At 36.9% G+C, this 72089-nt stretch overlaps 1 protein-coding gene across 2 annotated transcripts; it reads left to right on the top strand.

Annotated features, from left to right (window-relative positions):
* The first annotated feature begins 35168 nt into the window (after window positions 1-35168).
* On the top strand, window positions 35169-64403 carry b3gnt2b (UDP-GlcNAc:betaGal beta-1,3-N-acetylglucosaminyltransferase 2b). 2 transcript variants are annotated; one of them, XM_042010674.1, is made up of 3 exons: window positions 35169-35337; window positions 55070-55198; window positions 60576-64403. In XM_042010674.1, the coding sequence occupies exon 3, from the start codon at window positions 60599-60601 to the stop codon at window positions 61787-61789; it is 1191 nt and encodes a 396-aa protein (XP_041866608.1). In that variant the 5' UTR covers window positions 35169-35337; window positions 55070-55198; window positions 60576-60598; the 3' UTR covers window positions 61790-64403. The 2 variants fall into 2 exon arrangements, with proteins under 2 accessions (XP_041866608.1, XP_041866607.1); XM_042010673.1 differs by having other exon boundaries at window positions 35169-35438.
* Window positions 64404-72089: the final 7686 nt, after the last annotated feature.

The raw sequence follows: 72089 nt of genomic DNA, 5'->3' as shown, positions 1-72089 counted from the left end.
CCACACTAAGCTCAGTTAACACAGAGCGGAAAGGAGGAGGGGAGAGAAGAAGCATTTAAGAGCATTTCCATCATTTATGTGCATTAGATAGGTAGGTATCCACACCTACAGTGTGTGGTAGCTTGATAATAACATACTCAAAAGTCTTCACTGCCTTACTCCTTTATTGTTGGGAAACGAAATGGTTGCAGCAAACATAAATATAAATACATTATACAAGGTAATAACAGAGTTTGTATAATTCTAACAAGCTTGATAGCTTCAGTTTTCATCACAGTTTAGCCTTCTTAGTCAAGCTTCCTTCACTTCTTTAAGTAGTTTTCAGGAATAGTTCTCCAGGCTTCTTGAAAGACTTTCCAAGGCTCGTCTTTAGATGTTTTATGCCTTTTGTTCCATTCTCTGTCAAGATGATCCCAGAGTAATGCTTCAGTGATGTTGAGCCATGGCTTCTGGAGAGGGTCCATGGAGGCCATTTCTGATGAGGCTTCATTGAACAATAGCTGGATCAACTGAAGGTCCAGATGCATCTCTCAGGTCCTGTGTCAGGTCTTCTATGTATTTATTTTTATTTTATTTTCTGTTAGACATCACTTATGTACTGTTAATCTGTTTTTAGACCTGAAACTTCTTATTTTGTCTTTTACTTGTCCAGTTTAGTTCAATTTCCTGAGGACATACTTTGTACCAAGCTGAGATTTCAGCTAATAGTTTGTTGGAAATCACCTTGTTGCTGCAAAAATATTATCTTGTAAAAAAGCTTAGTGTTTGTTTACTATTATGTGAAGACACGACACTGGCTCATCCCTTTAGCTCGTTTTGATGTGCTTGAAGGAATCATGAGTCAGTTTTATGTGGCTCAACAAACAAACACTCCCTTACAAATACAGTTGCTGGAGAAGAACTGGGTTTAAAATGAGTTTAAAAACAAGATAAAGAGTTAAACAAAGAATTCATATAATGTTAAAAATAAGATATTTTACTGTCTGTGATGCTATTTTGGAACGTTCATCATTCTTTTAACCTTTTTCTTCATCTGCTGGTTCAGAGGGTTGTATATGAAGGTGAACAGCGTAAACATCTTTGTTAGATTGCTCATGAATTCAGACACAATCTGAGAGAAACAAGTGACTGAGAAAGCAAAAATAATTATCAGCCATTATCATTTTCTTTTAACATTTTATTTATTTATTGGGAATGTGAGATTTCATTAATGGGTTTTTATTTCTAAAAGTCTTTCTTTCTTTCTTTCTTTCTGATTTTTATATTTTTATTATTGATTTGATCAAGTATTAATGTTATTATTTTTCTATGAATGTGCTCAGGTGCTTCTTAGTGTGTCTTTAAAATCACTGATCATTGCACTGGCTGTTTTTGAGGGAAATCCACAAAGGAATTGCCCATTTGGGATAAATAAAGTCATCTGACTAAAAATGAAACTTTAAAAACCTCCAGAAAGCCTGAGCAACTAAGGTCACATCAAAAGATGACAGTCAAGTCTGGCTGCTTGGAGTAAAACATAAAGAAATTAAAGGTGACTTAAAGACACAGTACACACATGTAAAAACTATTTAAGTACACCTATAAAACAATTGCAATTAATACTGTGAACTACTTTAATAGCAAATTCTGTTGCTCTACAATAAACCTGAAGAATCTGTATATACAAGGATTAACATGTAAAGTCATCTCCTGCAGTAAATTTAGCTAAACAAACCCCAGAAAGTCCTTCATAAAAGAAAAATGTGTCTTTCCTTATTTTGCCTCAGTTTTAAATATTGCTAATTATCTTTAAAGCTTTAATTGCGTGACACTGTACGTTCTCACCTCACTGATACAGTCCTCATCTTTTACAAAATCTACATCTCCTTGTCCTCCATACAGAGCCATCAGTTCCTTGTTTTCCAAAGAGGGCGAGCGGTACATCACAGCCGTCTCCTCAGTTTTCTCCAAAAACACTGCAGCAGCTGCCAGAAGCAGAGCCGATCGTGTCCTGTGTTGCCTCGGTTTGCACACTGACCTGCTAAACAAATAGCATGTCAAGTCAGAGCAGGATGCCAGCAGGGATTAACACACACTCCCTCACACACTCACCGACTGAGAGCTTTATCCTCTTACCGTAAGGGCGTGTTGTGATTTTAGAGTGGTCAAAGTGGTGCTGTTGGCCAGATGGTCCATATGGCCCAGTGGCTTTCAACTTGAGGATGTGATTATTCAGAGAGATGCATGTCAGTGTGAATTTTGCCAATCTGATTTACAGATTAACTTTCTTAAATACGGTCTGAGGGCTGATGGGTACCCTGCACCTGCTGTGGTTTGCAACAAGTCAACTGGTGCAAATGGCAGGCTGCAAAAATACTGCACAGAAAAACGAAGAATATAACATAATATGAATACTTGTAAAAGTTTAAGTAAGTAAGACCAGTTCAAGTGGGCAGAAATGCCTAATAAATTCAGTGAATATTAAATCTGATGTGCAGTGATTCCTTTATTCCTGTTTAAATCATGTTTTCAGTTATTTACTGCCAAGGAGAACCCATTGAAATGAGTGATATCTATTAAATTTGATTCCTAATGTGCACATCCCAACTGAACACTCCTATCCATAAATACTGGGTTCCAGTACATATTCATAACATTTTGCAGCAGGTAACTTTAAAAGCTGCTTTTATTTTTAATTCTGACAGAGAAATTTCTTCTTCTTCTTCTTTATTTTTGTTTTTATGATAAGGGTTTTCATGGAAGTATTTGTTTATCTCTCATTCACAACCCAATTAATGAAATTATTTATTTTTCCTAGCAAAGTCAAAATCCACTTTTTTTCTGTTTAATGTTACTTTTCTTTTGTTTGAGTCCATGTCCACTCGCAGCAGACCTCTACTGTTGCATGTGAAAACCTGCTGTAAACTTTCATCCAACAGCTTGTAATCTGAGCTCAAGTGAAAAAAGGCCTGGCTTCGGTTCAGCTGCAAGATGTTGAGGAACTGACAGATAAAGCCGGAGAGAGCGCACCGACCGCAGTTAACTCTGTTAATCCTTTTACTCGGGTTTCTCTGCGCTGTTGTCTACACCTTGTGCTACTGCTCCTCTCCCCATCTGTCTCCTGTCTTCTTCCATTTCATCCACCTCCCATCTACCTAAGAGCTGTAATTAAGCACAAACTTCATAGATGGTTTGGGACAGGCATTCCTCTCATGTGTTTTAATCATTTTAGGCCTTTAGGGATCAGTAACTATTGCTTGTAAGGGATACCATGCAACTATTCCTACAATTTAGGGTTTTCTGTGAAGCTGCATAGCCATTGAATGTTAGGAGAATGTGGGGGGATTATGGGCTAAAAGACAGATGTTGTTTCTCTTTATCTTTAAGTCACCTAATTCTGAGCTGCTACTAACTTTTCACTGGAGTCTGTTTTAAGCTTAATGCATCATGACATCAATCATTAAGGAAGGAGCTCCAGTCCTGCATTTCATGTTGAAGAAAACAAGATGAGGTCAAAGTCTGACCTGCAGAAATTAAAAAGATCATTTCCTTAACTTGTTTAAGTTTACTCTATCTTTTGTCATTTTGTTAAATATGTGATTGTTTCAAAATAAAACATGAAATTTACTATTCTTAATAAATATTGTAAATTTGGTTTAATTTTGATAGTAATCCTGAAATATTTATAGTTTTAGCTGATTTGCTCTAGAAATCTTAAAGTGACAACACATGATGTGGGAAAAAAATCTGTTTGCAAACTAGAAATGCAATAAAATTACACTTTAATTATGGCTCCAGTAGTAGAGTTCAAACACCACAAATAAAATCACCATTGCATCTTTGTCTTTGTCTTTTATGGCATCAAGGATATGCATTTATTATTTATTTATTTGTTTCAGGCAGTTGTCTTTACAGTAAAACAAAACAAACAAACAAATAAAAAAAAACAGGAGACATGCAAGTCTGTCATTATCCAAACAAGTAACCAAAAAAAGAAACAAAAAATAGAAAACAAATTATTGCCTGAAAGGGAGTGGGAAGAAGAAAACTTAATCCCACTCCATTTTACATCCAATACACAGCAACAACTTTACTGCTAAAATCACAAAAAAGGTGTTAAATTCTGGTGGCAAGCACCATAGGCAACAGTCAACATTACATTATACTGAAACAAGAATTTGTAACCAACAGTGGTAAAAAAATAAAAAAAATAAAAACACTGCAATCATACGGTAACCCAGGCAGGACAACAAACTTATGTACATTAAGATCCTTTTTCCATATATTGGGATATGCATTTAACATTTTGACTATTGAGTCTGTACCTGCACATACAGCATGTGTCCACAAGATGGCGCTGCTGCACCGTTTCCTGTCCTCTATGAATACACATGAAACTCCATTCATTTCATTTAGAAACATTCCTAAAGCAGATATAAAGCAATAATTGGATATATTTACAATTTATGAAATTTAAATATCTGCGTATGCCATGATGAGCTATAAGCCAGGGTCTGACTTTAAAATTCTGACATTGTAAAACTGGATTTCTCTTCTTCATAGTAAGTTAGCTGCAGTTTATGGAGTCAGGTTGTTTTTGTTGACCCTTCTGCAGCTCCTGGAACACCCTGCTCTCAGCTCACTGGAGTTTTCCTCTACATCATCAGAGGTACAGATGCCCCTTTGTTTTAGAAAGGAAGAGATTAGAGCCGCATTTAAGTCCTGTTAAAGAAGTCGTCCATTCATTCACAACAACTTATTCCTGTTGAGGATTATTATGCAATAGAGGGCAAACCCACTTGCAGAGGCTAATGTAAGAACACATCTGATTTACACAAGCCAGTAGGGTGGATCAATATCACGCTCCTTTTTTTCCTTACTGTAAAATTCAGATTTCTGATGTTATTCAGCATTCTTGAACCAGTTTTCCAGTGATTTGGCTTCGGGTGAATAGTGCCAGTGTTCTGTCAGAGTAGGACTGAGTAAACAGTGATCACAAGCTTTGCCATCCTGTGCCACACAGGGCAATGTGTGGGTTCTGCTCTTCTTCTCCACCTAGCAGGGGTTTGTTTTGCTAAACCACTACAAATCTGAGTGGGTACTAATTATAAAACCCTCTCGATATGATGCAGAGATTTACAAATTATCATTGCAATTTTCCAGCAGCTTGTTCTTCCGATTCTCTTTTAGTGGCTTAGATATTTTTCTTCTCAATAGGAAACTAATATTCTGGATCAGGATAGTTAAGGTTTTTTGAATAATTTTAGTAAAGGAAGTGCAAGATTTACGTGAAAATTGCACGTAGTCTGCTTTTTATTTATGAAATCCCAAAATATTTAGATGTTTATTCTTAACATATTTTCCTTTTTTATCATTACTTATTTCATTTGTGCAAAATCATGTTTTAAGCAGCATAACTATGATACATTTCTTCACAATTTCCTTTAACTTAGCATTCTTGCATTGCAGAAGCTTTTTTTCACAAGTCATGTAAAAGGAATTTCATTAAACATGAAATTCAATGGTTGCATCCTAGAGATACTGAAATAAAAAGTTTGAGCATTAGATAAAACCAAAAGGTATTTGCTTCTTGTTGTAAAGCTCCCAATGGATTCCCTACCTTTGTTATCTAATTTTCTTTATAAAAGCATGTGCATCATTTGGCATCCATTTTTAATATAAAACTTTTCCTCCAGAAAGAAAACACATGAGTTATTGTGATTTAGCTGTTCCATTCAAACAACACCCCTTTCCTTCCTCCTCTGACCCACAAGTGTTTTCTGGCACTTGCCAGGCAAACATTTTGTTCTTAATGTTTTACCTAAAATAAAAGTTAAATAATAAATAAATATAAAATAAATAATAGGTTAAATATTTATGTTTTTCTCTTTTTTTATTTATTTTAAACAATTTTTCTAAAGAAGTGAAAGTACTTTTCAGTTATCTTTCATAAAGGAGCCACACAATGACTTCTCTGGAAGTGGTCTGGGTTTTTTAGAAAAAAAAATCCCCCCTCACCAAACCACACATAACGTACACACACATAAAAATGTACGTGTGAAAGGCCTTCCAAAAACTCTCACTTGTGAAGTGTGTGGGTGCAGACAGGCTCATTTAGTCCTACACACTGACGTGGAGACATTAGGTACTAGAAAGCTCACTTTCCAACTTTCACAGCAGCACTACATGAACTGTTTGTGTTTAAGAGGAACAGTCCACATCAAGCGCCACGCACTAAGTTCTTTAAAACACCTCTGTTACAAGGCCACAGCTTTGGATGAGATGCATAGCTAAATTTAAGTCAAACAAACATGACTACATTACCACCTCATAAATGCAATAAGATCACATAAAGTCTGTGTAAATGCTGCATTTTTAAATCCACTCCTAACATTTTGCACCTTTCATGCTGGAGCTGAAGATGCTGCAGCCCTGTATAAAGAAAAATCATTCTAAAGCCACATAAAAGTGGCTCACAGAGTCTCCTGGAAGACTTTGTTTTTATACGTATTGTTCAGAATATCTTCAGTTCTGCTCTGCTCTTCCTTGTCATTATCGATCTTTCTTTCTGTCTTCTGCTGGATCACCTACTTTAGAAACACGCTGTATTCTTTTAGCTATTCTGTATCGACAACTATATTAAAAATATCCATGTACACAATGAAAATGCATCTAAATATTGATAAGGTTAGTTATCATTAGTACTAAGACTATTGGAACCTAAATTTAAAATGGTAGAAAACAAAACAAACATTTACTCCCAAGCGAAGGCCTCACCTTTGACCTTAGCATCTCCTCCTCTCTCTGAACTCCCTAGAAAATTTTATTCTTTCACCTGACAAAAATAACACATTGATGCAAGCTAAGGAAGCAACTTTTTCTGCTTAGTGGTTTTTATGATTGTTATCATTATTAATGACTCAAAGGCAGCTGAGAAAATAATTTCTTTGTCACTGGAACTTTTATGTTTGCTCCCTCTAGATGTCCTTACTTTTCTTTGCTCCTGACTTTGTGACTGAAGACACAACCACTGTTAATGCCGCTCTCCAATCAAGTTAGCCCAGAACAAAAGACTACACCCAATAATATGATTTGAAATGAGTTAAAAAGTGGAAACTTTCTCAACTGTTTTGCGAGAGGGAAAAAAATTCAGGACTTCCTGGACATTAGTAGGGGCATGTTCCTTATGCCCCAATTCTATCATGTTCTAAAGCCTGAGGAATGTTTGAAAACAGCCTCCTTTGATATTTCGCTGGGAAATGTGAGAGAATAGTCAATAATAAAAACTGTAATTTGATTCAGGAATCTTCTCTTCATAGAATTGAACTGGCCATTTATGTTCAAATATAACAGCAGTAAATGCTATGGCTTCTGCGTTGATTCAAGACAATGAGGTAACTTGTGTTGTGGAAACTGACTGGGTAAAGCCCTTTCCTGTTCCTAGAACAATGATCCTACACACACAAAACCTGTCACTTAAGAAATGCATTTTGGAGTCAAGCTAGAAAGAAACTCACTGCTTTAAAATAAAATAAAAAAAACTCACACAAACAACAGTCTTTTCTCTAATTTGTTTCACATGCAGTTGCAACAGCTACGTCTGTGTTTCATCTTTAAATCAGTTATGTGGGTGACTGGGAAAAAATTTGTGCTTTCTGCAGGATGCCAGTGGAAACGATCACTGCTTCATGTTTCCACTGACTCGGCTACTGGATCTGATGAAGGCATGACAGATTCAAATCTTAATGTTTGTGCACAATCTGTACGCTATCATGTGTCACATGGCTTGTATTTATTTGTGAAGTCCTTTTCACGAAGAGGAAAATGCAGTTAGATGTGTAATCCTGTACTGGACCTTTACCAGCACACCCTCCCTGGTAACATCAGGGGATGAGTAGCTGATATTTGGATATTAGAGTCACTATTCAGTTCTTTATAAAGAATCAGTGTGAAAATCAACGTGAAATAACATTTACTGTATCTCCTACATAGACACAGACAGATTATATTCACTGAAGTGTTTCAGGGTTAAATGGTACATACAACCACTTTTGTCTTTAATGTTAAATGCATTCCAGCTTTTTTTTTTTTTTGTGGTGTGTTTGGAACTTTCCCAGAATGCATTCTAACAGCCGTTATATAACAAATATGACCTAGTTGGAAGGGTTGATGGTTTGACTTGTCAGAGTGACACATGCTAACGACAGCAAAAGACAGAAATTTTCCATTTGCAGCATTGATGTAAGGACATGTTGGGTTTTTTTTTTCTTTCTTTTCTTTTTTTCCACTCTTGTCTGTCTTTTCTCTGGTCATTCATTAATGCTGCAGGCCAGGGCAACAAAGTGACAACGTTGAAGCATACCACAACTTGTCTGTAGGTTTGTTTTAGTTTCAGTTAAATATTAGTGAACATGTTGTGTCTCAAGTTACTGTGTGCAGTTTTTCTTTATAACTAATGATAAACTTTCTCCTTTCATTCACTAATTCCCACTTCAGCTCCTTGAACTATGAAACAAACCATATTCATTTGGACCTGCAGGCTGACATAAGTTTCCACGTCTGAACCCTCATGAGTTTTCATTGCTAACTGCTAGCTTGCTTCTGCTGACGTTTCTTGCTCCTGTGAATGGGTTAAGTGTTGCTTTAAAAGGACTGAACCTCTAAAGCTTTGCACTTTTTTATACCTTTGCTTGAAAAACCCCCACTATAAAAGTGTGAAAAGTAAGCTAGGCTACTTCAGTGCAAAAGTAGCTGTGGTGATGACCCAAAAAAAGACCTACACAAGACAGAAAAAATACATTAAAAAAAACAGAGATGCATGTTTGTAAAGGGCTAAATTTCTAACAGCTCTTCCAGTAAATGACACATTTACTGGATCAAATTTCAATGATGTCTCACACCTTTTATATGAGTTTCCTGCTAAAAGGACACCTTGCTTTGCAAAGGTCACAATATGCTTAGGTTTTGCACTGTTAAGAGAAAAGTAAAAACTTTTTGTACCAGAAAATATTGGAAATATAGATACAAAATTAAAGCAGCTCTCTAGAATATTTAGTTTTTCCCCAGACACATGTTTTCAAATGCCTATCAGCAAGATTTGAGCAAAAATGCATGGCTGAATCGTATGAAATATAGTGGAGAGGTGAAATATGAGTGGAGGAATGAGTCACAAAATTATTATGCATATTTAACACACAACCCTAAAAATGCAGTGAAGAGTGGATCTGGTTTAAGTTTAACCTTTCACCACTGAAGGATAGCTGATTGAAACGTTAGACTGGCTATGTTAATGTTAATATAATGTTAGCTTCAGATCAGAAACATAGATGTTTAATGTTGTTTTAACTTACCTGACACATGTGGGTTTTCTTAAGATTTCTTTTGTTTGTTTCAGAAGAAATAAATACATTTACTTATTTACTTACTTACTTACATTTTGTTAGCTAATCTAATTTTGGTGACTGAATGTGCAACTCTTCTGGAATCTATGCTAATGCTAATGCTAATACTTTTTGTTGTAAAATCAGCACAGCCTTGAAGTTTGTGTTTTTACATTATCAATAGATTTTACAGTACTAATCAAAGCAGTGAAAAATTGAAGTTTTTTAGAAATGGATAAGAAAATAACTAAATGAGAGCTAACATAACTCCCCTTTCCAACTGTGACTGTGTCGGCTAGTTATTGTCATTTTTCTGGACTGTGTCACAAATCAATGCAGAGAAACTCTTTCTGACAGCTATCAAAGCATCATGTTAACATTAAACCCACATCATATGATCCAAAGCCCCAGATTAACATTGTCAACAGATATTTTTCAAACTACTCCACATCTTTCTAAATCCTGAGTATTTTTGGCTCCTAGAGCTAATATCAACTTTCAGTGCTTCAGTTTAACCAATGTGGTGTGAATTGAGTAAATATAAGAGACCTGGAGCATTAAATGTTAACTGTTTTATTCCTGGCCAGGAGGTCAGCCAAACTGTCTACATGAGGGAGAGGCCTCATAATAGAATGAAAGAAGAATAGAATAGAAAGAAGAATCATGTTATTTGACCCACTTTAAAGGTTTAAAGGTGAGAACAGCTCTCACATTTAATCATATCTTCCAGTTACATCACAGATTAGATACTCGGGTGACAGTGCAAAAACACAATGTACTGATTCAAGGACTCAGCAGAGATCATCAGATTTTATTGTCATACTGGGAAACTTTGTTGTGTAAGTCTAAATGAATCGTTATTTTAAAAAAAAAAAAGGAATAAGAATAAGAAAAATATCAGAAAAAATATCAGAAAAATATCAGGAAGAAAAATATCAGGAATAGTCCCTATTGTTTCTAATCTATGTCTTAAGTTTGTTTATAAAGTCTTTTTCAGACATGACACACATAGCATTAATGGCTTCATGTATCTATGGTAGAGATTGCAGTCAGAAATTGGTTTCTTTCCCGTTGCTGCTCCTCATTCTTCATGCTTCTGAAACTGATGCAGGTAACAAACTACAATATTTCCCACTTGCAAGAAATTGGAAGCTAGTCAGCACAGGTAAAAAACATGACATAGTTTGAATAGTTTGTGCTTATATCATCCAAATTTACTCCCATTTATTTTGTGACTCCTGCAATTGAGACATGCCATTTCAGTAGTGATATATTGTCATAGCAATCTAGTGTAATCTTGTCAGATAACTATTGCAAAATGTTCTACAGCTCCCTGGTAACAGTCAGGTAATGTCCACCAGCTGTCACCAGCCACATCCAGCAAATAAATAAAAAGGCTGCAATCACAGTAGTTGGCTGCAAAGAAAAACAGAGATAGACTTCTTCAATCGTGGCCTTTACAGTTAAATAGGACAGAGGTTCCTCTCCCCTTGTATAGACATCTCAGTAGCGCTTCCAAATAAGTCAGGATCAGATATAAACATATCATCCTCACTGACTACACTAATATTCTCCTCTCTTTGCATCATCTAAATGTTTGCACAGCTTTTGTTTACATTGCTGAGATTCATATCCACATTTCTACAGATACAGAAAACGGTACTTCTGACAGTCTATCTTTTTTCTTGCTGAAAACAACTTATTCACAGCATTTACTCTTAAGGTTTTAGCAAAAAACATCCAAATGGCTGCACAAAGTTGCCTTACATACATATTTTCTGCAGTTATGTTGGCCTGAGAAAGCTACAAACTTAGAAATAATGGTTGAACCTGAATGAAAAATCCCTCCCTCCTCAAAGTTCTCAACACTCAAACAGCATTACATAAGAGGACTTTTGAACTGCAGTCTTACAACTACTGGAGGGAGTTACTGCACTGTTTTGTGTTCACACCACGGAAACTGAGGATGATCATGACTTATATATCACAGTTTGCTTCTTATTTTAAGCCCCCACCTCAGATTAAGTGGAGATTTAGCTTCATTTACCCTCTGATAACCTTTGTATTCATTTTGTGCATATTTCAATACATTTTGAGATAGTTTGCAGATGTGTACCCAGAAATGGTGCAAAACCACCAGAAGTCATGGGGGCAGTGTTGTGCAGTGTAGCTAAGTAAAGGAACAACAAAGAACCAGGGTGAACATCTACATGCCACAGTGTAGTTATTGGCCACACAGTCTACCAGCAAAGAATGTGGATTATCATGATCTCCTCCTTCGCTACTATGCACTATTTAAATTGCTATTAAAACTGATGTTGGAACTCCGCACTGCCCTCTAGTGGAGCTATAATGTAACAACCATGTTTTCAATAAGCATCCATGGGAATATGTCAGCAGTGGCATTGGACATTTGAAACGAAGGTACGCTCAATCAAAATTAATGAGTAGATGTGTCCAAACTTTTGACTGTTACTGTGCCTATTTACGTATGTAAAGTGAGCATAAATGAGCCCTTACTGGTGATATTGATGTTCTGTAAAGTGCCATATGAGGAAATCTTTTCTCATGTAAATGTTTCACATCAGAGCTGAAGTCATTGCCAAATCTGTCCTTTAACAAGCCACTAAGTTAACATAAAGAAGTTTCAGTGAATCAGTGAACATGAACTAAACGAGCACGGATTCATTTTCCATTGAAGCTCACCTTGTTCAGGCACACAGAAAATTGTTGATAAGTTCCCAGTACAGCCTTCCTAGAGGAAGTAACTCATTAGTGATTTGAGTTTGCTTGTGCTCAAATGTTTATGTTTCAGAGCACAGTTGTGTGTATCTGTGTGTACATGTTGCCTGAAGCTCTGATGTGGTTGTAGCTCTTGAAAGGAAAAAAAAGGCCTTGATGTTGCTCCAGCAGCATTTCATGCAGTGGTACAGCCTTGCTGTGTATCTCATCTCTTCCTCTAATCTCTAAAACACAACCTGACTCTTCGGTCCCTGTCAAGATTAGAACGCCTGGTTCCTTTCGGTCAGAGCCACAAAGTGTGATCCAATGCACAACCAAAGTGTATGATTAATCTGCTGCATTCGATAGATGTGTTGTGCCTGGCTTGTGTCATACAGCAGTTACAGGAAGAAGATATGGAGATGCATTATTGTAGATGAGCTGTAGTTTCTTTTGTATGTCTGCTTTTTTTTTCTGCTTTTTTCAAACATGAAGAAACCCTCATATTAAAGTCCCAGTAAAGAACAATTTTGCAAGCATGACGGGAACGCATTATTTTGTGTTACTCATTACCTCCGCCAAGGCAGACGTTATATTTTCAGCAACACTGGTTTGTCTGTTCATCACAAAAAGCTGTGGGCGGATTTGGATGAAATTCTCAAGAAATCTCAAAAATGGAAAAAGAAACAAATGACTAGATTTCAGGGGTGACTTAGATTACCACCTGGATCAAAGAAATTTTAAAGGATTCTTCACTATCGGTAGATAAGGGATCATTTTACCATTAAAGCTTCAATCTCAAAAATATCCTTGGTGGAGGTCTGCTCTCTTTGAGTCTTTCTAGTTAGTCTAATTAGTTTTAGTTTCTTGGTCTAAAACTTTCTCACAAAAGCTCAATTATCAGGTAGCTACCTCCTCTCACAGGCAACAAGCTTGTAAGCTATGACCACATCAATGGCACTTCATTGTACTCTACAGAGACCACAGCATGTAGTATTAGCCTATCAGACCCACTTGTACCATTGTGCTACATACCCTATATTTCCCCTTGAAGAAAAAGTCTAGCCAATTGCACTGAAATGACTTCAAGGAAGTAATACCACCTTGCTCTCAAAGTCCTCCCAACAACTTGAGGTCTGACCAGGTCTGGTCAAAGCCAGCTACATTGTTATTGAGTTTTGTGTCATTGGGAGTGTTGTTTTAGGTAATCCATATCATATTCTGACGTCTTAGTCCCGCAGTATGATTGGCAAGGTTAGCACCATCGCTATCATGGTTAAGTTTTTCATTGCCGTGAAAACAAAGGGAAGATCAGCACATATTTGTAATATATCTAATAAAGGAGATAGTGGCAAACAGTCTAATCTCAAAAGCCTAGACAAGTAAATTTTTACAGGCATTTTCAGTTTCATTTCTCAAACCTGTGTTTGAATCTACAGAAGTATCTGTGTTCATGTTTACAGGGTTTGACACACTTAATGTCACCATGGCAACTTCATGTGCAATATAGAGCACAACAATGTAAACAGCATTTATCTCCATTATATTAGAGCACGAGCATAGATAGAAATTAGCACGTATAACCACAAAAGACCACATACCACTGCATATTAAAAAAAAGTAATAAAAAGTTTCTTTAAACTTAAGTAAAATATTTACAACTTAAAATAAAGAATCTTAAGATAACATGAAAATTATGCTTATTCTCAACTGAATTAACCTTGGGGCAGGGGGGGTTAACTTCACTGTGTCACTTCTGTAGGCTGTCTTCTTCTGGTGCCAGCTAATCTGAGAATCGTTTTCCTCCACAAACCTGGTTTCCTTTTCTGAGAAACAGAAACAGAGAGTTTTGGTGAATCTTGCAAATGCTGTGTTCACTCACTGTACAAAGAGGATGAAGTGCACAATGCAAAGAGTTTAGTACACAACCTTACTGGTAATTTTTCTGTCCCCTAGAGATGTTAACAACTGGTATGCAAAGTAGAGACTGGAAAAGTGGTTTCGGTGGTTTTGCATCAGAGCTTCTGACTAGTTTAAATGGCAGATTTTAATGGGTTATCAGGTATTTATACATCTCCTCAACAGGAAAAAAAACTCATTGTGACCTCAAATGCACAGCAAAGTTTCTTGCACACTATAGTTTTAACAAGCAATAAGGGAAACATTTCTCTGTATTAAGGCTCTTTTTTAATCCTTGACAATTAACAGAGTAGTATGCTGGCTCCACATTTGGACTACCACTAAGGAAATCCGTCTTCATGTAAAGCAACTGAAACAGCTAGCTGAGGCTTTATTTAGTTTTGTTATGAGCCAAAAGCCTACATGCTAATGCTATGCAGGTGTGCTAACTATGTAAGTCAGTATTCAAACATTTGTAAATATCATGCAAATGAAGTCACAGTTAATACTGGTGGAAATATCATTAATTTTGATGATGACTGCTCTCTTGTCTGAATCGATGATGGTTCAAAGGATGCTTAAAACAGCAGGCTTGGGAGTCAGGTATCTATTCACTTGATGTCCAACCTCCTCACACATTGTGTGCAATGCGTTGATAGGCTCATTATTTACAGTAGGTGCAACATGTACATCACCTATTTCGACAAAAGGTAAACTGGCAACACTCACCAGCCGCTTTAATAGATAAACCTTGCTAATACCAGGTTGGACCCCCTTTTACCTTCAGAACTGCCTTAATTCTTGGTGTCTGAGATTCAACAAGGTGTTGGAAACATTTCCAGCGATTTTGTTCCATATTGACATGGTAGCGTCTCACAGTTGCTGCAGATTTGCCGGCCGAACATTTATGATGTGAATCTCTCGTTGGTAAACAACATTACTGTGGTCTAGTTGATCTTAAAAAACAGCCTGCATTTCTGTTAATTGCTTCAGGCCAACATCATTTGATGTTTCTTCGAACTCATGTAATAGGCTATTGGACTTCTCAGATAACACTTTCCTAGAAACAGTATGGTCCTAACCTAATGCAAATAAGAGTGGGAGTAACTAATGAGTCCAATGAATAAAATCAAAATAAATGACGGAAAAAAAATCACAACCTTCTGCCTTAAACAGTATTATGAACATGGGCTCTTTCTTTAAACATTCTTATAGTTTTTGTTATGATTTAATATGTCAGCTTTCTCATTTTTGTTCATCATTCTGTCCTCCGGTTGCTGCAGCGATACCAGTGCAGACAGATTACAGTCAAGGACAGGCAGCACCTTGCCCGCAGGGTAAATTAGCAGGCGTTTTAACACAGCATTATGAGAAAGCCAGTCTCCTCCCTAGCATTACCCAGAATCAGCACTTTGTCAAAAAGCATTCTGTACCGTAACACTTAGGAAGGTTTCCTGGTCAGATAAAGAAGTTTAAAGTCATCATGAGGGCATGCAGACCTGGCGATAGCTCTGTTTGGCCCTGTGGAAGCTTATCTTTTTTTTTTTTTTTTTTTTTTTTGTTTGTTTTTGTTTTTTTGTCTTTTTTTTATGAAGTTTTTTGTAGTTGCGTAACAAATTTTCTTCCTTGCCATTTGCTTTACTTGGAGTTTTCCTTTCTGTGTGCATCATCACACAGTGTCACCATCTTTTTTCTTGCATTGTATGTCATCAGCATTGCATTTTCCCTGTACAGTTTCTATTCCTCACTGAAGCCAGTATTTCGTAGACATTTTCCCATCACTGACAAGGTTGCACAATCCTCAAACGGTTTCCAGCATCATCATGCTGCATGCTCCTGGGTTTGATGGTTGCTTTCAGTGAAAATTATTAAACCTAAAAACAAACAGTATAATTGAAAAGGTTTTTGATAATAATAGGAATAAAAAAAAACTATAAAGACGTCAGCTTTGACATCTTTTAGTCTAAATAGGTCTTTCCACCACAGGAACCATTTAAGGAGCCAGTTTCACCGTTTACACCTCTAGCAGTAGTAGGAGTATGAGTATGAAATATTTTCCTCCCCTGAAAACATCCTGCTTAAATGTCTAGTCGATTTTCATTAGTGTTTTAAAACACTTGCAAATCTGTGTTGATTTAATCATATTCTGTAAAAGAGAATAATCAGTAGCAGAACAAAAGATTCTACAATCAAGAGGCTGACAACATCCAGAATATTGTATCTGTTTTTGCAGGTCATGATATTGAGGGGAATTTGAGATTATACATACAACGCGATTGTCTGACTAATTAGTAAAGTATTTTAATTAATCTTCTCAATGCTTTAACACGGCAAAGGAACATGAAATGTTTCTGAATAATTAGGTGTTGGAAAAATTCCTGGAAGTTTGTTTTTTAAAGCACCTTGAGTGGCAAGCATCAGTCTTTTATCATTTATTTGGGAATAATCCTGGACAAAATTTACTGAAAAATGTGTTTATCCTGCGTTTACCTGTTTTTATTTCAACCTTTCTCGTGGTACATGAACAGGCAGGTTTGTCCAGCTGACTATTCAAACTCTGCAACTTTGTATTTGTTTCCTTGACAGCACAGTGTACACTGAAGGTTAAATGAAGCACATATTGGTATGCAGGAGACATGTTGAGCGAACTTGCCTTCTGCTTTCTCATTTGTAAAAAAGCCAAACGAAAACACCCAATCTGTCATAGTGAAATTAGCACATATAGAAATACAGAAGCTGCTTGGGTTTTTCACTGAAAACACCACAAAATGAAACAGAAAGCTGGCTATGAATTTTATTTTGACTCTATATGAAGAAATTCTTTGAAGAACAAAAAGGTTTAGAAATTTTTTTTTTTAAAAAATGCCAGTAAAAACGTTTTCAGTTCTTAGTGTCAGTCTTAGAGTGAGGCGCTCGAGCAGTGTGTCAGCTCAAGTGTTGCCAGTATACCTCCTTCTTTTGGAAGTTTTTAGGCATGTCCAAATGAGATCAAGAATACACTGGAGAGATTATATATCTCTTCTGGCCCTGGCCTCGGGATCTCCCAGGAGGAGCCAGGGAATGTGAAGAGATATATCGGGATTTTCCCTCTAGGCCTGTTGCCTAAGCAACCTTGGATAAGCAGAAGAAGATGGATGGATGGATAGATGGATGGATGGATGGATCAAACTACTATTTTTACAGTTTTAACCAACATACATTTGCAAACTCTTAACTTTATTTATAATGAAACTCGTTTGTTGTCGTTTATGTATGAATCTTGCGAGTATAGTGTTAAAATAACTGAAACATGAACAGAAATGCTCAAATCTGACACAGGTTGGACGAAATAGCTGAAGTTGGGTGTTAGATATAATCAGGCACATCAGTAAAATTCAGCTAATTTAAGCACCAACATGGTTTCATACTCTGATTTTTGAATGAAACCCATAGAAGTTAATTAGGTTATCAAAACATAAAAGGACTCATTTTATGTATATTTTAAATGAATGTATTTTGGTTAAAATAATAGAGTCTGAGTAAATGATTTTGTTCTATTCTAAAGGGACCGATCCCAAATGTTAAATGTACCATAATAAGCATTTTATGGTAAGTGGCCAAATCTGCAGACTTATGATTGACTACAAGTGGTGGAGATAGCGTCTCCTGACTTCCTGCGTGGTCGATTAAAAGGAAAAATATAAGATTAGAGGATGAAGTGCTGGAAGCTGGTTTTCCCTCTAAACATAACCATACAGCCATGACAGCAGATTCTTAGTCTGTCTGTGTCTGAAGAGCAAAAGACAGAGCTGATGTGTTGTGATAATATTCCAATGTGACCGTGTATCACAGACAATCGCAGGAACAAACGTTAGCAAGATTACTCCCGGAACCAGCATGGCACTCCACTCAGCCTGTTTTTATTTCCTGTATTACTAATTTCCTGTGTAAAATGACCACACTACAATTCAATTTGCCAAACAAATCATTTTTATGGTCAATATTAGAAGTAGCTCTACAAAAAGGAAAAAGAAAGTTGGTGTAGGCTACAGTACATTGTACAAGTATGTAAGACAGCTACTAATGGCTCATCTTCAAGATTCCAACATTATTTCATAATTATTTTGTCTTTTAAATGGTTTCATATATCAATCACTCTGTAAAGGTTGGAAGTTACTAATTAATGCTTCAAAGCAGGGGGTAAATTCTCTCTTATAGTTTAGTCATATCATGTTTGATTCCTTCCAGGCTTTGATCATACGTGTATTACTCAGTCCATATTTGCATGCACAGGTGTGTATTCTACTCCCATAGGACTACCTCCTAAACTGGTCCAAACATCTCAAACAAAACGGAAAAAAACCAGAACATCATACAGTCTGTTTACAAAATATGTCATTAATAAAAAATAAACCAGTCTTGTAGCTTTCACAAATGACTCCAAATTATGTTTGTATGGCTATTAATTCATGGCTAGAATATTTTACTTTACTTTAATACTTTTCATTTTTTCAAGAATGAGGTTCATAAATAAAAAAATATTTTTTCCTTTAATCAAGAACTTCACTATTATTTCTTCTCTCTCCAGCAACCAGTACCTAGGAGCATTAATATTCAGCTACGTCGTTGTAAAAATAAAGAAAATCAGATCAAACAGGTTTAAGAAAGATAAAACGAAAGAAGCTTAAAAAATAAAATAGGTACAATAAAAAACGAAAGGTCTGAATTAAATAAAAAAATTAAATTAAATTAAATTAAATTAAATTAAATTAAATTAAATTAAATTAAATTAAATTAAATTAAATGAATTGGAATTGGAATCAATTTTATTGGAATATGTGGATTTAAACAATGGATGACTGGAAAATATGTTAAAATAATAAAAGAAAGGATTAAATAAAGGTTTAAATAAAATAAAATAAAATAAGCATTATAATGACAAACTATAGTAGTACCTGTCTACATTAGATGTATACAATGCAGGATGTGACACAAAAAAACATCAAAATATTAATAAAAATCAAATATACACAGAAAAGGAGTTGACATCTTTAATTAAAACTGACCAAAGGTTACTAAATTATTCATCTTCAATGCACTTTAAAAGAACTCCACAAGCTAAGAGCATTAAAACTAAAAGCAGGAAATCCAAACTCATCAGAAACTCAATGAACTTGGAATAAAAGCCAGATATAGATCCGGTCAGATAAGGTCCAGCTTATCAGTCAAGCATTGCTGCCACATTAAATGGAGGCTTTCCAGAAAATCTTTATAGATTAACACCAGAGAATATAAAATGATGAGATATCATATTTGGAGCCATTACACAGCTGAATGAGGTTTTACCAACATGAGCTAAGCAACAAGGACATTTAATCATGTAGATGACATGAACATAGGAGGATGTGACAATATCCATAAAGTACAGTAGTCTAGATTTCCAGTGAATGAGTAAAATTTTCAATATCTTATCACAGTGATAATATAATCCACGTTAACACTGTTAAAAAAAGATATTAATGGGATAATGTGACGCACTTCTGAGCAGTCTTACCTGCAGAAGAGAGTAGTTAAACACTTAGACTGGATAGTCATGGAGGAATGTTAGCTATCTGAAACAACTTCAACCTCAAAGCTATTGACTTTTACACTGTGCCACTATTGCATCAGATAATTATTTACATTGTCAGTATTTTTTGTAATGTCAAACAAAAGCATGCACAATGGCTGCCCAGTTATCCTTACACTCATCAGCTGTGACTGATCACTGGCGAGATGAACTGGCCAGCCACAGCATGTGCAGCTATGCGAAGCAAGACAAGAGACAGGTGTTCTTAACATAAGAAAATACCAAGAAATTACATAACTCTCGTTTTTAAAAAAAACTAAGAAAAATCACTAAGCTACAAACTGCCGGTCCAGTCTGACCAGAAATTGTGTGATAGATACATTTTCCAATACACTGTCATGTCAAAATCTATGATTTTAAATTTTATGATCTTTTTTTCAGCATATATCTTTGATTGTGTACGTAGACCTAATCATGTCCTTTTTAACACCTAAGACCAAGAAAATACTTTCTTTTTAATCTCTTGTTCATGTAGACAACCGGCTCCATCGTGAGTATACGTGTTCACACACTTGCTTGTGTACCAGGCTTGTTACTGGAGGATTATAGAGGGAGCATAAGAGCACTCAGACCAGATAAAGTTGTTGAATTTGAAGGGTATAATCAAAACAATAAACATGGAAACAACAGAGGAGGTAAATATGAGATTAAATTTGAGACCATGGCAGAAAAAGAAAACACCACAGCAGTATTGTAGGTGGTGCTTAAGGTTCCTTTTAGGGCATGCCATGCCTTGTCTTCTAAATTTTCCATTATTTTTATGACTGTTGATTTTCAGACCGTACAGCCAGTCAAACTGATCCCCCTAGCAGTCTGTCATATTTTGCTGTTTGTTATTCCCAGTAATTTCTCAGGATGCAAAAAAACAAAATCATGAAAACGTGTAATTTTAATCAAGTATAATTTAGGCCTTGCCCAAATATTTGCAGGTGGGGGCTCAGCAGAAGAAGAAAACAAGGAAGTGCAAGTGGGAAAAAAGTAAAAAAAAGTACAATAACTGTTGAAAACTTTGGGTTACACCATCATCAGCTCCAAACCTTGATGGCCACTGTCCTGCAGGTTTTAGGTGTTTCCCTGCTGCAACGCACCTTATTGAAATGCAAAGCTTATTGTCAGGTTCTGCACAAGCCTTTAAAAGACTAAATAATTTGAGTTGGTGATCTTTGGGTTAGACAGATCTCCTTTAATGTGCAACTATGTAAACATTTGTAGCCAATTGAATAAAGTAGATAAAGTGCAAACATGGAAACGTTTGACATCCACGTGCAGACAAATAGATAGTTCAGCTTTATCAGGGATTGGAGTTAGGAAAACAGTAAAAGCACAACTCTTGACCCCTTATTGTTGAACCTGTAACATGACCAATGTACTCTGTCATCAAATCACGTCAAGTCATTTATTTACTGTCCCCAATGGAAATCTTGGTTTGCAGACAGGTACTCCAAAAAAAAAAAAAAAACTTTACATCATCAAACAACAAAATCTGCACTCACACACACCAAATATGACTTTTGATTCAAAAACAGTACCCAAAATATGATGGTTCAACAAAAAGAAATGAACAATTGACTATCATCACATGCATTGATGAAATCTTTTGAAATTTGAGTCATTGCCGAAATAAAAGAGCTCTTCTGTTCTGGCTAGCTGTTAGCTTAGCTTCCTTGTCAGAATTCTTACTAGACTGTATGTAGAGCTACACAAAACTGAACTTTAATAGTTGACGACCCTTCTTTAAAAATCTGAATTTCAGACTTTCTTTTATAGAATTACATTTTAAAAATGGCCTGGATTCAGAGATGCAAAGCAATAGCTATGCACAACTATTTTTCATCATTAAAAAAGAAAATTTTAACAATCTTTACTTTTCATATCAAGCATAAACATTGGCTCTGTTTCATAAAATAACGTGTTGTTATAGCTTTTGTATCCCTTTTATGTCTCCCCAAAAAAGGAAAAAGAACAATAAATGTCATCAGTGCACTATATCTACATATCATAATTACTTCTTTAAAAATATAGTATAACACCAGGGAACTGAACACTAGTTGTTAGTGAAAACATCATATCACTTCTGAGTGTTCTGAGCATGTGTTTTACTTTCTGTGCTTTACTTCTTCTCCTTTACAGGCCAGAAAAGTCTTACATGTCCGTTTTAAATGATTTATCGTAACCAGACAGAATAACACATCCTTCAAATTTCCTACAGCTGCTATGAATTTCAGAGATATGAAAATTGTCAGCGTCTCCATTTCCTTAGCCTCTGACTTCAAATGACATGCCAAAAAACACACGTGTTCACCGTGGAGGATGGGATCATCAGAGTTAATTGCAGAGCGTTCAGAAGAGCGAGGAAGCTGCAGATGCAGACAGTGCTGTTCAGCTAAGTGGTTTTGGGAAGGTGGTTTGATAGGTGGTGTCTGAGGAATTTCCTGCATGTGGGCGAGTTCTGTGAGCAACATAGGCTGAAATTTCCGGGCTTGTTTCGCTTTTGTTTTTGTTTTTTTCTTGCACAGATGGCCCATGCTAAGAGTAAAAATGAATAAATAAATAGCAAATTCAATTAAATTTGATTCAATCAGACCAATAAGCAGCTGTGATATTGAAATCAATGAAAAAGTGTCATTATATCAGGGATATTAAAGGTTCAGCATTTAAAAATTGACATCTGTTTTTTTTTTTTTTTTTTTTTTTTTTTTACACAATGCATCTTAAAGAAACAATAATCTGCATTTACTTTTCTTTTCACTGAATCTATAGCTCTTGGACATCTTGAATTCTTATACAATCTACAGAATATCATTCAGGAATTTAATCTTGGCTTTGTTATTATTATTCATCATTAATTATGTAATGTTTACTCCTTATAAACAGATAAGTTACTCTAATTAAGCTCAGCTATATAGTAGCTGACCTGCTGATTGTATTATTTGAGATATCAAGTCATGCAAGTTCAGACATGCATTTTTATCTGTGGTAAAATCCTCCGTTGCATCCACGTGGTTAAAATAACCTGCTTGATTTCCTCCCATTTCCTGTTCATTATACACAACAGTATTACATCACAGACAAGAAATTTAACCCCATATTTTCCATGAACATTCCCAAGAACTGAGGAATCGGAAGATAAAGTCAAAACCAGCATAAATGCACACACACACACACACACACACACACAAAGCTCATAGACTATGATATGGCCCTCTACAAAATAGAGTCAACAAAAGAACTGAGAATTTTTTGGGACAGTGACGCAGTGATGTTAACATCTACCTGATCCAAGTGCTATACAAACAATATTAGTATATTGATTATCATTATCTAGACACAGCTACAGAATTTTATCATGTCTTTTCCCACAAATTTAACCATACTTAAAACAAATACAATAAACACATAAACACAGCAGTGAGACAACAGTTAGTCTTCTGGCACTGACAGAATAACCTCATTAACCCCTGAAAACAAATTCATCTCTATGGAAACTGCCTCCCTTTCTACCTGAGCAAACATGCAAACACTAAAAAACTTTCTACCATGTGACTTCAGTACGTACACAAATACATACACACACACACATGCTTGGCTTTCCAAATGAAAATAGTTGTGGTCACTTAGTAGCCTCAAGCATAATTATGCACGAAGACAAGCTCAACAATATTTGCATCTCTTATGCATCAGTGTTGTTTTCTACTAAACCAATAAATAGATTTTGCAACTATATTTTATCATTTTTAGATAGTGGTCATTTAAGGCTAAAATAACAGGAAATCACTCAAAGTTTTCTAATTTAGAGTTTCTTCAAAAGTCCACAAATGTTCTTTGGTAAAAACAGCTTCTCTTGACATCTCTGTTGACCAAACATAAAAGTATGAGTCAGTGCTGTTCACTGGCACCTTATAATGTCTTGTCTAATCTTTCCATGATTGTTCTTCCCTGAAATAAGAGAAGATGCATCACTGGGAGCATCAGATTCAGTGAGGTCTCGTGTTTCAACATGTCTCCCACGCTGGACAGAATTAACAAGCTCTAAAGAGATGTGTCACTCTCAGTGACTGCAAGTTAAACTGGACATGTTGTCACACATACAGAGGAAGCTGAAAGGAAATAGACCAAAAACAGGATGAGTCAAAGAGTATGTGTCCAGTACTAAGCAATATTTCTAAAAGGGTTTTATTGCTTTTTATTTTTTTAACACTTACCCAGAAGGCTTAACATGTTGTTTTACTCTTTTGAGAGAATTGAGAGCTTACTTGAAAGCGTGATACATGAAGAATATTATCATTGAAATGACTACAAAAACACCCTGATTTTTGTTGGGTATTTAGCACAAGAAAACAAAAACACCAAAAAGAATGTGTAAAGCACACAACAGGATGGTTTACAAAAGCTCAAAAAGAAAAAGCAGAACAAGAACAATCAAAGTTCCTTATATCGGATTATCAGGTTGGTCACACCTAGGAATGAAGTCTGATAAATGGCACGTCACAGCAGTCAGGTGGTATTGCTGATTAACACTGCAGATGCCAGTCGAAACCATATCAAGGTAAAAATGAACATCTACTGTCTGAACTTTTTCTGAAAGATGAAACAGTGAAATATCAGATGGTCCACAGGAGCAGAAGAACACACCCGGTGCCACTCCTATCAACTAAAAAGGAAACTGAGGCTACAATTCACACAGGATCACCTAAACTGGACAACAGAAGTTTGGAAAAACATTATCTGGTCTGATGAGTCTTTATTTCAGCTCCTCATTCAGATGGTAGAATTTGGAGGAAACCACATGAACCCATGGATCCATCCTGCCTTGTACCGACGCTTCGGGCTGTTGGTGGCGCACTGATGCTGGGAGATATTTTCTTGGCATACTTTAGGTCACCTCAACTAGAGATCTGGAAATCTGAGTCCTCTCTATCTCCACAATTCTAGACTTGGGTAATTTTTTCTGGCCTCATACCTTTGCACAGCTCCCTCTAGACGAATAAATGCAATTTTACTTCACAATACCTTTAAGCCACTTCAGATATGAAAAACAGGTGGAGTTTGTCTTCTCTCATAAGACCTTCATCATACAAAGACTCTGGTGGACAGATGCAGGATTCCTCTCTGCCAATTTCACAGGGCTCTGACTTTCATTTCTGCCGACTTTGCACTCCTCCTGATCAAATCCTGCACTCGCCCTGACACATGCGGTATTTCAAAACCATAGTCATGTGAACTTCCACACTTTGGGTAACTGATTATCCCATGACCAGCCGGGTAAAATGTTAGAGAAACAACCAGCATAACCTTCTCCTTTTTGTTGCTCCCCACCTTCTTTGTTTTGTGTTTGCTCACAGCGTGAGAGAGAATTGAAACAACAATACAGAGTAAAAGAGAAAACAGCTTTGTGGTGGAAACACAAGATGCTTAAGAGACATGTCACATAAATAGAGTTCTGTATTCATCCTCAAGGAGAAATAACTGTTGTGGTTCACTTTAATAACACAACACAATCAGTAAAGTGTAAATGTTTGAAAAAGTATAAAGTGAGGTCAATGAAAAAAAGTACTAAGAAAACCCAGTATTGGCACAGTATTCCTAACTACCAGGATTGTTGCACACAGAAAAAAATATTTTAAAGATATGATGTTCTTTTGTTATCAAACTTTCACCAAAGCAGAACATTGTGTACAAACTCAGAATCCTGCAATCATCTGCAGAAGCTAAAGCTAATGATTAACAATCTAACCAGTGCTGGGAACATGTTCATTCCTTCCTGTATTGACCTTAGATTAAAGCTTTCACACAGTCCAGCTGAGCAGCATATTCCCATAACAGCTTGTCCGCTGACCGCTACTGAACTCCTGTAGTACCTGTTTTATCACACAAAGGCTTAAAGGCTTAAATGATTCCATTTTTACTAGCTCATCATGATTCATGCTTCTTAGGTAAGAAATGACACTGTGAAATGATGAGTTTCATCATCTTTGATTGACAAATCAAACAGTCTCAGTTTGCCATCTAATATTGTTTTTCTTTTGTATTATCGTCATTTGCACCAGTCAACTTAATTAATGACAAACTCAGAACAGTCTTAAACTGCTACTTTACTGCCTCGTGATTGTCTTAACCATTCAACCGTACTGAAAAAAAAGCAAAAACCAACACACATTGATTTCCACTACATGGCTCTGCAACAGAAAGGTGTGAAAAACAATATACACACTCATTAAATTCTAAGGTTAGGTCATTTTTAGAAAGTCATCTGGCCCTGATCATGTCTTAACATTAGATAAAATCCTCAGAGGAACAACAACACATGACATATTACACTGGTGTCTTTAACCATTTGAGCATTGGGCTTATTTTTACAACTCTGCTCAAACATTGCACATCCATGATTAAATGAGTATATCTCTACAACCATGAGGTCTGTTTGAATTATTTTGGAGTCATAGTAAAGATTTGTTAAGATGTGTAACTATAAAATAAATGAAGATGGCACATAGCACAAATGGAAAAAGTTTCAGGCTTGCCTAGAAAATTTAATAAATAAAACTTTATCTACTACTAACGAACTAATTTAGACCAGAACATCATTTTAGAAACCTGGTAAGAACAACATTATTTTCTAATTGTGGCCAGATATTTTTAAATTGAAAAAAATTATGTAATTTGTTTCTTTCATGACTGACAATTGAACAGTTGTTGCTGCGTTTTACTTGGACTAGTCAGCAAACAGGAGATGCCATTGTTGATTGTTGCCACACACACAACTTGCCACAGTGTCTGGTCCAAAATTTTTCTTTAGGATCTAAAACTTTCCATTTTTACCTGAGTTTTCACCCCGGCAGGAGACTGGGTATTTTTTGTCTTTTTCTTCTAACTTAATTTTAATTCTAACAAGGTTGCCATGGGAGTTGTCTTTTTTTTCAGTTGCTTTAGTTATTTATGTGCACCAAAGGCAGCTGATTAGGTTTAGAAAAAGAAATACCAAGTTAGGATAAGGGAAAAATAGTTTGACTTATACTGTGCATTCCTCACAAACCCTCACTATGTTTGTGAGGCAGAGATACTGGGCTCTGATAGCTGAGGAATGTTCATATGATATGTTGTAGGAAGACTGGGCTGGTTAAAATGAGCCGGCACGACAACCTTTACCTGTGTGTGCATGCATACCTTTTGAACAATCCTAAATATCATCACTTAACACTGGAGGTGCAATTTATTTTCCCTGTTTAACTGAATCATCATAATAACAGTAGGTTTTTGTTTTTGTGGTCTACGGCCTCACAGCCTTCTGATCTCCCAACACAAATCAGAGCAAAAGAGGCTTAGTTTGTGTGAGAGCAATGAACAGATGGACGGCTGGGACCCAAAGTCACAGGACCCAAGAACATCGCTGCCAGGGTCTGGGTACAGAGCTACAAAGCTGCTATTGTTGCCCCAAGAGCAGACAAACGACAAAGAATTTCAACCACCCTTTTTCCCTGCAGTTACTGTAAAAAAAGCAAACATGCAGCTGATTTTTATTTAGGTATTTATTTGGTGGTTTCAGTTATTCTGCTCACACACTGCATCCTTTACAAATACAAATGAGCTATTTGTTTGGCTTTTTTTTCTCTCTCTAACAGTGCTACACATACATGCAACATCTGACCCCATGTGCAACACAGGTGTCGTTACCAGGTTACAAAATCCACAAACTGTTGGTTTCTAACTTCCCAAATCCCTCCCCCCACCTCAAGGGAGTTTTGACAAAGCATGAAAAGAAATCGCAAATGTTTTAGATGTTTGGATTTTCTAGAATGCACTAAAATCATATTTAATTCTACTAATTGGCACTTTGATATGACTAATGTTTCGTTCATTTTTAACACAAATAATTTATTTATTTAATTTATAAATTAATAGTTGAAAGCTGATAGTAGCACTGCTGTTTACACTGACAGAAGGTCAAAGACACTGGCTCCTTATGAAAACGTCACTTTCAGTTTCAAAGGAGAAGAGGTTGACAGCAGAAAATGAAAATGTAATAATGACTGGACTGATAAGTATGCACACCTCAGAAATGCTCTGGGCAATCTTGACATCTGACTGGTTAATAAAGAATATAATGTGCAGAGACACTTTAAGACAACCCAACCCCATTTCACAACGATTATCTGCCAGGTCCAGATGTTCACCAGACAAAAACAGCCAAATGAGAAACGCTTACTTAAAAATACCAGTGAAGTTCATTTTGCACTTAAACATAAAAATGTGTGTGTGTGTTTTTGAGTTATCTTACTAGAGAATATTGATAGTTAAAAAAAAAAGTTTTGAAACCAGAAACTGGTTAAGTTTCCTTTTAATTATTTGTACTAAAAGCCAGGAATTAATGTTACTCTGATTTGACGTGATTGTAATTTGGAATAAAAGATTTTGAAAATGTGGCGTTTTGTGTTGTACATCCAAAAGAAGAGTAACAGTAGAGGGTTGTGTGCAGCCCACTGGCTTTCCTACAATTCAGACTATGGGAATATGTAGCTGAATAACCCTGTCCTGTACTCTACCTTTTGCAGCAATTTGTGATCAGTTAGTTTTATTCTTTCTGCCCTTTTACATTTTAAATATGATTTCAATTTATTATATTGTTTTACTCCACTTACTAACATATTTCTATTGTTTTTTTGTTTTTGTTTGGATACATCCAAGAGGCTTTTTACAGCAAATTCCTGAGTATGTCCGTCATGATGTGTTTGCTTTTTTTATTTAGGCTGCATCTAAAGTTCAAATGGAAAATCTTATTATTAACAATCAATGCAGAGACAAATAAAGCTGAAAGATTGTTTTAATAATTACTGTGGTACGGATGTTTCCTTCTGTCTGTTCTCAGACATGTTTTTAATACAGTTTACTGAGAAACCTGAAAGTGTAAATGGAAACAGTAGCCAGTTCCCCCAGACAAAGACCTGACGACAGGTGAGCATTCTACAGGGATGGAAGTATCAGGATTATGTTTTTTTTTTTGTTTGTTTGTTTGTTTGTTTGTTTGTTTTCTCTTTGTTTATTTATTTATTTACATATCATCCATGCATATGTTGTAAAAAAAAAAAAAAAAGCTTAATTGAAATGGAAACTCTTGAATCTGCTTTGAAGTGTTCATTTTAGTGGTATTTAAGAGCACTCCTTCTGAGAAATATCCTGTGTGCTTCATAGAACCTTAAATAGTTTCATGTAACACTTCACTTTTTAGAAGTTGTACCTCATGCTCAGGAAGTACTCAAACTTCTGCTAAACCCAAAAACCACAATGCTTCTAAACATGATATCCCATGTTGTCACAATAAGCATTTTGTTGTGTGAACAGTGTTTTCTGCTGCTAATGCACACACACTAAGAGTCAGACAAAGCCTCGCTGTGCATTAGCTCGACAATACCTCACTAAGTTTACAATGAGGAACTTCTGTATTATAATATATATCAGCAATGGCTGATAATTAATCAAAATGGGTATGGCAAGCTTTGATAGTTGAAACATCTCTAACCGCAGGCTGTGCCATATTTTTCCTTTTTGATCTAATGGACCCAATAGGTTTATTATCTTATCAGATTACAAAAGTACATGTGCTCCTCAGCTAGAACAAGAAAACACCCAGTTTGTGTCCGTTTCCATTAACATTTCCCACTTTTTATGGTTTATATTTTAATATAACCCTAAGATCACAAAGCAACTGGAATCTGTGTATGTGTGTAACATTTCACCGTTAAAAGATTACAAAAAAGAAATTAACACATGAACTTCCCCAGTGGTGTCTTACTGAAAGAGACTGGTGTGTGAGCCTGTATCTGTGTTGTTGAGGGTGTGTGTGTGTGTGTGTGCCCCTGCTGTCAGTTCGCCTTAGTTGCCCTGGAAGCTGTGATCTAGGAGAGCAGCACTCTCATTAGATTAACAGATTGCCTGAATTTATCAAAGCTACACAGACTTAGCCACAGAAATGTCATGAAATCATCTAATGTCTAAAACAACAGCCACGTTTCCTCAACTTTTTTCCAATCATATTTGGAAGACAGGAATAAGATAAGATGAATAGAAACTGAAAACAAAATACACTCATGCACAAACAACAAACAATACAAAACACTGGCTTGAGGTTGTCTTTGCATGCTCCGTTTCTAGATATAATGTAATATCCCACACAGATAACATTATAGACATTATATGATACAATATGATAGTAAAACAAAACAATATTATTAGATATGACACAATTAGATACAATATGATCCAAAATAATACGATACGATACAACACAAGAAGAGACAATATGATAGTTAAAAACAATATCACATGATACAATACAATAAGACACCATACAATACCAAGCAATATATATCACAAGGCACAAGAAAATACACTCTGATATGATACAAAACTATATATGATGTCATACGATACGAGGCAATGCGATACAGTGTGATATGAAACTATACACTTAATTGTCTACGTAGGGAGATTTGATAATGCCAGAGATGAGCGTAATTCCTAAAGATAAGTTCTCTCCATTTTCCTTTTGTTGATGTCCACTGTCATATTTGTTGTATTTTCTTTTTTTGTGTGTGTGTGTTATTTATTAGATTGGTTGGTTGAAGTCTAAAGAAACAACATGTGTTGGTGAGTTAACAATTAACCTGACAACATGAGTTTTAGCAGCATGTGGAAGAACCATACACACCTACAAAACATCTTGACACTTCCTCCTCATGCTGGTCACCAGCTTAGACACACCCTGGTGCGGGATGAGACGACATCCTGTTCTTCAACACTGGTACAAACAGTTTGCCGCACCAGGTTGATGTCATTTCCTGTTTCCAGTGAGTACCACTTCAGTTATAAATGTTTTGATTCTTAAACTGAGCCTGGTTTCTTTGGTTTCATTCTGTTTTTGGTTTAGTTCTTCTTAGATTTCTGTTTCAGGTTTTTTGGGGGGGTCTCTCATTAGCCAAGTATGAGTTTCAGACTCCATGCTATATACAGTTGTAAGCTAACTCAAAGTATGTTGAATCTGTCAAAACATTTCTGCTTTGGGTTTGTTGCTTCATTAGATGTCTTTGTGTGCAGTGACCCTTAAATGTATCATCATTCTTTTCCCAGAGCCTTATTGGCACACTCTTGGTCACACTTTGATTAAACCTGATACATGAGCAGCTGGGTGACAGCAGCAGTTACAAGTGCCAGCATGTGCTTTGCAGACACCCTTGAGTGATCACACACACAGCCAACAATGGTTCACCGACCACCTGAGACTCTAGGACAGACGGAGGAGACATTTGAATCCTCGCTGTCTTTGGGCCGCTTCACACCCACTGCAGTGTGGTCATCCTATCTTGTCTCATTAACATCATTAACCTAAATAAACAACCTGCACTCTGTACTGTGACCCAGTGATTGTTTGAAGGCTCTAATGTAGATGAAGCCCATAAGTTTGCTGATTTTAATAAAGCATGATAGTGTATTTGTATTATACTTTGTTCAAATGTATATAACATCACTGCTATCTCTACATAGTTCTACATAGTTATGTTTAGGCTCTCCTTAACACAAGAGGTGTAATAGAGCAAGAAGTAGCTTAACAAAATGATGTACAACAACTATTGGGCAATGACGCCACATCTACATCATTCCAGTCTGCTCAGGTAAAGCAGCTAAACAAACTCAAGCTTTTTGGCACAATTAAACTGGTTGAGAATTCCTTCACTTGCAAAGCTGTACTGATATTTTGTGGACTCTTTACCTACATACCAGTGACTTTAAAGTGTTTTTGTCCTGTATGTCAATTTCCTTTGGAATGTCCTGCCAGTTTATTACATACATTCAAGATTCATTCAAGAGATTTATTGTCATATGTGGAATCCACTTGTTTGCACACTACAGAATGTACAAAATAAAAGTGCATTACGTGCTAAACAAATCAAAACATTATAATGAGGAAAAATAGTGTGTAGCAGCAAATGGGTGTAAGGTGAACACATTAACTAACAGAGGACATGTACAGTAAACAGTAGTGAACCAGTCAGTGTTTGGTGTTGTTCTGGAGTCTGATGGCCTAAGGAAGGAAAGTTTGGCAGTCCTGTGGACCTTGATTTCACACACCTGTAGCGTCTCCCTGAGGGAAGTGGTGTCAAGAGTGTGAGCTGTGGTCTTTGATGATGTTGTGGGATCCAATAACCCTACTAGTATAAATGTCCTGCAGCGATGGGAAGGTCACTCTGGAGATGTTTTGTGCTGTTTTTATTACATGTTGGAGGGCCTTTCTGTCCTGCAGGGAGCAGTTACCATGCCACACAATAATGGCACTGGTGAGCACACCCTCAACTGCACCCCTGTAGAGGTTACCAAGGATTTTGGGAGGCATCCCAAAATTTCTGTGCTCCCTAAGGACGTGCAGCCATTTGTGCACTCTCTTTATGAGTTTTTTTAGTGTTATGGGACCAGGTCAGATCACTGCTGATGTTTGTACTGAAGAATTTAAATTTCTCCATCCCCTCCATACATTTGACCCCCCAGCATGAAAAACATTTCAGGAAGAGCAAAGAAAATTGACATCATCCTTGAAGGAAAAATCTCACCTTCTAAAAAATGCTAAACTGACAATATAGAGTGCACTTGCATAGCATTATTATACAGTATGTGAATCTTAAGATGTTTATTCATAAATGGTAAATGGACTTGTACTTATATAGCGCTTTTCCAGTCAGTTTGACCACTCAAAGAACTTTACACTACTTATCACATTCACCCATTCACACACACATTCACACCCCGATAGGCACATAGGGAGGCAATGTAGGGTTAAGTGTCTTGCCCAAGGACACTTCGGCATGTAGTCAGTGGAATCGATCCGCCTACCTTCCGGTCGAAAGACGACTGCTCTTCTTCCTGAGCTACAGCCGCCATAAGTGCAGGTTGGAAGTCTATTGTGTCTATAAAGAGAACATCTGCTACACACAAGAATGAAAAGCTTGTAGTTCTCCACACAGCAGACACCCTTTGTCCTGGCCCCTGTCATTAGCAGCAGACAGTCTGGGGACAGGTCCCCTGCTGTTTAAAGCCCCCATGCCCATCACATACATGTGCATTCACAAGCAAACACACTCATACACATACCTCCAACTTGTAACTTGTTTCTGTAGAATTCATTCAAGTTAAAATAATTTGGATCGGGGCTTTCTCAAGCCTAATATGTTTAATCTGTAGCTGTTAACACACGTCTCTGTGTTTTGTTTTTTATTATTGTTTTTTAATAGTGATGCCTATATCTCTGCATGCCGTGAAATAACAAGCAAGCACTAACTTCAAGGACAAATAGGGGCTTCCATATGCTAGACAGGCTTAGGCTTCTGACAGCCTTGGATGATAACAGCCATTTGCTAGCTTAGCGTAGTCCCAGAGGTGGTTAAAGTTAACCCTCCTGCTAATACACCTCTGAGCCAGCATGGCAGGTAGTAACAGAGGTGAAACAGGCCTACTTCATGTGATTTTTCACACATTTAGCCTGCATTGCAGCAAGAGCATGTGAAGTCATAATAATGCATCATGTATGCGACAAGCACACGATGGGACTTAAAAGACTAAGCAATTAGCTCTCAATCATACATATACCACAATGTGATGATTCTAATGTTTTAACATGCTGTAATCATGCATAGCATTTGCTCTAACTTGCAAGATAGCATAAGGTAAATATCAAATCCACATTTTATACACCGCACTACATGTCAACACTGCTGAGTTATCGTCACGCTTCCTCTACTACAACACTGCAACGATTTCTGTGGGATAAGGCCAGCTTGTTTGGTCAATTTGTGAATGAGCAAAGGCAGCTAAAGCCCTGTTTCCACTGACAGGTCCAGGTCGGTACAGATTGGGTCAATACACATTTTTAGCATCTCCACAGGCAAAAACTGGGAAGGGTGCCAAAGTATTTGGTCTGAGCCATCCTAATCTTTTGGGACCTTTCTATTTTGACCCAATCTTACCGATCCAGCACTAAAGCTTAACACAGTAATTGATCTGATAAATTATCACTTCCCATGCAACTCAGCACTAAGAACAAAGCAACAACAGCATAATGTTTAAATATAGATGGATTTTTTGTTTTCTAAAACCACATGCCAAGAAAAAAGAACAAAAACTGCCAGATATCTGCCATTCTCGTCCTTGTCTCTGTGTCGCGTTCGTCTTTGTTTTAATTCCAGAGACATGCACGTTAGGCTAATTGGTTACACTAAATTCTCTCTAGGAGTAAGTGTGTGTGAATGGTTGTTTGTCTCTATCTATGTTGGCCCTGCGATGGACTGGTGACCTGTCCAGGGTGTACCCTGCCTCTCACCTGCTAAAATGCAGGGACAGGCTCCAGCTTACCCGCGACCCCTAATGGATAAAGCGGTACAGATAATGAATGAAATGATGTTGCGGTTTGTGGTAGCTTCTATCAGTTCCTCATAGCATGCAAAATTGTTCTGTACAAAATTTGTACAAATTTGCCTACAAAATGAGGACTGAATCCTCCACCTTTTTATAGCCATTCATGAGGCTTTGCATGAAAATGAAAAGCCTCAGCCAAAGCATTGTTTGGCTTTGTCCATGATGTCTTGTAGCATAAAAAAAAACAAAACATGTACTTTAAGTTTTATCAGCTTGCAACTTAAAATGCTAAAACAACAATGGTGTAGTTCATTCAGTTTTACCAATATTCTGTAAACATGCATATGTATGACAGTGTAGTTTTTTCAGCACTCGTTAATAATCTGTGTTAGAGAGCTATCCCTAAATACAACATTAAAGTTAATAATGGGAGCTGTGATTTACTTGTGTGCTATAAAATAACATCTTCAATTTGGTCATTTGAAGGCCTTGCCACCAAGAGGGTTGACCTGGGGAGGCACGGGCTCACTCCTAAAATCCAACTGCCCCCAATCTGTATGAAGTTTATGAAGAGTACGTAAGAGTTCATAAAATCATCATATGTGATGATTGCGCTAAGTTAAAGGGTCAATATTTCTGAAGGAACACTGATAAAAACTTGTGATTTAGCTCAAGGCAAGGTTTTCCTCAGTATCAGTTAAGTATAAGAGTTTGTGCAGCAGAAATTAAACCCATACAATCATCCTACGTAAACAATTGTTGAATAAAATATAATTTCATGTTTGCTTTTACAAATTCTGCTTTACTCTTAACATTAAATGACCACTTTAGTTGTAATAATTTAACAGTTTCTTAAAATGTAGGAAATGATGAAATTTACATTTACCCCTGCCTGTCTGAATCCACCTGAACACCACTTATAGCGCTGTTTAGTAATAGCCAGAAATTAATATATTTTTAACACACACACACACACATTTAGGGTTAAAAGTTGTGTTTTTAGATCATTTTCAACGGAAGTGCCTCAAGTTCAATTTTGAAAAATGACACTACCCCAGCCCTCCTCTGCTTGTGTAAAGACCCACCTTGACACGGGTATAAGTTTCACGGGCGCGCCATGTCGTTAAAAACGTTTGCGTAAGCGCGTGCTTGCAAGACGTGTGTATAGAAGGGTGCTCCGCCCTGCGCGTGCGCGACAGTTAGAAGCAGAAGTCAGTTAGAGCGAAGTAAAAGACAGGAACAACACACGAAAGAAGAAGGAAAAGAGAAGTGTTGCCGATATAAAGACATGGATTTACTCCACCTTTCCGCCATTGCCGGGTCGACTCGAGGTTGACGAAGGACGGTTGAAACCGAGTAAGTTGAACCTGCTCAGGAGGCGTTTTTTACGTCTGAAGAATGGAAACGTTGTTACCGACCAGCTCAACTTAACCTGCTCGCAGCAGAAAGCTCACCAGGTTTGCAAAGTTAATACACTTACTAAATGTCCTCTTTAGGCAGATTTTAAAGAAGATTTAAAAACTCCAAGAAAATTTTATTGGGCTTAATTGAGCTTATACGCAACCTTATGGCAACAGTATCCACTTTCTGTTTTTGGACTTTGATAGGAGCTATCATTTGTTTTAAAATGTTTAACAAATGTTTAACATATGGGGGAAACGGGAGATTGATAGGTATAAATGAGGACGCTGTAACAGGATGCCCCACAATTACCGGATATATATATATATATATATATATATATATATATATATATATATATATATATATATATATATGAGAGATGGTCCTCATTTATACCTATCAGTCTCCCGTTTCCCCCATATGTTAAAAAAATAATATATATATATATATATATATATATGTGTGTGTGTGTGTGTGTGTGTGTATGTATGTATGTATGTATGTGTATATATACATATATATTCTGAGCAAAGAACAAATCCAAACAAAAAGAATAAGAAAAGCACAAATTAAATTAAATACTCACACCACAGAGTTAAACTATTGAGTGGTGGCCTTTCTTTAATTCTTATGTGGAACTTAACAAAAATTATAGCAATAACCCTCAATTTCAAACAAATTCTATCACTCTTTTCTTGTATCCTCCTATTTTTTCCTCTGATACCTCATATGCTTTACAGCATTTAGGTTAATAATCACATGAGCAACATTTTCCAGACTTTCTGCACAGATCTGTGTGTGTGTGTGTGTGTGTGTGTGTATGTGTGTCATCTCCGGAGCTACTTTATCCAAACCACAGTTATTTCATCAGTCAGTCTCATGAAATGGCAGATTTTAAGGAGATGCTTTGTGTGATTAAGTAGTGGTGTTTTATGGTAAACAAATATGCAAGATAAATTGTGTTGGCTACTTTGGTTCTGTTCATTGTCTCTTTAGGACATGTTTTAGCCTTGATAATAACCCCACTTTTTTGTGTCTGTCTACCTATATTTAGTACATGGCATGCACGCATGGTTGGTTGCTTGCGTGACAAGTGCCCCAACAGAGAACAAGATTCAGATTATATCTAATCATTTATACTTGATGGCCATGCTTTACAGAAATCCTACTTCCAGCTCTATTTGAATTTAATATATTAAGTTTGAGATAAAATGTGGTATACTTGTTTGCCTTTTAACTTTAAGCCCAAGGCAGTAGCAAGTTGTATTTTGCTTCTGATTTAGATGCTGCAAAGTTAAAATGTCAAATAAAATGTCAGGAACTCTTTCAAAGGCAACTCAAATTAAATGCTTTTCATAGTAGCCTATGATGAAACAATAAATCACCCTTTTATGTGTTTGAGTGCATATGTTTGGGTACCTGCTACCAACTCCAGTACTCAGACATAACACTTTCCTGTCACTTTAGTTTGGGCCGCCTAGGTCTGAAAATATGTAATCCATTGAGATGCTACGATTTGCAGCCAGCTTAGATGTCACTCTCAAGCTACAACAATAAATTGAGCTTTGAGCACAAATTGTATCGCTGTTCTGGACAGAGAAGCATCCATCATTGAAATGACCTCCAGTGTCAGGATGTAAACTCAGACTTTATTTTTGAGATTATTGCAGGAGTGGTTGGTAAAATCCTGTTAATGTTTATTAACCACTTCTCGTTGGTTAGCACACCCTGAGTCTTAAAGCTTGGGTTGCTGGGCCTTAGACTCCACACTCTTCCCATGTGTTTATTTCCTGAAAGCTGCTTTGGACACAAGTGCTAAAGTAATGTAGTGAGTCAGTGTTGTCAGAAAAATTATGACAGACCATCTGAAAGCATTGCCATGTTAAAGTCCCTTGTCAACAAATTGAAGCCAGTGCCATTCTATCAGTTTTATAATTTTGTGTCATTTGAATAGTGATGTCTCTGTAGACATAAACTTAAAGAGTAATTACGTTTAATACAAAGAGATCAACTGGGAAGCAGGTGTGTCAAATATTTGTTTAAAGATCAAATAAAAAGAGAAGTGAGAAAGAAATTCAGTGGTAACTAAAGTTAATTAGCCCACATTTTAAGCTTCTGCCTCATTTGAAAAGTAATATCTAGTTTCCCTCATCTCTGGGTTAAGAAATTTATCATTTCCACTATTATCTAAGCTAAGTTTTCCTGATTTAATGCACTTTGGCTTGATAATTAAATCAAACATGTTACTTTCTTTGACGGCCTGTCTTCAACCTAATCTTGCGTATTTATCTCACCTTATCTCTGTTAATGCATTAGTTATCTCCACCATTCCTATCATTCTTTAAAGAGACTAATAAGTGTGAACATTCAGTGAGTGCAAGAACAGAAATGTCAAAGACAGGTTAATTATTTATTTAAAGTTGGTTTTTTAAAGTTGCCAATGCTTGGTTTTTTAGTAGTGTTGGGCCTGAATTGATGGGGGCAGTTATCAAAAACAAAAGTTTCTATCAAATCTCTCTTTTTTATTGTTTAATTTCATTAATTGAACAAAAACAAGAACAGCATGACTTTGGTGGTGTCTACTGGTCACCATCTGTGCTACTCTGGCATTTGCCAGAAACTCATGGACTGGCAGCTTTCAGCTAAGGAGTAAAGTCCTTTTTACAGTATTACACTGTAGAGAGACAAGTCTTTTTTTTTCAAGGTCAATAAATTCAGCACATCTTAAATGGGAGACCTGGTGATACCCAGAGGTGCTGCTAATTATGGGGGGGGGGGGTCTCATTAGGGATGTCCTATAACCACATTGTCATTAACACAGATTTCTGTGATGTCCTGCTTAGGCAGGCTGTCGTGTACTAGTTCACATTGTATCCTATATTTATTCTGGGAATGCTTTAAATCTGTATGTATTTGACTGCAGTGTTCATGTATTGGCATTACTTAAGTCACATGTTGTTGCGGGGGCTTGTTTTTTTTTTTTTTTTCAAGTGTGAGCATGAGAAATTGTATGCATTTAGTTCTGCACAATAATATTGTTTCAAGTAACATTAACAGGTAACTTCCACTGCACCAAAAATTACTGAAGGAGAAGACAAGACATACAATGAAGAAGAAAACTCGTTCATCTCTTGGTTAATGCAGCGCAACTTCAGGTCTAGCACATAACAGCTAAATATGGAGCTGCATCAGATCCTAACAGTCTTGGTTTGATCAGATTTCTATGAGAACATTTACGGAAATTTTCTACATCTGACCGCGAGCAATTTCTCCTGTCCAGAGCCGCCTATCGCCCCACATGCACTTGTGTTTTCATTGTGTTAAACTCACAATGCCATGCACTGAGCCCACAATGCACTTTGTTTTGTAGTCCGCTTACTATATTTGGGCTGCTTGAAACAAACTGAGACCTGCATTTGTAGACAGATTCGGTCCACATCTTTGATCCAAATCAGAACTCTTTGCACATTCACAATACCCGAAAACGCAGTAGACTTTCCTGGTAAACAGACTAGGATACAAATAAAATAAATAAAAATTAGATTAACAAGTACGGCTGCAACAATTAGTCGACGTTGTCAATAATAGTTGACAATAAAAATAGTGGACAATGAATTTATGAAAAAAAAAAAACCTACAGAGTGAGACATTGTCTTCTTCCCTATCTGTGCTGAGAGTTGCTCAATGTACATGCACAAAGAAAAAAAAATAAGTAACTACATAGTGAGACATCGTCTTCTTTTCTTATCTCTGCGCATATGCGCAATAAAGCCGGCCAGGGGAAAAATATGGCTGCAGACGTCAAAAGTCTGAAATAACTTTACATTAAACTTACAAAATAAATTAAATACTTATTAGATTTGTAAAGCAGACGTTGCGTACCACAGAAGTACACAATGGAAGTCTGCAATGCTCGAACATTTAAAGACGAGGCACGTCGGACTTGCGTAACAACCTTATACAGGATTTCAAAGCTGAAAGTGAAATAAGATTCATTTAAAAATTATGATATACATAATCCAATTAGTCGTTTTAATAGTCGGGGACTAATCAACCACCAGAATAGTTGGCAAAGCAAATTTGTTCGGCACAACAAAGCAGCCAGACAAGTCTGCTTGCTGTGATACTGGACAGGACAAGTTGGGAAAAAAAATCAAAATAGGCTGGTGTGAACGCACCCTTAAGAGTGAGTCAGTGTAAAAGTTTAAGTCATAATTTGTGTATGACTGCTGTGTAGGTAGCTGTGGTTACACATGTAGCTTAACGTTACATGTAAATGATCGTGGCGATCAACTCCCTGTCCGGTTCTACTGCAGCTTGCTTGAAAGTGGCGGCAAAGAGGTGACAGAGCGGACCAACTGTCACATACTCCACGAGAAGTGAGAACTTCTTGAGTCAGTGTGGGGTTGTGCACACGACGGTGTCCATGCCACATGTGATGTATACATTTTCGTACTTTCTCAGCACCTTGATCAGCTGTTCATTAACAGTTTCAATTTAGTCCAAATTGAATCCAAGTCATAATATCCTATACTGACGTTTTTGCCTGACCCTCACATAATGTACATTGAAAAAATGTTTTCTTTGGTACAGATCCTTTCACAAAATGGGCCACAATAATTAACATGTTGTAGAAAAAAATGAGAAGAATAATGATGCAAAGATTTATGCTTTTCACAAATTATCACAAATTCTATGCAATGAGTCAAAGTAATCACATATAGATTTTCTTTTTCAAAATTATTACAGCTGCTTTCAAACTTTGATTTACTTGATAGCAAAGATTTATCACTGTGTTTGCAATTTAAACTTTTAATGGGCACATTGTCCTTCATGATGAATTTGAGTGTTGGATTTCTTGTACTGGGTAATTAAATTACATTTATGTGAGTCCAAGTTGCACGGCATGAAACAGAGAAGCTCTTTGGAATAGCAGGATTTCTGTAAAGTCTAGATCAACACACATTAAAGAATCTTAATCTCAATTTGATATATCAAGTCAAGAACATCAGCAACATTTTACATGGATTTGCTGATGCATAAACACTAGACACATAATTTTTAGTCAGCAGCTCCTGATTATGGCGAGTACGTGAGTGGTGTTGAAATCCAATAACCACCCGTGTAACTTATAATACCAAACTTGCACCCTGAGCAAACTAGACACATAAGGACATTCAGACGGTATGTAGGACAGTGACACATTTTCTCTGTACTCAAGTGCACGTAGGTAAAAGAAACGGGATGTTGTGTCAGTGTTGGAGGGACACCTTAAACACATTTATCTGGCTTGTGGTGATGACCTGCCAACCTATACTGGTTTGTCTGCTTTGACTTTTGTTTTCTCCACAAATCTTAAAATAAAATGCATATGCACTGAATACATGCTTAAATTATTCTTATTTTGTATTGATGATGGCAGTGAAAGGCATTAAAGGCTGCTTAGTTGTGGCTGGCTTTGTTTTTCCTAGCATTTATTTATCCACTTTACATTTGTTAGCTTTGGGAAGTTGGGCATCTTCAGTGGAGTGATAGCGATTGAAATGTTTGATTAATTTTTGTTGTTCGAGAAATTTCTTGGTTATTCCTTCATGGTTTATTTACCCTTATCGATCTTACAAATTCCAAGTTTTAGTTCTTCATATAGGTCAAAGGTAAAAACTTCCACACAGAATACATATTTGCATGAGTGTTTGTTACTGAGTCACTGTGCGCATGATACTTAACTGATACTGATACTGATTACTTAACTGGATCTTAAAAAATAAAATAATATTTGCTTAAACTTGATCTTCAAGTTACAAGTCATAACCAGTCAAATTTGGTCACATTTCTGTCACTTTGTAAGTGAAACGTCTGCTCAGTTAAAGATGGGTGACTGATGACTGCTTGCTTTGCTATTTCGCTTGAAACTACCAGTCACATCTTTAAAATAAAGCCAACACAATGGTATATGGCCTTACTTTGCCATACCACCGAGTCATTAGGTGCCACCTACAAAAAAAGTCTCTCCCCAGGAGACTTGTGTAAGGGAACCTGGTGAAGTCATTTACCACTGAACTTGAGTTTATTATGAGAGCTTCTTTGGTTGACTAGAGGAGCAGACCTATAAAAAGATTCTGATATACAGTTTTGCTGGTTAATAAATAGCCTTTTTTCTTAAATTTCTGTAATTTTATTGCACTTAATATGGATTTCAGCATGGATTTTTGTTGTATTTCATATCTGGAAGCTTCCAGCTCTAACAAGAAACTGTGTTTCTCTTGGAGCTGAACAGTGCACTTATAATTAGGCCGTTGTTTGGTGCACTTAAAGCAAATGCAGGTCTGCTTCCATTTATATTACAGTTCTTTTATAGTAGTGTGAATGCCAAGGTGACAACAACATTACGGTATAATAAAACCCAAAACATAAGGAATTCTGAGTTTCTGTTCAGACAATTCAGATTGGGAACAGAAACAACAAATGTGGTGATAAACCAGTAGAAGTCCCAGTTGGGGATATTTTTTAAACACTGGAGGATCAGACTGGTGGGGGGAATTTTTCCCAAGATGAAAACAATCTTGTTTTGTTTCTTATTTAATTTCCCTGTTTTCTAATTCCCCTATTTTTAATGTTTCTTTTGCATCTTGCTATAATGCTTTAAGTGTTTTATGTAAAGCTTTGAGTTGCACTATACAAATAAACTTGCCTTTCCCTGCCTCCTAAACTCCAAAGTAAAATCAGAAGCCCAAGACTGCATTCATTTGTTATTAATACATTGTTTTTTGTTTTTGGTTGTTTTTTTTGTGTGTGTGTGATGAACAAGCTGTTTTCCATTGCTGTCTGAGGGTTTATATGCAATAAACAACTGACACTGATTTCATACTTAAGGAGAACCTTTGTCCGTGGCAGGGCAGGGTTGTGCCCTTTATATACCACTTCTTGTATTCATTTGTATTCATTTCGTACTCACCACTTCAATCAGCTGTTAAACAAAGCTATCTGTTCAACCTTGAATCACTGCAAATGCGGAAGTGACAAGTTTCTGGTTCATGCTTTTCTGCGTTAACTATACTCACCCCAAATGTCTAACCAATCATATGATACTTCTCAAAGCTGCGCTAGAAGAAGGTTTTGTTCGGCTAATGTTTCAAGAACAAGCCGCTAGATGTCCCCAACCACGTCTGTAACAACAAAATGACGTCAGTCCTTGTGGCCTAGAGAACAAGAACAAAGTAATACCAAATTCACCATGTCTAATTTATTTAGTCTATTTCGGATTATTGTTCAGTTCAGTCTAACTCAATTTTGTACCTTGCTGTTTTTTAACTACCACAACAAAATCTCTCTGGGAGTAGGAACACCTGATGGACTATAAAGGTTACAGAAAGTCTGAAACAAACATGGGAACAAGAAGTGACTGGGGAGAGCAACCTTTAAAAAGTTTAATCGTGAACATACTGTTTTTACAGGACTAAAAACCTACAAAATTTGACACACTTCTTTCTTACACTGCATAGCCCTTGTCTCTGCTTCTGCTTTTTCTTTTTTACTTTCACTGTAGACATGTTCCTGTAATTCATCTTTGGCACCTGCCAGGAAGTGATGTAAAACATGGCTTGCATTTGGTCTCGGGCTGAACTTATTTTACATTTTCTACTCAGCACAGATGTTATTAAGGCAGGACATCTGTCTGAGTAATTTGTTTATGGTTTTATTTGAGCTTTAATCTGCAAGATGTCAGGAAGTAATAAACACTACAACCACGGTGCAAGGTGAGACTTTAAATTACATCTATTTTACAAAACTAGAAGACAAGACGGTATTCAATATTTTAGAATGGTAAATTATGACTTCTGTGTTCAGAAAAATTCTATTTTAAAAGAATTAGTAAAGTAAAAGTGACAGATCTGGTTGTGGAAGTTGTAACGAAGATGATGAAAGCCACTGAGGTTATTAAAATATGCCCAGGGATAACCAAAACTGGCTACCTGTTTGGAAAGGGAAAAAAAAATCTTGTAGTCAGATCTTGCTAGAGAATGTTTTGCTTTAAGAGGCTGTTCTCAATTTTGTAAAACAACAAATATGAGCGTTTAAAGTTAAGCAACATATGGAGTTTCAACACTGCACACATGAACATGACAAACGTGCATAGTAAACAAAGAAACATAGTTGTCATCCTAAAACTTCCCAATGCAGTGTGTTTGATCTGTCATCAACATTTTAATCGACTGGAGCGTTGCTTTTATTATCTGCAGTCTTCCTCTGTCTTCCTGTTTTCAGTTCCTGAGGATGTACATACTCATTAAGTCATTTATAGACCATAATCCAGAACGAATACCATATACATCATGTTTAATGTTGATATATGAGCAAGGCTTGTTCCCGTAAGAGGTCTTCACTTGTTCCCTAAGAGCAGGTGCTGCAGGTTCTCCTTCTGCAAACCGGCACTACCGCCTGGGGCCAGCTGTTTTCTGGTGGTCGCATTGTCAGAGACTGAATCATAAATAAGCTATAAATAAATAAAAATAACAGCCGCTTTTATTGGCTGTAGTTATTTTTATTTCTCAAAGGAAAGATTAGACAATCACATGTACTGTAGCTGTGATATCACTTTATTTTTATGCATAAAATTGACGTGGTGGTGGTAATTTATATGTACATAGACCATAATAATGGTCTTCTTTATCTACCGTTGCCTCTATTTAATTTTAAATTAGTCTAGTTATGCTTAAGTACTAACCCCTAATGTCAAGTACTAACCTTTAATGTATGTATATGCTACTGGATGCTTGAATTTCCCTCGGGATCAATAAAGTATCTATCTATCTATCTATCTATCTATCTAATTTGACATTTTAGAGCTGGAGCAAAGCTTGTCTTTTGGATATTGCTTTGTCATCTTTAAAAAAAAACTGCTCACCATACAATTTCTAATTGACTTCATAGAGCAAGAATACAATCTAACCATAACTGAAACATCTGTCCAAAGCACGATTTCTAGCTTTTCTTTTGAACTAAGTCAATCTTTGCTGTATCCCACATACTGTAAATGGCCTATATGTCATTTTGAGAAATTATACCTATGCACTTAAGTCTGGCTCAGTTGGTATTTCTAGTCTGCCTAAAGGCTTTTTGAGTTGCGTCATGTTCCAACAATTAAATCTGAAAGTAGTCAGTCACTGGATGTAACTTTTTGCAGTCAGTCTGGAGTCACAGCTGGAATCAAGGCAAGGGAAATAACACTTTTAACTGTTATTGCAGCCTTATAGAAAAGAAAGAAAAACTGTTCTGTTAATCCATGTCCAGTAGAGGGCTTTAAGTGCAGTGGTTCTTAAAATTGGCATCATTTTTGGCCTGCAAACACTATAACCTGACTTGTTCTCAAATCTCTCATTAAAATTTTTCTTGGTAGAGCTTGTGAAAGAGCATATTACCCAGAGTGGCAACTCTAATACGTTTATTTCAAACTTGATATTTTGCATTTTGTTTACAGTAGAGTCAATGTTTGGGGAAGTTTTTTTGTCCCTCTGTCAGTATTTTCAACCACAGCTAACGAATGAATTTCATACCTGATCAATGTTCAAATATCACTGTTAAAATTAAGAATTTAGGGAATTTTTGATTAAAGAAATCTGGTTTAATTTTGATCAGTGAATGGAATAACTGCAGCTCACAGTATGGTTATTTTCCAGCCTAAGATGTGCAGCAGTGTTTTTATTTATGTCAGGATTAAATCTGGTCATATGTTTACTTAGCCGTGACAGGCATTGTTGATCACCCACTCATCGTTGAGTGTGTTGAGTGTGAGTAAAGGAGTTGCAGTTCAGAGAGAGGTGACCTTTAGGACAGTATGTGGAGTCAGAGTGACAAGTATTTGTTGATAATGACAAATTCTCTTCTATTTTAAGTTTGTGTGCTTTGAAGTGTTGCTGTCAGCCAGTGCAGGTTTCTCTCATTTTTGATCACCACTTTATATACTGTGTATTGTCACATTTCCAAAAGAAAAGAATGTTTGCAGTTTTTTTTTTTTTTACTTGTTTGACTAAGTGCTTGTTTACCTGAAGGTTTAAGTCATCAGGGACAACATAGACGAAGTACTGTATGCCCTTTTCTTAAAAAAAAAAAAAAAAACATTGATCTGTTTGTGTTTTTAACTGGCCAGGAAAAGCTCAAGAACCATGAAAGAAATAAAAGTGGTCTGTTCCACAAATCTGTGTAAGGTTCAACCAAAGTGCCACCTTAAGCTCTGCAGCCCTTTGTGAATACTGTTGTTGGCTGTCGATATTTAGTGTGCAGACTTTACTTCAGAGGGCCCCTCTCTCAGTTGCCTCCCTCAAGCTATTTATGGCGCTCTTCATTTTGCACTATGACGCTATTAGGCCCTCACTCCCAAATGCTGTAACACCATCTTTTATTCTTCTGACGTTTGTCAGGGCCCAAAAATATCTCTATAAGTGCAGGATGGAGAATATATTAAGCAAACTACAAATACAGGGATGAGTTAAAACATGAATCATGTTTTAAAGACAGTTCATATTACTTCACATAATGTAGAACTGATATTACAGTAAAGATAGAAAATACAGCAGTGATTAAAGACAAAATTTCTTCTACATAACTGAGCTTACCCTCCCAGCTCTTAGTAGCAAAACTTCTGTTGTAATCATACAGTAATCTTGTTGGAAAAACATCAGTGATCCTGCTTTGTTTATGTAACTAAGGATTCCTTTTGTGTATATTTTTAGACCGTTTGTGGGACATTTTATTTATACAAAATCTCCAACAGTATTCCGGCCTAATACATTTTTTGGTGTGGTTGGAAAGCTTGTGTGTTTCTTTCCCCGTTTCTTGTTTTAAACTTAACCGTGGAATTTAAAGCTATGTTCACACTGCAGGTCTTAATGTTCAAATCTGTTTTGTTTTTTTTAAAGAAATCCAATTTTTTTTTTTTTTTTTTTTTTGTTTTTTTTTTTTGTTTTGGGGGTTTTTTTTGGCCGTGGTCATTCACATTATCATGTCAATGCGACCTTCATCATGCTGAAGTGTAAATGGTATCTGGCCCTGAAGTGAAACGCATGCACAGAGGATAACACGTCCCACAGTGCGTAGTATTTATGGATGTAATGGATGCTTGACATCTGTTCATCAGTTTGAAAGTACTTGCCCACTCTGAACCAGTAAAATTATGCCCAACTGATGAATGAAAGAAGGAGACTGAGGAGAAAAAAGAGCACAAATGTTAACAATGGCCTTTTGTGGAGCAGTGGCTCCTACCTCTGTACAGAGGCACGTACAGACAATCAGCCGAGTTCATCTGTGCAAAGTCCTGCACGGGTACAATTTTACCAACCCACATGATTACATGCTAGGATGATTACCGAACTCGACCCGTGGATATCTTCCAGAGAAATCTGGATCCAACCCGACAATGTAGGATATAAACGCGACCCAACCCACACATTCACACATTGTAATTGTCAGTACACCCCCGTTTCTCCCTTTATTGCATTACTTTTTTTAATTCATTAATATTTTTAAAGTGATGGTGTTTTGTAGTCATTTTCATTTACAAAAAAAAAGGAAAAGACAAAAACAAAGTAAACATTGTGAAACAGCAAAATTTTGCCGTTTGTCTTACTGAACACTGTTAATTCATTACTGTTCAATGTTTAAAGTAAAAATACAGTTAACTGCTATAATAGATAAACAGATTACTGAGAATCAGATGTAAAGAAATCACATGATGCAGGAGTGCACAGTGCTGTTAAAACCCTTCAAAAAGCACATTATTGTATAATCTCCCATTCTGACATATTCCAGAAAATGATCACAGAGGAATGTTTTCATGTTAAACCAGAACACCACATTTGGCTGACCCCTAACATAAATTAAACATTTCAGTACATTTTTTTCCACTGTAGTTTCTGTGGTTAGTTATATGTCCACTGTCTTATTAACTCTGCCATATGATAGTTTAACTTTCGTTAAAGACCTTGTGTGACCTTACTGCTGTGCCTCTTATCCCCTATCTCTTACATACAGCTGTCATTAGTATGAGCCTGTGTTGGCATTGTAATGTTCTGTCCTGTTATTCTCTTTTGCAATACTTACTTGCAACAGGTTTATTGATTCAATAAGTGCAGGGTAGGGCTGGGCAATTAATCGCTAAAATCAATAAATCAAATTTTCCATTTATGGAGATTTATTTTTATGAAAATCGGGATTTTTTTCCATAGTTAGTTAGCAGCAGACTTAGCCCTCCCTCCACACCAGAACGGTGTTTGTCTGACAGATTTTCAGTGAAGTGACCCTTCACTCATGCCTGGGATTTAGCTGTGCGTATAACTGCAATAAGAAATGTCTCTCTCTATGAGATGCAGAAGTCAACTTAACCCACAAACCCTAGTTAAGCGATAACCTTCATCAGGGGAATTATTCCTGCAGTGAATCCTGTATAAGGATCTAGATGGAAAGAAATGACGGATGCAGTTGTGTCGCATTTTTCTATGTAAGATATGAAGTTGATTATATGGTGGTAAAGCTATGACATTATATGCTTTCTTTTTGCTGGCACTCATCTATATGAACAAATAAATGTTTTTAATAAGTTTATTTATGTTTTGTAAAAGAAAAGAAAAAAAATCTATTAAAATCGGAAATCGGATTTGGTTATAAAAAATCAGACATTTTATTTTTAGGCCAAATCGCCCAGCCCTACATGCAGGGACACCAAAAGGTAGCTGGAATTTCCTCAAACTCAGCTCCTAAAAACAAGCTTACACTTGAATCGTAGCAGGACAAATGTTAGGTCAAACAATTGGCAAATTTGCTAGACATTTTTAGCAATAGGCTACAGAACAAGATTTTTCACTTTGCTCCCAGGAAGATCCACAGTGTCCACCCTACACACAAACACACACACTCAGACAAGTCAGTGAGGAGGATGTACTTGTGTTCATTGGCATACAGTGTATAATATGAACTGTTTGCCAGCTGGCATTGAAGTTTTCCTTTAAAAACAAAAACAAACAAAAAGAGAGGTAGACAGTACCAGCCAGTGCAGCTCCATGAGCTGTGCTCTCAGTGGTGGTTAACTTGACCCTGAATAACATTTTCAATTTAAAGCGCTGATACTCTTTACCCCATGAGCCGTTGTAGTGTGGGTTGTTTATAATTCTTTATGGATTTAATAAAGAAAGATCTTTGCATGTATGTGTATGCTTCTGTGACAAAAATTACTTCTTTATTTTATTATATATTATATATTTATATATAGTTGTGTTACATTGCTAAATTAGTCAACAAATAAGTATTCATTTAAGTCACTTTGAGGAACATGTAGTTGTCTTTAAAATACTACCATCCAAACAACTAAGAAACAAGATCGACCTTCAACTTTAAAATGGTATAAATACCAGCACATTTGACATTTTCATTTGCCTATTTATATTTCTATCATAATAGTTAATGTTGTATTAACAGGGTAAACATTGCAGTTGTGATCCTAGGAAGGACAATTGTTTACTGTATTTAAAGTGTTACTCTGTTTCCTAATATTGTAACTTAAAAAAAGGCTCTTAAGCAGAAAAGCACATTTTAAGGGTGGAAGCCAGGAAGGAAAAGTGGAACCTCTGAAAAAAAAAAATACAAAAGTAAAGAGAGTAAAACAAACAGACATTCGTTTGTTTTTTTTTTTACTCTTCTACTCATATAACCTTTTTAACATCTTAGTGTTTAGTCTTTAGTCAAACTCTTAGATTTATTGATGTCGAACAACAAAAGGTGACATGCCGTTGCCATCAGCAGACTCATCATGTCTAACCAGCACAGTCATGTTTATGGATCATCAAATTGTAGTCATGTCCATAACATGATGGAGAAAAATCTGCATGTTTGGTAAGAGATTAAAATTATTATGTTCAGGGTTGTTTTTTTTTAAATAATTGGTAGTGGTATTTATTTATTTCCTAATTGTTATTATTATTATTAAAAACAACTCCTACACAAGCTGGAGGGATTACATCTCTTGGCTGGCCTGGGAGCACCTCAGGATCCTCCCCGGACAAGCTGGCAATTGTAGCTGGGGAAGTCTGGGCTTACCTGCTTAGGAGCTGCCCTTGCAACCTGACCCTAATCAGCAAAAAAATGGCATGTATGGATGGATGGACTCTTACCTCAGTACTGTAGAGTAGATGGATCTTGATGCAATAACAATATCAGAGCATTAGCCATTACTTATCTCTCATTAACATACTGCAGAATTAGAGGAGTGGTGTTCTGGAAATGCCTCACAGAATGATAAAATAGTACAAGGGCACCCAAGTCTGGTCCCACTACCCTGCAACTTTGAAACGCATCCCTTCTCCAACACACCTGAATCAAATGAATGGCTCTTCACCAGGCCCCTGCAGAGCTGAATGAAATGTGGATGAGGTCATTCAGCCATTTGATTCAGATGTGTTGGAGGAGGGAGGCATCTAAAAGTTGCGGGATAGTAGATATCACTGACCAGCCCTGGGCACCCCTGAAATAGTATAATGCTGAGATCCCTTAATTCACTGCACTAATTAAACTGCAGCATAGCAGACACGCATGCAGTAACATGACTGTGTAAATGACTGGGGAGTGCATGTCTGTAAAAATGAAATCTATGTAAACAGCCATTGAGCTTGAACAGGTAAGTCTGGTTTAATTTTTTGGGGGAGAACATACAGTAGGTGCCTTCTGGTAAATGTAGCAATCTCTTCCTTCATTTCTCCCCAGTGAGATAACACCAGTAAATAACAGCTAGATGCCTGTTTCACATGTTGAATGTCACCTTGTGCTCCAGATTTTTCCAGGAATGGATTTTTCTGTCATGCAAGACATACAGACTTGGTTTTCCACAATTAAGATAGAAGATTAGAGCAATCTCTTTACCTCCAGAGAGTATCCTGGATGGAGTTTATTGAATTTAGCATAAATGATCAATGGTAGCACATGCATTAAATGCAATACAGAGACTCTTTTGTTATCCTAACTGGCTTGAGCAACTGGACAGTCTTTTTATTAGGGACAATCTTAATTTGGCCTTTCTGCCTTTCAGGGGCATTGAAGCTTGTCTGTGGTAATACAGACTAGTTTCTTTCCACCAGGTCCCCATAGCTATTGTTTGTCTCAGACCAGCAGTTATGTTCTGCCCGGCGTGATCTGGAAAAAATTAGTCTAAAGACATTTAGTTTTCACGTTGCAGTCCGCGTCAAAATGTAGCGCGACTTTAATATACGGCTCTATGATGCAGCTTGACCACAGGTCCGCAGCGGTGGTGAAACATTGGACTGTAACCACGTCCTTCACATCACCCTCACCACACTCATCATCCAGGGAAGGGAGACACTCCACTAACATGGAGACGAGATGGCAGTGATGCCGTTTGTCCAACGTGTTGATGAGTTTCTTAAATCCCGGGTTGTTCACTGTGTTAACTGAGAAAAAGTTCTGTTTGTTTATAATGTTTATCTCTCTGTGTCTCTGGACTATTTAGTCGCAACTCACCAAAATAGAACATTTTTCTATTTTCTTGTGTCGCGTCGCAAGCCCCCGTGTGCACGTCTGCGTGAACGAGCACAACATATCACATGCAGGAATGTCGCCTCTCGCTTGGCTGTAGGAGGGCAGCGATTTCCGCCTCAAGTTTGATAGAAAATGAATGGAAAAGGAGCGACGTCGCCTCCTGTGTGTCCAGCTCATAACTGCCGAGGTGTTTGCGACTCGCTGTGGGGCTGTGGGAGGAGTCTGCAGCAGAGCGCTGCAATGCCTGCTTCGCTCGATTTGCAACTGAAAACGGCACAAGAGGAAAGTGCAAAGGACAAAAATAATCCGATCCTTTCATTTTTATGATCGTTGAAAACCCAGATTGTAATTGCGATTAAAATTCGATTAATCGCCCAGCTCTAGATAATTTCCTTAAGTTGATTGTTCTGATTTCTTAAACCGTTACTGCTGTGTGTCTTTTCACTAAGTGAAATCAAATTAATGCCCTTTTTGTGTTTAGGTTAAAATATCATTTGTTATTTTAATAAGACCTCTGTAGGTCAAAACTGATAATACAGCTTTACTTAAAGAATTAAATGAAGAACTGCAGAAATATTCTGGTATATAAATGGAGAAAAAACAGGACACAGAGGATTGCAAGTTGAGCTGCCCCAAATGGTTCTTTATTTTATTTTATTTATTTTTTTTTCAACTTTCTTTTTCCTGTTTTTTCTCCATGTTGTTCCTGTTTTTTTCTTTTTTTGTTTGTTTGTTTGTTTGTTTGTTTTTTGTTACTCTATTATTAAATCAAGCCATTGCTTCACTGTGTCCTTCTCCTATCATAGAATAAAGTAATTAAAAACCACACTAGACTGTTTTATATATTTTCTGTTGTGTTTATCTATTGCTCATACTACATCCATTCAGACGCTGTACATTAGGATTAAAAAAAAATCACCAACATTTTTAACTGCTGATTGTTGTTTCCTTAAAAATCAGTTTGTTCATCAATAGTTTGGTCAATAAGATCCATGATGATAGTATTAATTACTCCCTGCAATTCAAGCTGATGTTTGAACCACTTTGACTCAAAACAGTAATCCAATATCGGAGCTGTAACTACAAAGATTTGATGTGTTTGCTTAAATGAACGTTAACAGTTCACTGCCACTTGTTGCATAATCTCATCACTTTATATATCTACTTTGAGACTGCCTCCAGTGATAACAAACCCTGTTTTTCCAGTGAGGCTGATGCCTCCCAAAACAATCACACACTGCGTCCACCAAAGTAACCATAATCCGTTATTGCAGCAATAGCATAACATTCTCCTTGTCTTCACACTTTGACCCTATGATCCAACTGACCTCAGCTCTTGAGCTCAAAACAAGAGTCATCAGCAGATTTAGCTACATGCTCGGCTGCTCATCCCTCAAATGCATTTTTTTCTTACAAATGTGGGTCCAGTTAAATGGAAATAAACAGATTATTTTTTTTTTAGCTCTGTAAGTTTTATTGCCAAGAAGCATTGTTGCAGTACTGAACAGTGAGTGAGAGAAAGTTTAAATGTGGTCTGGAGATAAAATCTCATTTGATAATATCAGTAAATGCTGGTGCCAGCAGAACTAGCAAAACGTTAGTCTATGCAACAGTAGTTGATTGCAGTTTGTATTAAATGTTCAATTTTATTTCAATCAAAACTTTTAATCAAAACTAATAAATCATAAAACACAATATACATTCCTTTTAATAAGTCTCATTCATTGCTTCATATTCTTGTAATGGGGCTGGGCGATTTATCAGATATACTTGATGTATCCCGAGACGTTTTATGTTCCATATATAAAATGTCTATATATCGAGTACAAGTGGACACGGCAGCATTTAAAGCGTCTACATGTAATTTTTTTCGTAGTTTAGCTTCACTAATTTACAGCATACAGACAGCTCACTTCCCTGCTCATCCTCCTGTGCACATGCACGTTGTTTCAGGGGAGACAGGAAATAAGCATGGAGTATGCAGCTAGCTAGCAAGCAAGCTAGTTTATGATTGTTAAGAGATGGAAGCTGAAACGTCCATTTTAAGCAGTAATACACCTCAGAAATGATGACGATGATGAGGAGACTGGTTGTTTAGGTGTGCATGTTTCCTGAGGGACAGGAAGTTCTTAGTACACCATACCAGGAAACTCCTCCACCTGCTGCTACCCCTCCAGCTGCTCTTTTTATTAAATACAAGCTGATCTTAAACAAGATACTTCTGTGTGTTTTACAGGTGGTTGATTCGGCAGTTTCCAATGTGTGCTCTCTATTTGCTGATGGGAGTGTAGCTCACCTGCATATACAGACGTGACGTGATCAGATTACATGTCAACATGAGAATAAGATAAATAAAACCAGGCTGTTTAGTTTTTATAATAAAAGGACAAAAAAGAAACCTGTTCTAGAGGAAAGGGGACCTTAGATTACTTATTTTGGGATCTGGTGCAAAATTAAAATAGCCTAAATAATAAAATAAGATAATATTTTAATATACAGTAATTGAATGAAAAATATATCCTATTAATTGAGTAAATATAAAAAATAAACAATCTTCTAGGTTGGTGGGAGCTGCTGTTGGGATGTTGGAGCGCCCCTCTAATACAATGGTCGGGGATACAGTAGGTTTTTGTAAATGTTTGAGTGCAGGTCCCTGGTTCAAAGTAAAAAGTTTGTTGAAAGGGAAAAATCTAAATAAAGATAGATTTTGCTGAGCTTACATAAATCCTGCTGGTGTTGTTTTATGCATGATAATGTTAAATTCAATATTTACAGTGTTTAAGAGGAGATTTAAAAATATCGGGATGTATATTGTGTATCAGAATAAAGCCAAAAAATATTGGAATATCAGTATTATGTATGAGGCCATTTGCCTAGCCCTCCTTGTAATTATATAATTATAATTTTTTTCAGTCTTCCTATTGATTGACATGATTTCATCCCATATCTGAACCCCTCTTGTAGAGATACATTGAAGTTTAGATTTTGCTCTTACAGCTTTCTTTTATGTGTTCTTCTCAGACTGAATTTACTCTCCCTTAATTGAAAAAACTTAGATACTGTTTAGCAGTTGATCATTTTTAACGCTCTACATGATTTGAACAATTTTGAAAGTGACAGGTCTTCAAATTTTAGTATTTTCAGTTTGATTAACAGGGAGTTGGTTGGTTCTGTATAAGTGGATTTAGTGATTATTCCTACTGACTTTTTTTTAAAGAAATAATTTATTATTGTCTTATATTCCCCACAGTGTAACACAGTAAGAAACAGTACAAAGTACAATGATGACTGATTCGAAAAATCTGATTTTATAAAGAACTGAAACTTATTTAGATATTTTAAGTTAATATAAAAAAAACAATATTTCAGACACTCTTTTAATTCTATTTTAGTTATCATGAGCTTTTTATTTGTGTTTGTAGATCTATTCCCAAATAGTTTATACTTTGTTTTATTTAAATTTCAATGTTAACTTAATAAGAATCACAGCCAACACTTCAGTTTAAGTTCAATTCCAACTGTATCCAAAAGCTCCTCCAAATTAACAAAATAAATTTGTCATGAGCATTTATTCACATATATTGTTAGTGTACAAAAGAAATGAATATTGTCCCAAAACCAAACCTTGTGGAACGCCAAACTTTAATCTCATTGATTTTGATTTCACCTGATTCGTTTCAACATACTGTTCTGATATTCAAATATCTTGCATGCCAGCAGAGTGCCACTCCTCTCACCCCATACTTTTCAAGTTTTTATAAATAACTCATGTTCTACTGCATCAAAAACCTTTTGTAAATCCAAAAAATTCCAATGGTATACTTTTCTTAATTGAATTTGTTAACTCTTCCACAAACTGAGGGAGACTTAAGAGGTTTTGTTTTTTCTAAATCCATATTGTTGGTCATGCAACATATTAAGTTGAGTGATAAAAGTTGTCCAATCTAACCAAAAATATTTTTCCTAATATTTTGGAGAGCTGTGAAAGTAAAGAAAATTGCCTGTAGTTGGAAAGTTTATCACCAGCTGTGTCAGCAGCTTTCCAGCTGCTATGAAATGATAGAAACTCAGTTTCAGAGCTGTCACAGCTGTTGAGATACAGGTAGTTCAACTGTTTCAGATTCAATTCTCTTCTGTTCTCCCACAGCTTCCTTCTTTCCGGATTCTTGTTCCCCATTGGCTGCTGTCCCAAGAGGGTGGCAATAAGCATGGGGTAAGAAAGCTGAGACTAAACTCCAAGACAACACAAACTGAGGAGGTCCACTCACCTGCACAGGTAAGATAATACACTATACACCCATGGAAAAGATTATAGGTTGTTAGTGTCTTTTGCAGTTAGTGATTACTCATAACAGCAAAATATTTCAAATAAAATGGTGCACTTAAATGTTGTTGAATTTGATTAAATTTTTTTATGTTATTTTAGAATTCCTGCAGAAGGAGAAAATCTAGAATGAGTACATTATGTCTTTTAAAATACTCTTAACAGAGCCATGAAACTCATTTAGCTCTCCAGAACAACACTCAATGATACACCCAGGCACCTTTTAACTTGCCATCATTCTCTGGTGCTTCACACCCATCCCCCATACAGGTGAGATACATCACCTCATTGAACTTTTTATCAGGTGGAAACCAGTATTTGAACACAGCCTGGCTTTGTCTGTTGAATAGTACGACCACTGTTTTCCATAAGGTGAAACGGCATAGTGTTGGAAAAAGGTATAGATAGATATGAACATTTTAAAAAAGAATAAGATTTTTTGCTAAAACTAAAACATATTAATAAACCATTCTTTAACTTTTTTTTTTAACTGTATAACCCTACGCCCCTAGTTAATATAGAGATGCATCACGTGCTTTGTGGCCCCTTTGAGTCTTCTATCTTTTTTTAGAGAGCAGTGTGTGCTCCGTTTCTGCATCTGTGGAGAAAATGGTTTGTTATTGCCAGACAGAGCCTCGGTAAAGTTTTAAGTCAAACCATCTGTGTTTTATTAAGCTGATCGATTGTGGAGCGAGCATCACAGAGGGCTTAATTTTGCTTTGTAAGGTTGTCACAATGCTAAAGTTGCAAGCTCGATACCGACCCCAAGGATGTTCCTTGATATTCAATACCATTGGTGATATTATAGAGGTGGAAAAATTTGTTTAATTAAAATCAAAGTCAGAACACCACAAAACAACACAGCCCATACAATACACACACGCACACTTACACACACACACACACATATATATATATATATATATATATATATATATATTAAAAAATATGAAATATATTAACATTGTGAAATTAATTTTAAATTTCTGTTAGTTTTTACAAATATACAGTTACTCAATGTAGTGCAAAATATACAAACCTAAAAAAACTTCAACCACTTGTGTAATTATTGACACAAGTTGAGAAGAGTAATCTGTGTTTTCACAACAGTCTCCAATAACCCCAGACAAAGTTAGAGGAGTCTGAAAACTTGCTAAATATAGCGACAAGTCACTAAGTTGGAAACACTGTAAACAGTGGGTCCCTCAGGTAGGTGCTGGAGGGAGTGGGGCTGCTCGCTGCAGGGCCTGTTGATAATGGGTAGAGGTGGCTTGGTCATTTCCATGAACCAGCAAACGCCAAAGTGGCCTTTAAATATTGATTTCTGTACTAATTAATATCTAACTAGATATAAAATTTTAGTATTGATTTTTACCTGACAATCAAATTATTTGACAACACTACTTGCTGTTTCTGCATACTCACCCCAAGAAACTTCTCTCTTTCACATCACATTACAGCAATTATTCCCAGCATGGGGTACCCAAAGGACATAGGGTGTCCACAAGGGTTTGACTGAACAGAGCTTGTGTGATTGTTAAAATTAAAGCCATGTTCACGCAGACAAGTTGAGTTGTTTCTGCTTTAGTTTTTTTTAATCCTTAAGGTGTTTTGTTCAATGGAACTGTCCTTTTTGGAGCCTGAAAACACAAACTTTTGAGTGAGGTCAGCGAGCTACTGGAGCAGTTCATGTTTATCCATGTAATTTATAAGAGAGAAACAACAGTGCAGATGAATCACCCTTTTTTAATTAAAAAGAGGAGAAGAAAAGTAAAGCTATATGTTGATAGTTACCTAGACTTTGGATTTATTAAAGTATAGTAACCTAATGAATGATCTGTGGCTAGAAGCTAGCCAATGAAAGCATAAAGCCAGGCACGGTTTCACCCTGCCTGGAGTGGGTGGGGGGTGCACAGCTTTATAGTAGTTGCATGAAAGGTGTCCTCAAGGGAAATGGTTAGGAACCACTAAAGCACATTCGAAAATTATCTCTCAGTTCACATTAGCAAGTGCATCAAAAGCTGCCTAGTAAAAGGCAACCTAGTTTTCATCCTGCAGTACGATTAAGAGACATTGCCGCAGTGATGACAACGTCTGTATCTTAGTAACATATGAACAGAAAGTACTATTTTTTTTTACGTAGAACGCATTGTATGACCTGAAAGAAAACCGATATTGTGCTATCCTTCTTTGTATATGTGGAAAAAAGTGTTCCTGTGCTGCTGTTTAACCACCAAATCTAAAGATGGACCCAATATTTGAATACTGGAGGAAAAAAACTTTGTGATTTCTTGCCTTTGGTCATATATCTGCTCTGCTATTTTAATACACCAGAAGCCGTGGTTGTTTAGCTTTCAATTTAACAAGCCCACCCTCAGTTTCTCTCTCTCTCTCTCTCTCTCTCTCTCTCTCTCTCTCTCTCTCTCTCTCTCTCTCTCTCTCTCTCTCTCTCTCTCTCTCTCTCTATCCCCCGCCCCCAAGCTCATTTCCCAGAAGTCTTCTTGTCTGTGTGGGATGATGCACTCAACAGAAAAGCTTAATTATCCATGAGAAAAAAAACAAAGGAGGGGTCATGAGAAGAAAGGCTATGCTTTGCTGTTTGTCATATAATACTGATGTACATCTGGCATTCTGCATTGTATGTATTTTGTTGCTGTCAGGTGGTTCAGGCTTTTCATCAACATTTAAGCAAAATTTAAGAGAGAGGAAGAAGGAGAACTTGAGGAGTGTAGAGGAAGACCTACACAGGTGGTGAGGGAGAATGTGGTTAAAGGAGGCGTACAGAGCAGTGCAGCCAGAACAAACAAGAACAAAGCAGTGTGGAGTTGTTGCTAGGAGTCTGAGGCTGCTGGGGAGCTGGTGTGTACATACAGTACCCAGGTGGCAACTCCAGCTATAACATCTGTTTACATATGTGACTCTAATTTCATGCATGAAATGCTGGAAATTTATATTTTTAAGCAAAGACGGTATCAAGATATTATTAGCAGTTTGACGTAACATGAAACATCCTTCTAGTTTATTACATTTCTGAATTAAGTTGGGACTTTGTGGCTGTAAAACCTTAAGTCAACCTCTAGAATTTTATTTATTTGTTTATATAATAACAAAAAGCTGCTGTTGATTGAAGAAACGATTTGTAGCTACCTCAGAGACTAATAATGGCACTTATGTGCTTCCCTATGAAAGCAGCATATCACGGCGCATAAAGCCTACAGTTCAAATATCATCCCTGAGGTTCTGTTCTTCCTCCAAATGACCCCTAATATCTCCCAGATGGTGAGACAGAGTTCGCCCTCTGGCCTTTTGACTCTGTTTTGGGGTAATTGCTTCATGCTTAGTGCCATTTTTAACTTTTTAAAACTCCACTTAGTCATGAGAATTTCCCTTGATTCCTCATCTGAACTTTACAGCCTCTCACATCAACCTCAAAGGTTCAGCTGGCCAGTTGCATGTCATCACTTCTGTTTCATTTCCTTTAAGATGCACTGCAATATTTTATCCCTCAGCATTGGGTTCTTTAATAAGTATGAAGAATGTCAGTATTTAATTATCAAAAGACCTGTCATGGGTTGTTGAAGAGTCTAAATGTTAAGCAAGAAAAACCGATTACACATTTTCAGAGGTATGGCAAGGAGAACATGATCTATGATGACAAGTGAGTCTGCCTGAACAGAAACCTGAAGCAGAAATTCCTGAAAGTCCTTGTGTGCTTCAACTGACATCTTCTTTTTATGGTTTTCTTTACAGGTTAAACAAAGACAAAACTCAAACTGACAGTGCATATTAACATACTTGGCTTCCATTTGAGCAAATAAAAATATTTTATTAGCAGCAGAAAACACATTAGTTCCTAAAACATAACAGTGATTCCAGCCTAAGCCCCTTTTCCAAGGAAAATACTTTGATTCAAGATAATCATCACAGGAAGTGTGTGTGTGTGTGTGCGTGCGTGCGTGCGTGCGTGCGTGTGTAGAGGGGAGGAAAGTTATGTCAAGGATAATTTTTAAATAAAGATAACTTTGTAATTGAACTTGGTTATATTTACTGGAACTTACAGTTAGTTTATGTATGTTAGTTTGCTCACACCACTTATGATATTATGAGCGATTATGTCATTTGACTTGAGTGTATGAGGAAAAGTATAGTTGGTAAATGCCACCCATTCAAAGCCTATTTGAGAAACAGCCATTTACTTGTGATTGCACAGCCAAAGTTAATCAACAGTTTAAATGCTTTTATGTTCGTTGTGAGGATCACTCGTGAGATCCAAACTGATTTTCTCGGTTTTGATCATTTTACAGTAAGTTCCTGGAATTCAGATTTGCAAGTGGTCTCAGTTCAGTTCAGTTTATTTGTCATTTGCAGTATAAAAAAAATCAAATTGGAAAATAGTTGCAAAGAGCTCAAGTGCACTGTCAACATTTAAACAGACAAAACATACGAAACACAAGCCTAAAAAAAATACAACACATGGACACATCCTACAACGCACGAATACTAAGGAACAATAAAAACACTGTATAAATAAAAAGCAGTTAAAGGGGTAACTAAAACGGTAAGGTGCATGTCTGAGGTGTTTCAAAGTGCATTGTTCAAGTCATGAAAGCTTGTGAAAAAAAAAACTTTTAGTATGACGAGATGTAGTGCATTTAATACCACGATATAGTTTCCCTGAGGGCAGGAGGTTGAACATCTCTGTAGGAGGTTGGCCAGAGGAATTATTGGTGTTCTGTAAAGCTCTTGTTAAAAGTCTAGATTTGTAAATGTCCTCCAGGACTGGTAGGTCACAGCCTATTGTCCTGTGAGCAGAGAGAACCACTGTTTAAAGATCTCTGATTGTTCCAAAACCAAGTGAAAGAGAGGATAAAAAAGAATAAATAATGAATGCTGTCATGTCTTGATTTAAATTGGATTTTTAAGATATTCTTGCAGTGATTCAGCAGAAACGATCTTCTTTAAGCAGCTTTAGTGTGACAGTAGTTTTGTTGTTTGTGGGTGTGAACCACATGGGTAAAATGTCCTCATTGAAAGTCCCCGCTCGTTGAATACTGGTCATTCTGGTCATTGCTGCATGTCATTCTCCTGTATTTCCTGCTTCTCATCATTCTCCTTGCCTTCTAAATGCAAACGGTCTGAGAAGATCTTCTATTCCTTTTCCAGGTGAAAATCCACACGCACTTTCCATCTTGTTGTCAGCCATACAGAAACTGTTAGCCTTAGATTACCAAACTGAGCTGAAGACATGAAGATCAGCCGTTTGCTGACAGAAGCTAAAGATGAGTCATTGTAGGTTAACACATCTTCATTTTCTTCTGTCTCTCTTCAGGTCGTGTAAAGTGCAGGGTTGTCATGGCTCTGTCACGGAGAAAGCTGAAGGTCGTGGTGACAGTGGTGATGGTTAACCTCTTCATTTTCATCCTCTCCCGAAGCAACAGCCAAGACAAAAATGGACAACACAAGCTCCGCACACCCTCCGAACCCTTTTGGGCCATTCCAACCCCCAGTCCTGCTTACTGGAACCGCCAGCAGCAGATTCTGGACACACAGAACAATCACATCTTACTGACAAACTACAGCAGCACAGACTTGCCTGACTGGTTGAATGACACCAGTTTACCCTCTGACCTCTGTCAGCCTAACTTCAGGGTTACCACTCAGGTGAAAGACTACAACTCCCTACCAGATCGCTTCAAGGACTTCCTGCTCTACATGCGATGCCGTTCCTACCCGATCATGATGGACCAGCCAAAAATATGTAAGGAGCCACCATTCCTGCTTCTTGCCATCAAGTCCTTGGTACCACACTTCGACCGCCGTCAGGCAATCCGCGACTCCTGGGGACGCGCCGGCGTTGTTGCCAATAAGACAGTAGTTACCATTTTCCTTCTTGGCAATGCCACAGCTGTGGACTACCACCCGGATTTATCCGAGATGCTGCATTACGAGAGCGACCGCCATAAAGACATTGTCCAGTGGGATTTCCGGGATTCATTTTTCAACTTGACTGTCAAAGAAGTTCTGTTTCTGGAGTGGATCCAGGCTCGATGCGCCAGCGCTCGCTTCATCTTCAAAGGGGACGATGACGTCTTTGTCAACACCTACCGAATCCTGGACTTCCTCAAAAGTATATCAGGGTCCAAAGCCAGGGATCTATTTGTGGGTGACGTTATCATGAATGCGGGGCCACATCGTGACAAGAAGGTGAAGTACTTCATCCCAGAGAGCATGTATGTCGGTGCATACCCTCCATACGCAGGAGGAGGTGGGTACCTTTACTCTGGTGAGGTTGCTGCTCACCTGCACAACATGTCACAACATGTAGCGCTCTACCCCATTGATGACGTCTACACTGGTATGTGTCTTCGAAAGCTGGGGCTGGCCCCTGACAAACACAAAGGCTTCAAGACCTTTAACATAGAGGAGAAGTACAGGTCAAATCCCTGCGCGTACAAGACCTTAATGTTAGTTCACCCGAGAACCCCACAGCAGATGATCCAGATTTGGGCCTGGCTCAGTAAACCTGACTTGAGTTGCCCATGATGCAGCCTGAAGGGGAACCTTGCTGAAAAGCCTAAGTGAAGAAGACAGTTTTGAGGGTTGCTCCTAAAAGCAAAAGTAGAACGTCTTGAACAGGGTCATGGCTTAAAAGTTGGCAGCATTTATTTAAGACATTATGAAAGTTGCCACTTTGAGCCTCAACTTGATGAAACTGATGCATTGTAACATAAAAATGTGAAAGGATGCAATGTTGGCACCAGTTAAATTATAGTATTTTCACCAGGATGTCAAACTTCTATTGAGAAGCTAACCCTGCTTTACTGTTGACCAAACTTCACCCGAAGTGAATGTCTTTCTTTGAGTACACATATTTATATGACAACTATTTATACAGCCTTTATAATCCTTTAACACTGTGTGTAAGCTCCGCGATGGAGTGTCTTAATGCTGTATTCAGTCATTTTAGGGAAGACCTGGACGTGTCCACCTGGAAGCCTCAATGTTGCTGTTTGTTCAAGGTATAAGCGGCTGTGATGGGAGTAGTTAAAAGAAAATATGTTCTAAATGAGCAAAATGGGGTTTTGTTCAAAGCACATGCATTTGTTGATTTCTACAAGCTTTAAAAGAGGTTCCAGGTAAACATAGTTTGTGCTGCTATTTCCGTCCATGCTCCTTCAAGTTTTTACTTGTGAATCACTCCAACTCCAGCTCAACCAGTTTCTCCTCATGGAAGACTTGTTTTTTCACTCTTTATGTGATTCAAATGACAAGCCCTTTAGCTGTGACCTGAAACCTGTTGTTTAGTTTCTCAATAATTCAGCCGTCTCTTGATCATTTTGGCTTTCTGTTATTTAAATTCATAGATTTCCAAAGGTGAACACATTTTGCTTTGAGGGACCAGAAAGAAGTGGTGGCCTTACTATGTTCAGCTCAGTACGTCTGGGCTTGAATGGCAAAATATGGATAAAGAAATCTAAATGCTGTCTAATTCTGCTTCAGGTCTTGACTGTACACATGCTCACATAAACCTCAAGTGCATTTTCAGACATGTATGTGTTAGTCTTTTCAGATAAAGATGCAGTGCTTTAACTCTTAAAGTCTTCTGAAATGTTAAATGCTGCTTTCATGTGCTTTAGAGTCAAAATGCTTTAGATTAAAGGAGTGGAAAGAACATACCTGAGCTACCTAAGCTTTTCTATACTTGACAAAACAGCCTTCTATCATTGTGCAGACTTTATTTCAATATACTAGGTGTATAATTTAGGGTAGGATGACCTCTTGTTCTTTTTTTTCAGCTTGCTTTTAAGATAATTATCAATTTTTCTTTCTCTCAAGGGTCTGTGTGTTGGTGAATGTATTAAAATGATTCCTACCTGTATTATAAGTTAGTACGCAGCTCACTGCTGCTTGGCTTTAGCACAAATACTGTCTTCTACTCACTTGATTAGCGATGTGCTGCACATACCTTGAATACATGTTATGTCACAGTAGGAAGCTTTCTGTACTGCTTTCAAATCTGAGTGGCTTAACTGCCTAGATGTTTGTTTTTATTAAACCCTAAAAGAAAAGGTCAGTGTTACATGATTATTTGTTTTCACCAACTCATAGTCAGTCTCATTTGTTTAATTTCATTGTCATTCCAGACACATCTATTTTCAGTATTTTTTTGTCGTGGTAGCGGGTTTAGTCTGACGTTTAGGCTGTAATCATCTCCGTTAAAGCTCTTATGTGCTCCCCCTGCTGGTTAGGGTGAGTCTGGATGAGCTTTGTATTCAGTGTCATCATCCAACACCTTATCTATTTTAATCATCATTTTAGTATTTCACTCTTGAAGTTTAAAAATTCTGATGGTTGGAGTTTGCCTCACATGTAACACACACACACACACACAAAGAAAAATCATTCAGGCATCACATTTAGGCTTTTAAATGTTAATGACCATCTTCTTGGACACTTAGTATAATTCCTAACTTGTGACATAATCCATCTGTCCCCATGAAAAAAAACAGTAAAGTATCTGACATGTTTTAAATTTAATCACATATGCTGCCTTTTATTTTTCTTTCTTTCACACAGTTTGTGACTTTTTGAAATGTTTACATGTTTTATTAAATGCTACTTATATTTGTTATTGTTACACCTGTCTGATTGGCTATAAACGTTAACCATATTACACATTTCACCATCTGATGTGTACTCGCTTCATGTGTAAATTTAGCTTCTCCATCTTCATGTTATTATTCTTTATCCCGTTTTTTGTTCTTTTAAAGAAACTTGTTATCAAACCTTGCTCTGTGTTTCTCTGGCAGGACGTGTCATGTTTTACTTTCGGTCATGTTTTGATTTTGTTTCAAAGGCAGAACATTTCATTTAATGATTCAATGAATTTCAGTTCTCTGTTTTTGTCCATACAACCCATGGCGACATATCAAACACGATTAAATTATTCATGTGTTTCATTAACATGTTCTCTTAAAACTTGCCATTACCCTGTCACACAACCTCTGCTCCGGCTGGCACCAAATCTATGTCATACTTTTGTTTTGCTTTGTACTGTTTGTGTAAGAATGCCCCTCAAGTGTGTTAAGCACAACTCTTTGACATAAATGACTTGATAATTTCAATAAAGTTATATTTTGTTGTTTTTGTAAACTGACCCAGCTGCCCTTATTGCAAATTAGAAAATGTTTATGCAGATCTAAAGTCTTAGGAATAGTTGTGGTTTTTGGCCTGAAGTGGTTTTAAAGATTATTTAATGCTAAAAATTTTACTTATATTTTACTGTTGTTTCAATCTAACACAAACTGCTGCTTCCCTGTACCTATAGATTTTGTAGGATTTTGTCTTGGGGTGGAGGTGCTAAAACAAAGAACACAAAAATAAAGTATTTACATGGTGTAAAAGTATTTTAAAAAATAACACACATATAAAGATGTTTTAAGACATCTGTTTTCCTTCAAGCATTTATCAGTTTTATAGTGACTGCAGAGGCGTTTCATACATTTCAGTCGATAGCAGAAGTATCACAGGACTTTAGACTTGAAACCCTAAACTTAAAGCACAAAGACAAGCTGGAATATGTGACTCGTAGAATTAAATGTGTAGTGGATGGTTTCTACCAGCAGAGGGCAGCAGAGAATAACGGGATATGCACTGCCATGTTTTTCTCTGCAGTTTGACAACAAGAAATTAAAGATTATGAGTCAGATTTGAAACAGGTCGTGAAATCTTCTAAACTTAAAGGGTGTTTAGCTTATCAGATAAACCTGGTAATTCTTCAGACAGTCAGAGATCATTTTGACATGATTAAAGTTAGTTATTTGCCAGAATTGGTCAAATAAAGGCAAAAATGTGTGTTTTAATTTTTACTGGTAGTGGCGTGCTGTATGTCACCTTAGCATATGATTGAAAAGTTAAAACAGACTGCAAATATCTTGTCATTTTTTATCATAGATTTGCTTTATGATTATTTCATTGTACTTTTGTGCTTTTTGTAGCTGTTTTTTTTAGTTCTGACCTTTACAGTTGCCTTAATGTTTTTGCTTTTAGTTTTTCATTCTGTTAGCTGTAGCCACCGCTCATTTAAACACATGAAACTTGGGAGAAAAGAAAAATAAAATAGCCTTTGGACACCTTAACATGCAGATAAAATGGACCAGGCTGTGGTCAGGATTCAGCTGAGGCTTCATTTTTCTGTTTACCCTCCACAAACTCATTTGGGGATAAATTAAAGAGGTGACACAGTTGTCATGACAACTGTATCCCTAAGGTGGTGCTGAAGTAAAAGAGGAAGATTCCCTCTGTGTGTTTTCTGCAGGCAGTTGGTGTTTAGTACCTACAGATAACGATCTGATGGCCTTTTAAGGGAAAGACATTTAAAAGAGACAAAACCTTTATGAGCTTCAGGTTTGGTTTCCCTGATCTTATGTGCCAGGAAAGAATCAGAGTCCAAAGTAAACAAAACTTCTGAACTCTCACTGATTCAACGAGTCCACATTTGTTAACGTCAGCTTGTTGTATAACTCTAAAGTTGGTCATCAATCAATGCAAAAATCCTTACATGAGAGGATATTTTTTAGCCCTTGTTCCATGATGAGTTACTTTGGACTCATAAAATCCTGATAGAACATCTGCCTCTCTTTAAACAAACGACAGCTGCCTCATTGTGTGCAGAGCAAGGCGTTTATGTCCTATAAATCACAACCTGTAATGCTGCGACACATCACCCAGGTCTTTTTTTTTTTTCTTTTTAGGTCTTCTTTTCTTTTCCCGTTTAGACTCCACAGTTGCATCCTGTTGGTGAGGATTTATACTCAGGAAGATTTCAGCACCTGTAGTTCCTGCATGTGTCATCTACTGCTGTGGCATCCTGTTTAAACCCAAAAATAAACTTTAGAGAGAATTTAGATCACAGCAAATTAGATTTTAATCTAGGATTTTTCAGCTTGGAGACAATATCAAAACATCGTTACTGTTGATTAATAAATCCAAAATAACAGTAAACTGATCAAAGTATATTTATTTTCATCCATTCTTTCTTTTTTCTTCTGTATGAGTCACACTGATAAGGTGTTTTGACAAATTATCTGTTTTTATAAAATTCTAAATTTGACCCTAAAGATTTAGTTATGAATTCAGCTAACTTTGACATTGTTAAGAAGATTTAAAAAAAAAAAAAACACTACATGGGAACTTTGGAGAAATCTGGTTTGGAAATATCTGTTATTAATCTGATTTATTATTATTATTATTATTATTATTATTATTATTATTATTGATTTGCATATGTACCATTGGATTTTTTTTGTCCGCAATGCCAGTAACAGATAACAAAAGTTGGAAAATCTAACCTAATTTTTTATGTTTCTGAATTTTTACACACAGAAGGTTAAGATGAATGTGCCAGTCATAGTTGCTAAAATTAACTGTAGAGGTGCAGGAGAATCTTGAATCAAAACATAATTTGCTTCATTTCAAGCAGCTTAAAAAGCTCCATATCTGTTTTATCTCATTCAAAAGAAATTCAGAAAATGATCAAACAAAACTGTTGTTGATATTTGAGATTAATAAACATCAAACTGATTTTTTTATTTACACATATGTTGATCTAAATCAATATTTGCCAAATGCTTTATAAATGTCATTAAGATCTTGTTTGGACATTCACACCAATGCCATATTCCACATGTGGAATTACAAACAGCTGGTCAGCCAATCACATGGCAGCAATAGAACACATTTAGTCATGTAGACGTGGTCAAGATGACTTGCTGAAGTTCAAACTGAGCATCAAAATGAGGAGGAAAGGTGATTTAAGTGAGTTCTAATATGGCATGGTTGTTGGTCTGAGTATTTCAGAAACTGCTGATCTACTGAGATCTTCACTCACAACCCTCTGTAGGGTTTACAGAGAATGGTCTGAAGAAAAGAAAATATCCAGTGAGCAGCAGTTGTCTGGACCAGAATGTCTTGTTGATGTCAGAGTAGAATGTGCAGACTGGTTGGAGATGATAGGATAGCAACAGGGAGTCAAATAAGCAATGGTTCCAATCAAGGTCTGCAGAACACCATCTCTGAACACACAACATGTCCAACCTTGAAGCAGATGGGCTACAGCAACAGAAGACCACACTGGGTGTCACTTCTTTTAGCTCAGAACAGGAAACTGAGGCTACAATTCATACAGACTCACCAACACTGGACAATAGAAGATGGAGAAACGTTGCCTGGTCTGATGAGTCTCCATTTCAGCTCCACATTCAGATGTAGGCTTGGGTCCCTTAATACCAATTTAGCATTATTTAAACACCACAGCTTACCTAAGTAATGTTACTGATCGCATCCATCCATTTATGACCACAGCGTAGCATCTTCTGATGCTACTTCCAGCAGGATGATGCACCATGATACAAAGCTCAAATCATCTCTAACTGGTTCCCTGAACATGACAATGAGTTCACTGGACTCCAATGGCCTCCACAGTCACCGGATCTCAGTCGAATAGAGCAGCTTTGGGATGTGATGGAATGGGAGATTCTCATCATAGATTTGCAGCAGCTGTGTGGTTCTATCAAGTCAATATGGAGCAAAGTCTCAGGAATGTTTCCAACACCTTGTTAAATCTATGCCATCGAGAATTAAGTTAGTTCAACCATTACCAGCACAGTATACCTAATAAAGTTAATGTCCTCCTGGATTTCTGGAGGATCTGTTTTTTTTTAAATAACCTGTACTCACCACTGCGGTCTTTATGCTTGATATTTATTTTATTAGAACTGGTTGTGTCACTCAGCTTCTAGCCTCTCCTGCACAATGTTTTACTTTAGTTAAAGGACACATTCATTTAGTGGTCATTGATTTACAGCACAACTAAGTGAATATGAACCTCCTGCCTCACCTTCCTCTACTGAGCACTGAAGGAAACAAACAAAAAAAACATACACACACAGTCATTTCCCCTTAAAAGTTTAGTGGAATATCACATATGAATATGTTTGGTATTTTGAGGGCATACCCCTGTGAAGATTGGATGTATAAATCATTAGTTTTAGTAGATAATTAGGACCTTCAGATGAACCCCAGTCTCACACAGGAATTCTCTTCCAGGCATCAGGAATGGTGAATCTGGAATAAATCTTTGCACACTCCAGCTTAGAGATGAGTGTAGATTCTTTTTGTTGTTTAGCTGAACACAAAAAGACTCCCCTTGTTTTCCGTTTCTGCCCTCTGTTGAGTTGAGGTTGCAGGATAATAAATTCCAGATGCTCCTGTTTTTTTTATTCACACACAGCCAGAAAGGAAAGGGAAGGGTGGAGTTTATTATGCAGGTCTCATGCACCAGCTGAGCTGCTATTAGAAGGTTCTGCTTCATTATTGATTATGTGTCTTTGTAAGTGATAGCAGAGTAAGCCCCGCCCACCTGACTCTGACCACATGACAACACAATCTCCAGGAATTATTTATAAGTGTGTTCTGATCGAGGGATAAAGGAGCCTGGCTCAAGAAGGTACAGCTGAGCAGTTTTCCGCTGTCTTTTCCAGCAGGAAAACTTTTAGCCTCCTTTTGTTTGGAACTGAGAGTTTGAACTTCCTGCTTAGTGTGCTAAAGCAGACATGTATCACAATCAGATTAAAGTTCGGCTGCAGTTTTTCAACTGATGTGATTGTTGACACCTCTTTTATCCGTTACTGAGCCAACCTTTGCCAGAGATATGGGAAACAGGCGCAGAGATTTATTAAAACCTGCAAAAATGAACAGAAATACAACATGTAAGGGAGAAACTGAGTTTGCTTGAAAGTCAGCGTTTGCTAAGACCACCTCTATTCTTCGATTGTCTTCAAATCTTTGACAAACTGTTTTGTAATTTCTTTAAGCAGTAGTTCTCCTGGCTTCTTGAAGGACTTGCTAAAGCTCTTCTTTGGATTTTTTTTCATCCTCTTGTTAAGTTTTCTCTCCCTATGATCCCACACTGCTTCAGTAATGTTGAAGTCCAGGCCCTGGGGCGAATTCATGACTCCATCAGACCTGTTTCCACTGATTTTGAGTCTAGTGCTTGTGTCATACATCAGTCTTTTCTCATTATTTCCTTTTTTAAGAATGGCTTCTTGAGATCTACGCTCCAATGGAGGCTTCAGTAAAAAGTAAAGACTGATATTTAGACCACTTCTGGCCCACGCAACACTTGCCACAGTTGTAACTGAGCCAAAAGTGTCTAAAGCAGCCTTATTTTGGCCCAAACATGTCTGCTATATGTAGTGTCGGGATTTTGCTTGACTTTGTTATTCTATTTTTATTTCAGATTTTATTTCTTCATTTTATTTCTTAAGGACATCACTTTCAGATCCTGTATGTCTGCTAGACAGTTTTTTTGTAGACACTTCTTCTTTTGTCCTCCACTTCTCTAGTTTCTTCAAATACTTAAAGATAGACTGAGATATACCAAGTTTTCAGCAAATAACTATTTATAAATCATCTCATTGCTAGAAGAAAATGGCTAAGTTGGCAGGGCATTTGTCTCCCATGTGGGAGAGCTGAGTATGAATCCCATAGGGGATGGACATTAACACCTTCTAGTTGGGTCCTTAGGTAAGACTAAGACTAAGACGCTACTGCCTAACCACCTTTAGATGTAAGTCACTTCGGAGAAAAGCGTCTACTAAATGACTGGAGATAGAAAGCATTATTTTATGTCCATGAAACCTGTGTTATCTTTGGCATTTTCTATTAATGCAACTAAAAAAACTGGAACAAATGATGTGTTTGTGTGGGGCTGTAAACAGAGCGTCTATAAGCGTCTGAAAATGGGTTCTTAGTGGAGTCTATATATGCTCTGCTTATATTCTTACAAGAAATTGTCAGGGAAAAAGACTAGACTTGAAATGAGTGAAAAAGAAGACTGTATCATAAGAAATACTAAGATTTCTCCAGAAAGCCTAGAGAAGTATGACTGAGAGTATTTGTGCTTTCTTATAATGTGTGTTAGTCATAATCAGCAAATCAGGACACACATGTTGGGCTTTAAACCATCCGAGAGAAAACATCTTATCTAATGAAAAGGGCTGGAAAAAAACTTTTTTTTTTTAATTTACGTCTAAAATGTAATTTAATTCAGGTTAAAAAAAACTGTAGCTTTTACTAAACCACTTTCCATTTCTTATCTCGCCATCAGCCTTCATTTTAATTGGATTGGATGTCAGAATCTGATGGACAAATGTGATGATTAAGAAAGATCATCAGTGAGCTGCCAGGAAGTCGGGATGATGGAGCCGAAGTTCCTGGAAACTGATTGGACCATACACACACAGACACACACACACACAGGGAAAGAGGTCCCAGGAGGTTTTTACTCCCTCATCTATCTTTGAAAATTACCTTATATTTGCAGGTTTTAAATAGCATCTACAGCTCTTCATCAAAGACAGACACCTCCTTTCACACAAATACAACTCTTAAAGCCTGTAGAAGGCCTCTGGTGCCCGAAGATGAATAGGAAGAAGCCATCGGGTGACTAATTGAATCTCTGAGGATGGTTTTGTATCCTGCAGAACTTTGCCAACAACATTAATCACACACAACCTTTTAAGCTGCAAGATCAGTCTGCAACTGCATGGGCAAAGATAATAAGAGGAGAAAAAGACCAAAAAAGGAAATGCTCATGCCTAACATCACACAGTCTGATAAAATCAATTTAGCCCTGCTGACTATGATGCATCTTTATAAGCATTTCATGTTTTCAGACATTGACTGTTATTTCTGGAATCTGTGGTTGAAGACTTCGGATTTTTTTTTCTTTTTCCTAAATGGAACCATTAAACAAATGAAGGAAACAGCCGCTCACAGTTACCTTTGCTTGATGAAAGATGGAGGGACATGGAGGGAATGAGTCATGGCTAAGAGACGGATCTTTTCCAACTAAATCACTAAAATGCAGGAAATGTTGGTTTGTTGGCGTTAAAATGCTGCCACACAGCTGCCGCAGCCAAGAAATACTTTCTGCTAAAGAGCAGCTCCTTGACAGTGAAGTTGTTCAGCTTTTTTTTTTTTAATACACAAACGTTATAAAGAAACAAAGGGCTTAAAGTACAGGCACATATTTGAGAAGGATTCTATAGCTAACTGGAGTTTCTTGGATTGGATGTAACACACTGACAGGTCACAAATTAAAGGGAAAAAACTTTTAAAAAAAGAAAGTGTTACAGTGAGGCTGTTGTGTGACAGCACAACAGCTTCAGTTGGTCTTGGCATTGATTTTTTGGAAATCTACTGAAAGGATGGGACTAAAATATTCCAAAAGATATGCTGTCATGAGTTGGTTTGATGGTAGAGGTGAAGAATCCTTGTTCTGGAAGACCCATGGCATCTGATCCAGATCATTTTCACACTCCTCACCAAGCATTGACAACACTTCCCCTATAGATGGTAAAATGATCATCCTGAAGACCACTCCAACTTTATATTAATCACCTGAAAAGGAGTATGTAGACCCAAACATGCTAACAAAGGATCCCCACAGCATAACCGAGAAACCAGATCCTCTCTCTGTAACAAGAACGTACACCCACCGGCCACTTTATTGAGTAAACCTTGCTAGTAACAGTCGAACTGCCTTTATGCTTGGTGGCATGCATTCAATAAAGTGTTGGAAACATTCCTCAGAGATTTTGCTCCATATTGACATGACAGCATCACAGTTGCTGCATCCATGATGAGAATCTCCTGTTCCACCACATCCCAAAGCTGCTCCGTTGGAATGAGGTCTGGTGACTGTGGAGGCCGTTGGAGTTCATACCAAAGCTGACTCCTAAAACACTAATTGCTCTTATATTTATTTATTCTGATTATT

The sequence above is a fragment of the Melanotaenia boesemani genome, chromosome 16, assembly GCF_017639745.1.
Source record: "Melanotaenia boesemani isolate fMelBoe1 chromosome 16, fMelBoe1.pri, whole genome shotgun sequence".
Taxonomy (NCBI): domain Eukaryota; kingdom Metazoa; phylum Chordata; class Actinopteri; order Atheriniformes; family Melanotaeniidae; genus Melanotaenia; species Melanotaenia boesemani.
The sequence above is the reverse complement of the archived record's forward strand: the minus strand, read 5'-3'. Positions and strand labels throughout refer to the sequence as shown.

What these genes read in the sequence shown, in the direction of transcription:
- b3gnt2b (XM_042010674.1), top strand. Translation starts at nt 60,599, where the DNA reads ATGGCTCTGTCACGGAGAAAGCTGAAGGTCGTGGTGACAGTGGTGATG.